The sequence below is a fragment of the Cryptomeria japonica genome, chromosome 2, assembly GCF_030272615.1.
Source record: "Cryptomeria japonica chromosome 2, Sugi_1.0, whole genome shotgun sequence".
In the NCBI taxonomy this organism is placed as follows: Eukaryota; Viridiplantae; Streptophyta; class Pinopsida; order Cupressales; family Cupressaceae; genus Cryptomeria; species Cryptomeria japonica.
In genome coordinates, this window is record NC_081406.1 from 385,239,635 (window position 1) to 385,311,723 (window position 72,089).

Genomic DNA, 72,089 nt, shown 5'->3' on the forward strand with positions numbered 1-72,089 from the left:
AGTTCCAGGGTTCATTATTGATGATTTTGGGATTTCGAGGTTTCGGGGTTTATTATTGAGGATTTTAGGATTTCAAAGTTTCGGGGTTCATTATTGATGATTTTAGGATTTCAGGGTTTCAGGGTCCATTATTGATGATTTTGGGATTTTGGGGTTCATTATTGAGGATTTAAGGATTTTAGGAATCAGAGAAACAAGGCCAACAACCTACGAATCAATAAAAGTCAATTTTATTGAAAGAAAGAAATCTAACTCTAAACCCTAAACTATGAAAACACGAAATGCGAAAACATGAGAAAACAAGGATAAGGAAATGAAAGACCAACCTGGAAAAGAAAGGATGAAAGAAACATGAACAAACAATGACAAGATGACAACAATGACCAAGGAGAAGACACACAATGAAGACTTCGGGGTTCTGGGTTTCCACTTAATTGTTACAAAATTAGCACTCATTTCTCACGTATGTGATAGTCCCCCAGAGGAAGGTATTTTGTAACATACAAAAATGACACCCAAGGTTCTGAAGTGCAAATGAAAAGGAGAAGAAAACAAAGTGAAGCAAAAAAGGGGGTCCCCAGCTTGAGAAGCGAAAAGTTGGGATGTGTTATGCAAGGCATAACAAGTCATTCAAGTATTTTAGTTTATACATTTGGGGAGGAATGGGCATGCTAATCTTCATAACCTACTCACATATAAATGGCCTTTGTAGGAGAGATCAAGGAGAAGAGGATAAAGTCAATTTTTAAGACCCATTATGGGATAATACTGAATCTAATAAAGGGAACATTGGGAGAAGCCTTCATCGACACAAACCATAGATACAGGGTTAACACAAACATCTTTCCCATGATTTTGGCTTCTCTCATAAATTTGGGGGAGTTAATGAATTTTACAAGGGAGTTGCGTAAAGTTTAACTTGAAAGCGATTTTTAGGTGACTTGAGGGATGTGTTGGAAATGATGTCTAATGATAGAGGAATTGTATGGATCAAATTCCAATACTATCTCATAAAATCAAATTAACATCACATAAATCATATTAACATGGAAATAATTACAAATACATCATTACATGAGAAAATATTGCATACATGCTATGCCATCACATGACATAATGCCCATATGTAAATCATAAGGTACATGATTACACATGATACATAAGATGAATTAGACAATCAATCACCAACAAATCACACAATACATCAAGAGTATAAGAAATGTGCACCAATACTGAAGCCTTCAATTCATCAATCCAATAGTCATTTGCAAACATGAGATGAGAATATGGTCCAAATGCTTTTCTACCCAACCACAAAGCTTATGTTTCCTTATAGTTCTTCCTGACATGAAGAACCACCAACTTGTATGATATGCCTAACAAAACGAAACCAATGACATGATGGAATATGATGCATACCTGATATATCTACATACATGTCTATCATACTAGTGCATACCTAATATATCTATATACATTTTTATCATATCTGAACATGTTATGATTGATATCAAGATATTGGTAGAGAGAGTAAAATGAATTTTAAAAACTGAATATTTCAATGGTCCATGTATACAAGGGAAAAATCAACATGTTAATTAGAATAAATAAGTCAATCACTAAACATTAAATCTAATAACAAATTCCAATCATAACATGATAGAGGAATACATATGAGAAATTGTAACACAATGGAGATTGATCCTAAATTTATAATTTTTTTGGAATTCAATTCGATGGTTGAGATTGATTTGAGAATAGAAATAATCAATGGCTAGAATTTCATGAGACAAAGTGGTTGGAGACAATTGCTCAATATAACTGGATTTGATTGAGGAAATAACTCATTTGACTGATTAGTTAAGAGATTTGATTGAGGTGGAATTGAATTTATTGATTAATCATAAAAAGGGTGATTTTGAAAAGAGGGGAAGTGACTAGCTAGTTAGAAAAGTAATTTCTAACTCACTAGTTAGAATTGAGTGTCAGTGGCAATTAGGAATCTCCACATGTGATGTAGGAAATGGAAGAGAAATGACATCTGGAAGAAATTTGGGTTTTTGAAAACATGAAATTGATTTTGGAATGAGAGGGAAATGTAATTTATTCAAAACAAAGGTTAAATGAAATTAAAAAAATTTAGGTATTTATTTAATTTGAGAAGACATCATTAGATAAAATAATTTAAATAAACCTATTAATTATGGGAATATAGAAATTTAATTTAATTAAACAATAAAGATCACTTAATTAAAGTAAATAATCAAGATTAATTAAATAATAAATTTTTTTAATTAATATTAGGAGGGAGATGATTAATTTATTAACTAATTATGAAATAAATTCAAAATATTAGTTTATAAAAAACAAAGTTAATTAATTATTTAATTAAGAAAAAATAATAATTAGTCAAATTTGGCGTATACAAAAGCGAGACAATTTTAGGTGTCTACATTTTGCCCCTCTTTGAGACAATGAATTTTTAGGTGTTGTTTCAACGAAAAATCAAGAAAAATATGCCCCACTGGAAATAGGGTATTGTGGTGCCCCCTAAGGAAATTAGTTGAAAAAAATTACATTGAAGGCCAATATGACGACAATTTGATCAAGATCCTAAATATGCAGTTTGTGGGAGAAATGGGGTTATTATGACAAAACTACAAGGTGTTGAACATGATAAATACCACAACCATTAAGGTAGGAAACCCTTATTAAGGCTCGATTTGACTATAAATAAGGGAAATTAGGGTTCATTTGGTCATTTTCTCTTTTGGAGATTAGGAGATTTAGAGCGATTTCAAAGCATATTTTGAGCATTTGTAGAGCTATGGTGAGAGTTGGATGTAGGAAACACCTATTAGAGTAGGTTAAGACATACAACAAACTAGAGGGCATAGGCAGTAGGGTAAGTACCTAGACTTGTCTTGTCATTTATGAGCATTTATTGAACTTTACATTTTAGGCTGCAAAATTTTATTTTGTAAAGGTCATGCAATTTCTAGGGAAATTTTATGCAATTGATGTTGTTTTCATGTATTTGATGATTAAGTTGTACATTTGCATTATGCAGTTTTCTTAAGTATTCACATTTATGATTGATACTTTATGCAATTATGTTAAGGGTGATGCATTTGATGTTTAGCTTATGCATGTGCATTTTGTATTATGCAATTGACTATTAAGGCTTACACAATTACTAAATTAGGTTGTTCTTCTGCATTTTGGGTCTACGGTCTGCATTGGGATACACCAGATAGGTTTAATGATAAAAATGTATTAACGTTAGATATGATTTGTAGGTTATCCTTCTAGTCTTTGGTGCCCAAGAGAATAGACTTAATTCTCTTGGATGGTGCCATCAGTTAGATGAGATTGAGAATAATTACTTGTGATAGATTGGTCTATACCATGTGTGTTATGTGCTTGAGGTTACAACCAATAGAGGTCTGATCAAGTGTACACTTATAGAGCGATGCAATTTAGAGACTAGCTATTTTCAGCTACTGATTAGGGAGGGTTTTGTTATGCTACAGGATGTTTGGCCCATCTTACTATTGTCATAGAGATTTGCACCTGATGCAAAGATGAAAAATATGCAACCCTATGCAACATGGGACTACTCTCAAACTGTGGGTATCCTATGGCAAGATTAGACCTCTAGATTATGGGTTGGCTCCCCTTTTTATATCCTAAAACTAACAATTGAAAGAGAAAAGGGTAAGAAGGATGATGCTAAAGCTGAAAAATTACTGCTTAACAGGGGTGATACACCAATTGAAAATTATTTGATCTGCAACTTAGACTTACAAAAAACTTCAATAAACAAAGCAATATTTGCTCACAACTTAACAATACATGCCTTGCATAAGTATTTCATATGAAAGGTTTGCTTTTCAGATGTTTATAGAAAGGAAACTAGTACTATTTCCACAATTTGATTCACCCAAAAATTATAACACTTTCATTGACCTACAATATTCATGCCCTTCTTGCAATAATTATTGCCAAAATAAAGCAAAATAAAGAGTTTTCTGATGAAACTACAATATTTTCACTTAACCATTCATGAACAATCACAAAATAAGAAGTTTTTTTGAGAAGGAAACTCAACTTTATTGATTTTTATAAATAATTTGCATTACAAATCAGAAAGATAATCTATATTGATTGAAAATTTCATGCGAAATGAGTTACAACAATCAAAACATGTTGCTACTTGTGACTACACTTTGTGGTGAGTATGTACTTGACATAAGGGATTGTCATCTTGGTTGCACCATTTACTGTTTTGATCCTTGTGATCATGCCATGTTGATGTTTGTGTGTACTTTTTAAATCTAATGAATTACAACACTATACATGATGATATCACTGCCCTTCAAACAATGACTATGATTGATGGCTGCTAGTATAATTTCTCTTTGGCCTGGTTTAGGTGCCATTATCTTTTTTGTCTTTGACATTGGGACTACTCTAAATATTTGTAGCAGACCTATCATGACTGTCAAAACAATTCTCATTGCATTTGGCTTATGTTAATGTTGAAATTTGTTCTCTATGGCTTCATGATTGTATAGCTCTCTGATACCTTGTGCATTGACTAAAACTAATCTTCTAATCCTTTTGGACTATATTTGGCCATGAAGACTACACTTTGATGGCTCTGAGTTTGACAGTATCCATGTTGTCTTGAAACTCTATCACTGTTCTGATCTCTAGGTGTGTAAAATGACTACTTTTAACAATGAAATGATATTGAACTTGTGTCATAGAGCTCATCTCATCGACTGATTTGTTCCCTAACCAATGAATATGTTGCTCCACACTAATTAATGTTGTGCTATTGAGGGTTATACATATTGAATGGGAATGAATCTCCTCATTTAGATCTTGATTCTTGCCAGATATCATCCAGATCTCATTCCCATAGAAAATAATACAAAAATAATATGTATGACTCCTACAACTTCTTTGAATGCACCAATAATGGAGAGTTTTCAAAAAAAGACCAAATAAAAGGATATAGATAATCATTCAAAACATGAGCATGTCTAATTTTTGAAATAAAATAGATGTATTCAAAAAAAAACATAGAGACCTTGAGGGCTTCATGCATGCGAATAAGGATGCATGCTCTCAACTCTCCCTTTATCATCATCAAGCTTCACCATACATTATTTATATGGCCAAAACAGTTAATGCAGTTGCTTCCATGTATAACCTAGAAAATGTTTTCCTTTATTTTATTGCTAAAAGAATAATGAGCAGATAACACCTTGTATGATAAAAACAATTAGATCCATGTTGGGAGGACTGCACATATGAACCATGAAACACATGTTGAAAGATGCAAATATGGTGAAACTTAGGATTTTGTTTAGTTGTGCAGTCACTGACTAGGAGGGACCTCAAAGAGATCGGTCTAGACCAGCCAACAAGAGTAAACAGAACATAAACACATGGAAATGATGGAGGGAATGCAGAACAAATTGAATTATATCATGGAAACTGATTACAACCAACTGGTAACAATTGGGTTACAAAAACCGGCTCACAAGCTTGCTAAAACATGCTCAAAATATATAACAGGTCACAACCGGGACCTCAAATATTAATATCTATCTTCTATGCTTAGTCTCACTTCTTGATTGCATTATAATGCTCTATCACAATGATTTATATGATCCAGCGGGATCCGGTCGGTCCAAAAAGGGATCAAAACCCGAAGAATAAGACGTAACGTGTAAAACCAACAAGGTCGGCCTCCACCAAAGAAATTCCTTCGGAAAATCCAAAGGGTAAAGTGTAGATCATAGGGAAAGGTTGGCCACATGCTCAGGAACATCAGAATCAATGCTCAAGGCTCCACAACCTATGGAAGGGATCCGGTAGATCACCAATAAAAATAGGTCCAGGCAATTGGTTACAGATTAATGTCTCAGAAACCGGTAGCGATAACTTTTCAGAAAAAGATCCAAATGCTCCACGATTTGGGAATAAGGAAGATGATCAAGTCTTCAAGAAAAATCCAACTCCATAGGTTCCGGTGAGCCAAATCTAGGACACATAGAAAGAAATGCTAAAACTGTCAATAGAAAGCAAAACAGAAAGGAAATATTTTTGGTTGATTCAAGATTTTTATGAACTGGGGATGCTCCTACATCAGAAATCCAAGGTTGTTACAGTGAGTCTCTCACTTTGCTGGGATCAGAGGGAAACCAAGGCAGTCTACTTCTGCCTGAGAAATCCAAGATGAATCTTCAACTAGTTCATCCTTCCACTTGACAAGATACTCCATATACTGACTGCTCTGAGTATTTCGCCCAATCCTATTGTCCAAAATATCTTCAATCTGATTTGGTTCCTTCTGGGGCAACTATTTCTCCAAGTCTATAATATTGTCCTCATTGAATTCTGGTTCATGAAATTGATGAAGATTTGCAATGTTAAACACAGGTGAAATACTCAAACTATCTGGTAACTCCACTTCATATGCATTTCTAGAACTGAACTTTCTCAAAATCTTGCAAGGTCCAAAGTTTCTCATCTGCAACTTGTTATAAGTTCCAACTGGGAATATTTCTTTTCTTAGATACACTATCACTTGATCGCCAACTTCAAATTCCTTATGTCTCCTCTTCTCATCTTCTTTCTTCTTATACTTGTTGTTCATGTCCTCCAGATGTTGCTTAACTTGAATATGTAAGTCTTTCATGTGATCTGCAAATTCTTCTGCTTCTAAATTTCTCCGGTCTTCACTACTAATATCTCTTAATTTTGATATACCTCTAGGGTGTGCTCTGGTAACATCTCAAAAGGTGTTCTTCCAATACTCCTGTTTATTGAATTATTATAGGCAAACTCTACTTGTTCAAGAATCAAATCCCAACTTCCAGTTTTGTCTCCAACTAAACATCTTAACAATTTTCCCAAGCTTCGATTAACTACTTCTGTCTATCCATCAGTCTATGGGTGGAAACTAGAACTGAACTTCAAATCTATCTTCATCTTATTCCAAATTGTTCTAATAAAATAGCCAACAAACTTAGTATCTCTACCTGAAACTATGATCTTAAGTAATCTATGCAATCTCACTACTTCCTTGAAAAATAGGTCTGCTACATGTAATGCATTTGATGTGTTCTTACAAGGTATGAAATGAGCCATCTTCAAGAATCTATCTACTTGCACAAATATAGAGTCATTCCCTCTCTGCGTTTTAGGAAATCCTATTGGCCATTTGGAGGAATTGATTATGTGTTGCATTGACGTTTTATCATTGATGTCAACACTAGCTGTTTTGGTTGTTTTATCGATATCCTTCTAGTCCCGGTAGGTTGTTTGGTTTTTGGTTGGAATGGATCATGATGATTCAGTATGCTCTGGTATGTTTGGGTTATGGAATTGGATTATTCATGCTACTCAAATTCTTGTTCAGTCAGTTGGTTTTGATATGGTAATCGGATACTATCTTATATGCTGCCAAGCTTGGTTTGTTGTTCTGGTGCGGGTTTCACCGATAGAGCTTTATTGAAGATCTTTGATGTGATGCATAAGTGGTGTTGGTGTGGCTTTTAGTAGATATTCAAGATTTTGATGGTGATCATGTTCGAGACTTGGTTGATTGGGATCATTGCTTTAGCATGTGTGGGATATTATCTAGGTTATGGGTTGACTTAATGTAGCGTGTGGATTGGACTTCTCAATGTGTTTACGGGATGTATTATGGGTTAGATATTATTTGTTTGGTCTTAGGATGACATGTTTTGTAATTATGTAATTGTTTTATTATTTGGTGGCTGACCTTATTGTTTGTGGTTGAGGGTTTGTATATATATGATGTAAGATCTCATTGTAGATCATGGTATGGATATGTGTACGGGATATGAATATGTAAGGAGCGAATAATGTAATAATCATTTATGCAGAGGATTTGGTCAAACATTGGTGATCAAGTTGGGTTTATGTAAGAGGATTTAGTCCTCCGATATTGAGATTAACCAGAACTGTATTCAAGCATAGGAGATGATATCATTGCAGTTCATTGCTTCTTCCAAATTGTAGTTTGGATTTTTATGTAGTCAATGAGACTCCTTTTGTGATGAGCAGTATGCTCTAGGTTGTTAGCCTTCCTGCAAGTGTAGGCCCCTCATTTATAATCACATACTTACTACATAAGTATTATCTAACTGTGGGTAGGCTTCCCACTGTGGTTTTTCCCTTTATTGGGTTTTCCACGTACAAATCTTGGTGTCATGTGGATGGTATTTATTCTCTAATTGTTGCTTATGCTTTATTGGTTTATCTGCTATTTTGATAATTGATTTATGCATTCAGGTATTGATCTTTTGGGTTCCAGTATTAAATTTTTAATTTCTTAAGGTTCTGGTAATCTAGTGACAACTGATTCACCCCCCCCCCCCTCTCAGTTGTCTTTCGGTTATTTGAATTGTCTAACAATTGGTGTCAGAGATCTAGTCCTCTTTGCAGAATCTTAACCACTTGAAGAAGATCCTATGGCAACTAACAGTTCAAGTTCATCTACTGCTATCTTTCGGAGAGATATTCCTAGGATTGATGGAACAAATTATAGAGTATGGAAGATTCAGATGGAGACTCATCTGAGATGTCTCGATAAGGAAATTTGGGAAATCATAGAGAATGGTGTTACACCTTTTAATCTAGCATATGACAATCCTCCTTTGGAAAACTTGGATAAGAAGCTTGAGAATGATTGTAGAGCAAGAGAAGCCCTCTTGTGTGCACTTTTCTGATCAACAAATAATGGGATTAATTGACAAATCATAAGGAAAGGCTATATGGGACAAGCTAGAGACTCTTAATGAAGGTGACCCTACTATTAAGATTTCTAAACATGATGGTTACCGAGTGAGATATGAAAACTTGAAGATGGAAGAAGATGAAAGGATTATTGCATTCATGGAAAGGGTAAATGAAATTGTTATGGGAATTCAATGTTGAGGTGGAACTCTGAGTGAAGATGAAATAGTTTCTAAAGTTCTAAGATATTTTCCACTGGCTTACAAGATGAAGGCTACTGCAATTAATTAATTGAGAATAATGGATAATACTTTTGTCAATAGAGATACCTTGGTTGGTAAATTATCTTCTTTTGAGCTTGAAGAGTTTGGACCTTCTGGAGATGTAAAATCTAAACATGTTTTTCATGCATTTACATCATCAACCGGCAAGCAAGATTAGGAAGCTTTGTATGCAAAGGAATTGGATGATATGAAAAGATAAGATAGATAATTTGAGCAACTTGAAGCCCTATTTTTAAGAAGAGTTTCTGAAGGACCAGTAGAAAGTAAGTATGAAGGAAAATCACTTTTTAAATGTTTTGCATGTAATAAGATAGGTCATTTTGCATCTGGATGTCTTGAAAGGAATTCAAGATTTGAAGATAGAGATAGAATATCTTTTAAGCCTAACCCTGGATATCTGAACAAGTATATGTACAAGAAAAAAATAGATAAATCATGCTAGATAGCAGAGGAGGAAGGTGTGACAAATTTTGATGATGAACCGACACAAGACTCTGCTAGTTGTTCGGACAATGGAAAGGAATGGGTGTTCCTTGCTATCAAGGAAGATGTTCCAGCACTGGAAAAGAATGTACCTAAAGAGAAGGCCTTGGCTACTAAAATTGAAGATAAGAATGAATGGGTGATTGATAGTGGATGTTCACATCATATGACTAGAGATAAAAGGAAGTTTCTAGCTTTGCAAGAATTTGATGGCGGTCTAGTTAGATTTGGAGATGACAAAGCATGCATGATCAAAGGAAAAGGAACTATATCATTAGATGGTAAGCACAATACTGATAATGTTTATTATGTTGAAGGTTTAAGGTATAATCTTTTGAGTGTAGGACAATTGGTGGATAAGGGATTTCAATTACAATTCAAGGATGAAAAATGCAAAATCATTAATAGATTTGGATTGGAGATGCAAATGATGCTCAGACAAAAGGTGACATATTTCATTTGAATTCCGGTGAGAAGACATATTTTATTGCATAAATTGATGAGAGTTAGCTATGACATAAAAGGCTATGTCATGTGAATTTTGATTGAATAGAAAAAATCAGTTCAACTAAGGTAGTAGAGATATACCTAAGATTGTAGAGCCCGATAATCTGGCATGTAAAGAATGTCAAATGGGAAAATAGGTCAAAACCTCTTTTAAGAGTATACAAGACAAATGTAATAATGTTCTTGATCTTATTCATACTGATTTGTATGGCTCTGCTAGAATTAAAATTTTTCAAGGTGATAGATATTTTATGCTAATTATTGATGATTATTCTAGAGTGATGTGGGTTACTTTTCTAAGGGAGAAATCTAAGGCTTTTGAAAAGTTAAAAATATTTAAAGCTAAAGTTGAAACTAAGATAGGATTGAAGATTAAGTGTTTAAGGTCAGATCATGGCAGAGAATTCACATTCGGTGAGTTTAACAACTTTTGTGAGAAGCATGGCATAAGGAGACAATTTTCTGCTCCTTGGACACCTCAGCAAAATGGAGTTGTGGAAAGAAAGAACAAAACTATCTTGGATGCTGCTAGAACCATGATGATGGAAGCTAATCTACCTCATATCTACTAGAGAGAAGAAGTGAGCACAACAATTTATACATTCAACAGAGTTCATATCAAAGGAGAGACTAGTAAGACACCTTATGAATTATGGTTTGGCAATACACCTACAATTAAGTATTTTAGAATCTTTGGTAGCAAATGTTATATTAGGAGAGATGATATCATTGGAAAGTTTGATCCTAGATGTGATGAAGGAATATTTCTTGATTATTCTAATGAAAGAAAAGCATATATATGTTATAAAAAGAGATTGCAGAGAATTGTGGAGAGCGCTAATGTCAAGGTGAATGAGCTAAATAAAAGTCAAATCAAAGTTTATGAGCAAGAACTGGCAGTGGAAATGATCATAACTGAACTGGTAATACCTTTATTGGAACAAAATGTTAAGCCATTTACTCCAACAATATCAGAAAATTCAACAATAACTAAAGAACAGGGAAGAGGAATGGAGAATCAGAAGACTCCTAGGTATGTAAAGATGAATCATTTAGAAGATCAGATCATTGGGGATAAAAACAATGGAGTGATGACAAGAAGGAGATTGGAAACTAATGAGGTATGTTTAATTTCTCAAGTTGAACTAGTATCAGTAATTGAAGCATGTAAAAATGAATGTTGGATGAAATCTATGGAAGAAGAATTAGATTAGATAGAGAAGAATAACACATGGACTTTAGTTCCTAACCTAAAAATAAGAATGTTATTGGAACTAAATGGGTTTTTATGAATAATTTAAATGAAGATGGACAAGTTGTAAGGAATAAAGCTAGAGTGGTTTGTAAAGGATATTATTAGAAGGAAGGAATTGATTATGGTGAAACTTTTGTACATGTAGCTAGGATTGAAGCTGTAAGATTATTTCTTGCATATGTTGCACATAAAAACTACAAGGTTTATTAGATAGATGTTAAGTGTGCATTTTTCAATGGGGATCTTGATGAGGAAGTTTATATTGAGAAACCTAATGGTTTTTCACTTTTAGATGATAAAAATATGCTTTGTAGGTTAAGGAAAGCTTTATGTGAATTGAAACAGGCACCTAGAGCTTGGTATGCAAGGTTAGATAAATATCTTTTGAAGCTTAGTTTCACTAAAGGTAGTGCTGGCAATAATCTATATTATAAAGTCACTGATGATGATATATGAATTATTGAAGTTTTTTTTATGACATTATTTTTGGAGGTGAAGATAAGTTGTGCATGGAATTTTCTAAAAATACGGAGAAAGAATTTGAAATGTCTATGATTGAGAAATTAAAATTTTCTTAGGTTTGCAGATTACTCAGACTGATAAAGGTATTTTCATCTATCAAACAAAGTATGCTAGGGAATTGTTGAAGAAATTTGATATGGTAGACTCTAAACCAATAAGTACTCCTATGGTTACAAGTGATAAATTGACAAGGAAAGATGAATTTGCACTGGTAAATCCTACAAGATACAAGTCTATGATTGGAGGTCTTCTATATTTGACTTAGACTAGGCCTGATATAATGAATGCTGTTATCATTACATCACGATATCAAAGTGATCCTAGAGAAAATCATGAGAGTGCAGTGAAAAGAATTTTTTGATACTTGCAAGGTACATCTGAATATGGTTTGTGGTACCCCAAGGATGATGACTTTACTTTGTGTGCATATACAAATGTAGATTGGGAAGGTGATGTTGATGATTGGAATATTACTTCCATTGGAGATTTCTTTCTTGGGAAGAAGTTGCTTTCATGGATCAACAAGAAAAAATCATATACTTCTTTATCTACTGTTGAAGCTGAGTATGTTGTTGTTGCTACTAATTGTACACAAGTTCTATGGATGAAGCAAATGTTGAAGGACATAAAAGTCCATTGCATATGACCAGTAGTTATTCACTATGATAACTCTACTGCTATACACATATAAAATAATCCGGTATTTCACTCTAAGATAAAGCACATATCTATCAAGTATAAATTTTTCAAGGAGAAGGTGGAAGAAAATGAGTTCAGACCAGTTTATGTGAACACTAAAGAGAAAATTGTAAATATTTTCACTAAACCTTTACCTAAAGAATCATTTGAGTACATCATAGATAGATTAGGGGTTTCTACCCCTCTGACAGGAAACTGATTGATGCTATTTGGCATTAGTTTGATATGCATTATCAAAGATATTATTCATTCTGGATTGATGTTGGGATGCTACTGCTCAAGGAGAGTAGTTAGTCATGTGATTTAGTGGTTTTTTTTTTTTTTTTTTTGATATTTATGTCATATTTCTAGTATTGGTGTCAAAGGGGGAGAGATATTCATGTGAAAAACTTAGGGGATATATACATTAGGGGGAGAAATTTCAGAACTTCATTGTTATATCTTTGTGTGGAAGATTTTTTTGGAATTTTTTGGCACTTGGATGTTTTTCACATCTAGTGTTGCCATCAATGCCAAAGGGCAATATCATTGGCGATTTGGAGGAATTGATTATGTGTTGCATTGATGTTTTCTCATTGATGTCAACACTAGTTGTTTTGGCTACTTTACCAGTATCCTTTTGGTCCCGGTAGGTTGTTTGGTTTCTAGTTGGATTAGATCATGATGATTCAGTATGATCCAGTATGTTTGGGTTATAGAATTGGATTACTCATGCTACTCAGATTCATGTTCAGTCAGTTGGTTTTGATCTAGTAATCAGATGATATCCTATATGCTAGAAAACTTGGTTTGTTATTTCAGTGAGGGTAACACCGACAAAGGTTTGTTGAAGATCTTTGATATTATGCATAACTAGTGTTGGTGCGGCTTCTAGTAGAGATTTAGGATGCTAATAGTGATCGTATTTGAGACTTGGTTGATTGGGATCATTTCTTTAGCATGTGTGGACCTAAATTGGGTCCTGGTATTATCTAGGTTATGGACTGACTTAATGTAGCATGTTGATTGGACTTCTCGATGTGTTTCCGAGATGTATTATGGGTTAGATATTATTTGTTTGGTCTCAGGATGACATGTTTTGTAATTATGTAATTTTTTTATTATCTGGTGTCCGACCTTATTGTTTTTGGTTGAGGGTTTGTATATATGATGTAAGATCTCATTGTAGATCATGGTATGGAATATGTGTAAGGGATATGGATATGTAAGGAGTGAGTAATGTAATAATCATTCATGTAGAGGATTTGGTCAATCATTGGTGATCAAGTTGGGTTTATATAAGAGGATTTAGTCCTTCGGTATTGAGCTTAATTGGAACTGTATTCAGGCATAGGAGATGCTATCATTCCAGTTCATTCCTTCTTCTAGATTGTAGTATAGATTTTTATGTAGTCAGTGAGACTCCTTTTGTGATGAGCAGTGTGCTCTAGGCTTTTGGCCTTCTTGCAAGTGTAGGTCTCTCATTTATAATCACATACTTACTATAGAAGTATTATCTAATTGTGGGTAGGCTTCCCACCATGGTTTTTCCCTTTACCGGGTTTTCCACGTACAAATCTTGGTGTCATTTGGATGGTATTTATTCTCTGATTGTTGCTTATACTTAATTGGTTTATCTGCTATTTTGGTAATTGGTTTATGCATTCTGGTATTGATCTTTTGGGTTTTGGTATTAAATATTTAATTTCTTAAGGTTCCAGTAATCTGGTGACAACTGATTCACCTCCCCTCTCAGTTGTCTTCTGATTATTTGAACTGTCTAATAAATCTAAGTATAAAATCCATGCTTATATCCTCCCAAGGTCTTACCAAAACTGTCAATGGTTTATACAATCCCACATTCTGACTACTACCCTTAGGCAAATTAACAAACTCTACAACTTTGCACATATCTCCTAATATTCTTATGAATATGGGGCCAAAAGTAATGCTCACTCACCAATACTACTATTTTGTCAATACCAAAATGTCCAGCTAATCCTCCACTATGTTTCTTCTTTATCAGATTCTCCCTCATAGAACTCTTAGGTATGCACAACTGTATTCCTTTGAATAACATTTCATCCCAAATGAAGTAATCCAACCACTTGCTTCTATCTACCATAACTGGTTCTCTACATGCTCTCCAAGGTTCTACAAAATCCGGGTCATCATCATACAAGGTCTTCAATTCCTCAAATCCTAATATTGTCACTCTCATCTTTGTCAATAAATTCCTTCTCCTACTCAGTGCATTAGCAAATTTGTTAGATTTCCCACTTCTATGCTTCAACACAAAGGTGTAACTCTGCAGTAATTCTACCCATCTCATATGTCTCTAATTCAATTTACTTTGACTGTTCAAATACTGCAAAGCTTGATGATCCATATACAACACAAACTACTTAGGCAACAGGTAATGTCTCCACTTCTTCAAGGCTTGAACTATGGCATAAAATTCTTGATCATACATTGAATATATTCTCTGGGCATCATTCAATTTCTCACTGAAATAAGTTATTGCTCTCCCTGTTGGAATTTAGGAGGAATTGATTATATGTTCCATTGATGTTTTTCATTGATGTCAAGACTAGCTTATTTGGTTGTCTACCGGATTCTGGTAGAGTGGTTGGACTTTGATGATGATCATGAGATCTTTCTCTAGTGTATTCCAATTGGTGGAATTGGTTTGGTTCAGTCATTCAGTTGGTTCAAGATATGGTGATCTGGAAGCTATCATATGTTCTAGTAAGCCTTTTGGTTACTGGTAAGGGTTCTATCGGAAGAGCTTTGTTGAATATATTTTGATAAATTCGATAAGTGGTGTTGGTGCAGATTCTATAAAGTTACCAGGATGCTGATGGTTATCATGTTTGCGTTCCAATTGATTGGTGGTATTTCATTTGGCTTATGATGACCTAGTTTGGGTGAGGTCTTATTTTGCTAGGTTATGGAATGGTTTATGTAACATGTTGGTGGATGCTCTCAATGTGTTACCAATTGGATTTATTTTTTGGTTAATGTTGTTTCAGTCTTAGGCTAACTTGGTTTATCATTCGTTTGCAAGTTTATATAACGGATTTATTGTATCATCTTTTAGGTGGCTGACCTAATTGTTTAGGTCCCAGGTTGGTATAAATATGATGTAATATCTCTTTGTAGATCATGGCATGTGGTATGGGATAAAGGATTATCTGTGTGAGAATAAAGTTGTTATCATATGTAGAAGGTTTGGTTGATCATAGGTGATTGAATTGGGTTTGTATAAGAGGTTTAAGACCTCTGGTATAGAGCTTAACCAAAACTATACTCAGGCATAGGAGATGTTATTTTTGTAGTTCATTCTAATTTTCGTATTGTAGTCTGGATTTATTTTGTAGTCAGCGAGGCTCCTTTGTGATGAGAAGTGTGCTCTAGTTTGTTGGCCTTCATGAATGTGCAAGCCCCTTATTATAATCACATACTTACTGCGGAAGTATTATCTGACTGTGGGTAGGCTTCCTACTGTGGTTTTTCCCTTTACTGGGTTTTCCAGGTACAAATCTTGGTGTTATGTGTTGTGGATGCATGATAATTGGTTTATGATTTATGTTTGTGCTTAATAGATATATCTTCTATTCCAATATTTGGTTTATGCATTCTGATAAAAGGTTTTGTGTGCTTAAAGTTTCATAATCTATTAACAATTGATTCACCCCCCCTCTCAGTTTTTCACTAGTTATCCTAACAATTGGTATCAGCGCTTGGTCCTCTCTGCAAAAGCTTAACTGCTTGAGGAAGATCCTATGGTGAGTAATCATTCAACCTCAATTGCTTAGCGGGAGGACAACCCTAGGTTTGAAGGAACAAATTATAGAGTATGGAAGCTTTGGATGGAGACTCATATGAGATGTCTTAGCAAGGAGATTTGGGAGATCACTAAGAAAGGCTATACACCTTATGATATGGCATCTGGAAATCCTCCTCTGATAGACTTGGATAAAAACATTGAAAATGAATGTAGAGCTAGATAAGTCCTCTTGAGCACCCTTTCAGATTAGTAGGTAATGGAATTAATAGACAAATCATCTACAAAGACTACATGGGATAAGTTGGAGACTCTGAATGAAGGTGACCCTATTGTTAAAATTGATAAACTTGATGGTTACCAGGTAAGGTATGAGAACCTGAGAATGGAAGAAGATGAGAGAATTACTACTTTTATGGAGAGAGAATGAAATTGTCTTGGGAACTCAATGTTGTGGTAAATTTTTTAGCGAAGATGAGATTGTTTCTAAAGTATTGAGAGCTTTGCCTTTGGCTTACATGATTAAGGCTACTACAATTAATGATCTGAGAACTATGTCTATCACTTCTGGTAATAGGGATACTTGGTTGGAAAGCTATCTTCTTTTGAGCTTGAAGAATTTGGTCCTCAAGGAGCTGCAAAGACAAATTCTGCATTCAAGGCATATACATCATCAAACGACAAGAGTGATTGGAAAGCATTATATGTGAAGGAATTGGAGGATATGAAGAAAGAGGATGAAGAGTTTGAAGAACTTGAAGCCCTATTTTCTAGAAGAGTTTCAAATGTTTTGCATGTAATAAGATAGGTCATTTTGCATCTAGATATCCTGAGAGGAATTCAAGATTTGAAGAGAAAGCTAGAAGATCTTTTAGGCCTAACCATAATTATCAGAACAAGCATAAGTATGGAGGAACAAAGATAAATCATGCTACTATGCTGATGAGGAAGGGGTAACTGAAGATTCTGATGATGAACTGGCAAAAGATTTAGCTAGTGGATCTAACAATGGAAAGGAATGGGTATTCTTGGCTATCAGGTAAGATACTCCGGAACCTGCCATTCATAATTAAGAGAAGACCCTTGCTGCTAAGGTTGAAGACAAGGATGAATGGGTGATAGACAGTGGATGTTCACATCATATGACTGAAGATAAAATGAAGTTTCTATCTTTGCAAGAATTTGATGGTGGTCTTGTCAGATTTGGAGATGACAAAGCATGCATGATCAGAGGAAGAGGAACTATATCATTGGATGGTAAGAATAACACTGATAATGTTTATTATGTTAAAGGTTTAAGGCATAATCTTTTGAGTGGAGGTCAGTTGGTGGATAAGGGATTTCAATTATAGTTCAAGGATGAAAAATGAAAAATCATTAACAAATCTAGTTTGGAGATAGCAACTGGTACTCAGACTAGAGGTAAAATCTTTCATTTGAACTCTAGTGAGAAGACATGTTTGATTGCACACATTGATGAGAGTTGGCTATGGCATATGAGGTTGTGTCATGTGAATTTTTGACTGCATTGTAAAGATCAGTTCAACTAAAGTAGTTAGAGATATACCTAGGATTGTGAAGCCTCCTAATTCGATATGTAAGGAATGTAAAATGGGAAAGAAAGTCTGAAATTACTTTAAGTGTATTTAAGAAAAATCTAATGATGTTCTTGATCTTATTCATATTGATTTGTGTGGTCCTTCTAGAGTAAGAAGTTTTGAGGGTGATAGATATTTCATGCTAATCATTGATGACTATTCTAGAATGACGTGGGTTACTTTTCTAAGGGAGAAATATGAAGCTATGGTTGAGATAGAGATGGGATTAAAAATTAAATGATTAAGATCCAATCAGGGTGGTGAATTCACATCCAGTGAATTTAATAGTTATTGTGAGAAACATGGGATAAGGAGACAATTGTTTGCACCCCGAACACCTCAGCAGAATGGTGTTGTGGAAAGAAAGAACAAAACTATCCTAGATGCGGCTAGATATACAATGATGCAAGCTAATTTGCCACATATCTATTGGAGAGAAGTTGTGAGAATGGTGGTGTACACATTCAACAAATTTCATACCAAAGGAGACATCAGTAAGACACCTTATGAGTTATGGTTTGGTCATACACCTATAGTTAAGTATTTCAGAATCTTTGGTATTAAATGCTCTATCAAAAGAGATAATTCCATTGGAAATTTTGATCCTAGATGTGATGAAGGAATATTTCTTCGTTATTCTAATCAAAGAAAAGCATGTAAATTTTTTAACAAGAGATTGCAGAGAATTGTGGAGAGTGCTAATATCAAGGTGGATGAGCATAATAGATGTCAAATCAGAACTTATGAGAGAGAACCACAAGTGGAGATGGTTATAACTAAACCGGTAGCACTTGTACCAGAACAAAATGTTGAACCAGTTACTCTGACAAAATCAAAAAATTCAACAGTAACTAAAGATCAGAGCAGGGAATCAAAAAGTCAGAAGACTCCTCGGTATGTAAGGTTGAATCATTTAGAAGATCAAATCATTGGAGACAAGAGTAAAGGAGTAATGACAAGAAGAAGGTTGGCAGCTAAAGAGGTATGTTTAATTTCTTAAATTGAATTGGCATCAGTAGATGAAGCATGTAAAGATGAATGTTGGATAAAAGCTATGGAAGAGTAATTGGATTAGATAGAAAAGAACAACACATGGACTTTAGTTCCTCGACCTAAAAATAAGAATGTTATTGGAACTAAATGAGTTTATAGGAATAAATTGAATGAAGATGGACAAGTTATGAGGAATAAGGCTAGATTAGTTTGTAAAGGATGTTCTCAGAAGGAAGGAATTGATTATGATGAAAAAATTTCTCCAGTAGCTAGGATTGAAACTGTGAGATTATTTCTTGCTTATGATGCACATAAGAATTACAAGGTTTATCAGATGGATGTTAAGTGTGCATTTTTTAATAGAGATCTTGAAGAGGAAGTTTATATTGAGCAAACCTGATGGTTTTTCACTTTCAGATGACAAAAACATGGTTTGTAGGTTAAGGAAAGCTTTATATGGTTTGAAACAAGCCCCTAGAGCTTGGTATGCTAGATTGGACAAATATCTTTTGAAGCTTGGTTTCACTAAAGGTAATGCTGACAGTAACTTATATTATAAGATCACTAATGATGACATACTGATTGTTGAGGTCTTTGTTGATGATATCATTTTTGGAGGTGAGGATAAGTTATGTATGAAATTCTCCAATAATATGAAGAATGAATTTGAGATGTCTATGATTGGAGAAATGAGATTTTTCTTAGGTTTGTAAATTAATTAGACTGATAAAGGTATTTTCATTTATCAAACTAAGTATGCTAGAGAGTTGTTGAAGAAATTTGGTATGGAAAATTCCAAATTGGTTGGTACCCCTATGGTTACTAGTGAGAAATTGACAAAGAAAGATGAATCAACTCTGACAAATCCTACAAGGTATAAATCTATGATTGGAGGTCTATCATATTTAACACAAACTAGACTGGATTTATTATGAATGTTGTTTGTATTGTATCAAGATATCAGAGTGATCCTAGAGAGAATCATGAGAGTACAGTGAAAAGTATTTTTCAGATATTTCTAGGGAACAATTGAATATGGGTTATAGTATCCTCAAAATGATGACTTTACACTATGTGCATATATAGATGTAGATTGGGTTGGAGATGTTGATGACTAGAAGACCACTTCCAGTGGAGCTATCTTTCTTGGAAAGAAACTTGTTTCATGGATCAGCAAAAAGAAGTCATGTACTTATTTATCTACTGTTGAAGCTGAGTATATTGTTGCTGGTACTAACTGTACACAAGTTTTATGGATGAGGAAAATGTTGAAGGATATAAGGGTAGATTGCAATGAACCGATAGTTATTCACTATGATAAATCTGCTGCTATTGACATATCAAAGAATCTAGTATTTCATTCTAAGATAAAGCATATATCAATCAAGTATAACTTTTTGAAGGAGAAGGTGGAAGCAAATGAAGTCGGATTGGTTTATGTGAACACTAAAGAGCAGATGGCAGATATCTTCACTAAACCTTTGCCTAAGGAATCATTTGAGTATTTTAGAGAGAGATTGGGGGTCTCTACCCCTCTGGTAAAGACTTGAGTGATGCGGATTGACATCAGTCTAGTATACATTTATCATTATTATTATTCATTCTAGATTGATGAGTTGGTGCTACTACTCAGGGGGAGTAGTCAGCTATATGGTTCAAAAAATTTATGATTTTTATTTGATGTTTATATCATAATTTTGGCATTAATTTTAAAGGGGGAGTGATATACATGTGAAAAATAGATCTTAACAAGATATCAGTCACAAGGGGAGTTTGATATTTGGTTCAGAACTTCATTGCTATATCATCCTGGGGAGATCGTTCTGTTGGGGGAGACTTGTTTGGTACTTCTTGGCACTTGAATGTTTTTCACATCTAGTGTTGCCATCAATGCCAAAGGGGGAGATTGTTGGAAATTCGGAGGAATTCATTATTTTTTGCATTGATTTTTGTCATTGATGTCAAAACTAGCTTAGTTGATTGGTGGAATTGGTTTGGTTCAGTCATTAATATGGTTCAGATGCTTGTCACATTTAGTTGGTTTGGGATATGGTGATTCAGAACCTATCATATGTTCTAGTAGGCCTTTTGGTTACCGGTAAGGGTTCTACTAACATAGATTTGTTGAAAATATTTTGATGAATTCGATAAGTGGTGTTGGTCCAGCTTCTAGAAAGTTACCAGGATGTTGATGGTTATCGTGCTTGTGTTCCAATTTATTGGTGGTATTTCATTTGGCTTATGGTGACCTATTTTGGGTCTGGCCTTAGTCTACTAGGTTATGGACTGGTTTATGTAACATGTTGGTGGATGCTCCAAATGCGTTATTGGTTGGATTTTTTTTTTGGTTAATGTTTTTTCGGTTTTAGGCCGACTTGGTTTATCATTGGTTTGCAGTTTTATGTAATGGATTTATTGTATCATCTTTTAGGTGGCCAACCTAATTGATCAGGTCTCAAGCTGGTATAAATATGATGAAAGATCTCTTTGTAGATCGTGGCATGTGGTATGGGATAAAGGATTATCTATGTGTGAATAAATTTGTAATCATATGCAGAAAGGTTTGTTGATCATAGGTGATCGAATTGGGTTTGTATAAGAGGTTTAAGACCTCCGGTATAGAGCTTAACAACTGTACTCAGGCATAGGAGATGGTATTCTCGAAGTTCATTCTTATTTCTGGATTGTAGTCTGGATTTCTTTTGTAGTCAATGAGGTTCCTTTGTGATGAGCAGTGCACTCTAGGTTGTTGGCCTTCCTACATGTGCAAGCCCCTTATTGTAATCATATACTTACTGAAGAAGTATTATCTCACTGTGGGTAGGCTTCCAACTGTGTTTTTTCCCTTTATCAAGTTTCCCACATACAAATCTTGGTGTTATGTGTTATGGATGCATGATAATTGGTTTATGATTTATGTTTGTTCTTAATTGATACATCTTCTATTCTGGTATTTGGTTTATGCATTCTGGTAAAAGGTTTTGTGTGCTTAAAGTTTCATAATCTATTAACAACTGATTCACCCCCCCTCTCAGTTGTTCACCAGTTATCCTAACACTCCCTTCCTAACTCAAGACTGCTCCTATTGCTATTCCACTTGCATCACAATCCACTTGAAATACTTTATTGAAATCTGGTAAAGCTAACATAGGCTACTCAGTCATTTTCGCTTCAATAGTTCAAAACTTTTGTTTTCTCTAGTGGTCCACTTGAATTCCTTCTAATCTCCCCTCATGGTCTCAGTCATAGGGTTACAAACTGAATTGAAATTTTTGATGAACTTCCGGTAGAAACTAGCTAATCCATGAAATGATCTTACCTCTCCAATGCTTTCCAGTGTAGGCCACTCAATAATTGCTTTTACTTTCTCAGGGTCCATGTTCAAACCATCCTTAGATATCACAAATCCCAAATAGACTAATTATTCCTTCGTGAAAGTACACTTGGTAAGATTTATCAGCAACTTTTCTTCCCTCAACCTCTGCAAAACTTATCTCAAATCTAACAAATGCTCCTCTTTTGTCTTACTGAAAATCAGAATGTCATCCAAATATACAATAAAAAAATTACCCAAGAATTTCTTCAATACCTCATTCATCAGCCTCATGAAAGTACATTGTGCATTAGTTAACCTAAAAGGAATCACCAACCATTCATATAGTCCTTCATTTATCTTGAATGATGTCTTCCACCCATCTCTTTCTCTGATCCTGATCTGATGATATCCACTCTTCAATTCTATGTTTGCTAAGTATTTGGCTCTGCTTAAACAGTCAATTATGTCATCCATTCTAGACAAACGAAACTGGTATTTCATTGTGATCTTGTTTATTGCTCTGGAATTAGTGCACATCCTCCACTCTCCATTCTTCTTAGGTTCTAATACTGCTAGTACTGCACAAGGGCTCAGGCTTTCTCTGATCAAACCTTTCTTCAACAACTCCTGCACTTGTCTATTCAGCTCTTCATTCTCTATTGGTTTCATCCAGTGTGTGGATTTGTTAGGCAAACTAGCTTCGAGAACCATGTCCATGCAATGATTGATACTTCTCACAGGTGGAAATCTGTTAGAATCTATGACAGTCCCAAAGACACTAAGAGGGGGGGGGGGTAAATCAGTGTCTAGCCGGTTAACAAAATATTTAAACTTATTAAGAACTTTGTATCCCAAAACAGTGTATTGGTAAATAAGAATTAATGCATCAAATAAGAATAATAGAGACAACATAGAGAACACACCATAAAACAAGATATTTAATGAGGAAACCCAATGTGGGAAAAACCTTGGTGGGATTTGTGACCCACAATATTCACTCACTATCCAATGAATAAATATTACTTACAATGAGGGGCCTGCACATGTAGGAAGGATAGCAGCCTAGAGCTCACTGCTCAAATACAAAATAGAAGTCTCACTGACTTACAAAATGGATTATCAAAATCCAATACAATGTACTGCTTCAGATCAGCATCAGCTATGCTAGGTTTAGTACCGGTTTAAGCTCAGTCTATAACAAAAACCTTCGCTATCAACTATATCACCTTATACAAAATTGCCTTATACTTATCATCTATATTCCTCTCTCTCTCTCTCATATCAAAATGACCTATAAGATCTCATACATATATGTCTTTTACAATATGCCATGTCGGCTTTTACAAGAGATAATTACATTATAAAACAATAAACAAAAGTTTATTCCATGTCAGCTTGAGTGTCGATATGCATTGTTACCGCTGTCGATGAAGTGTCTGCCGGTGTATGTAGAAGTGTATTGCCAGTGCCGGTAACTGTTGGTGGGTTGCCAGATGATTGCCAGTTGGTTGCCAGTTGGTTGCCATCAATGACAACATCAACTATTCTCATAAGAGTGTAGAATGCCAACAAAATCTATCAAGCTCATTATCTGAAATGATGTCTTCATATTTTGTCAGCAAAGCATTTTTCTCTTCCAGTTGTTCTTCTTCATGCTTCAGATTCTCAGTCTTCTTAGGAACTAAATAAAAAATGCATTCTCATGTCTCAATCCATCCAATAATTTCCTTCCATCCACCAAATAGATTCTATAATTTATACAAACTTCACTCTTCAAAGGTTCCTTGAATGGCAACAAGGTTTGCTTCATCCCATTGGCCACAATAGTGTATGTATTTTTCCTCCCATCATGTATTGCATGTCTATCAAACTGCCAAGGTCTACCCAACAAAAGGTGACAAATATCCATAGCATAATATCACACAAGACTTCATCATGATAATTCCCATTTTTTAATTTCACCAAACATTGCTCACTTACTAACGACTTATGTTCATCCTAAATCCATGCTATCTGATAAGGCCTAGGGTATTTCAATCTTTCCAAATTTAACTTATTCACCATCTCTTATGAAACAAGATTATCTAAACTACCACTATCAATAACAACTTTACAACACTTACTTGATACCTTACATCTGGTCTTGAACAAATTCTTCCTCTGCAAGGCATCTTCATCTTTCTTGGTATGACACAAAGCTTTCCTCATCATCATCAGTTCTTCATCTTTTGGTTTATTATCTAATCTAGTGGAGTTTTCTTCCACTATTATTGTTCTTCTAGTATTCTTTGTCTTCTTACAATCGAAAGAATGTTGTCCTTCTCCTCCACACTTATAGCAAGTTCCTCTAAACACTCTCACGTCTTGTCTTTTGTCATCTCTTCCAAAACTCATTCTGGTAGCCATCTGGTTCTCTCCTTTGATATACATTTCTATCATCTTTCTGGTATGAATTGCCTTCTCTGCTCACTTCTTTGTCCTTATTCTGATCCGTATAGGTTCCTCTACCTCTGGTATATCCTCTTCCTCCTTGAAATATTTTTTTTGGAAAACCTTCCACCTCTGCCTCTTTGCCTTTTCTCATGTCTTTTGTTTAGCTTCTCTTCTACCTTCAGAGCATACTAATAAGACTCTTCAACACTCTATAATTTAATCAAACTAAGTTCATCTTTTATAGACACCCGCAATCCATTCAAATATCTTGCAACTTATTCAAATTCATCATCAACATGTCTAGATCTAATATTCAACTTGTAAAATGCTTCGGTGTATTCCATCACACTAGATTCCTTCTGTTTCAAATTCTACAACTTCTGGAATAGATTCACTCGATAATCAGCTAGCATAAATTTTGATTTCAACTTATCAACCATCCCATCCCATGTCTTGATTTTCTCTTTACCTCTTCTCTATCTATCAACCTACAAATTCTCCCACCAAAGAGATGCATGATCTTTCAACCGGGTACAAACATATTTCACCTTCCTTTCTTCTACATTTTTTTCAAAATCAAAATATTTCTCCATCTCCAAGATCCAATCCATCAATTCAACCGAAACCAACTTTCCATCATATTCAAATGGAGTAAAAAGAGGTTTAGTATTCGCCCTACTCAAAACCCTTAAAAACCTTTCCTCATCCGGATCAACTGCTGGTGGGTTTACTTGTTTTGCTAGGGCTTCTTCTCCTTCATCTTCACTTACATGTTCAATGTGTCAACCTCTTCTCTGGGTTGTCTCCATGGCTTCCAACTAGACTGCTGTTCCTCACAACATTTCCATCACATTAGGGTCTACATTCCTACGCACTCCACCATTTCTAGTTCCTCTATGTGCCATCTTTACGCCAATCCTCTGCAATTGCAAGTCGGATCCATAGTCTACCACTCTATAACAAAATTCTTAGGACAACACAATCTCAAAAATTATGCGGAGATGAAGGGTAACTAGTAAAGTGTGGGATACTGGCAAGGTTTGTAAACCGATAGAAAAGAAGGACTGGTTGAGTGTTTGGTCAATGATCTTGTCTGAGCTAACACAAATATCTTTGCTAAGGTGGATACCGACAAAGGATATGATGTGGAGTTGAAGTGGCAAGCTTGTAGAGATCAGTGAAGTGTCGTGTCGATGAGGTAGATGGTAGTTGGTCGATATTAAATGTTGGCTACGAGGCTCGAGGAAGAAAATCAGAGGATTGCTTCTCGAGATGAAGAAAATAGTAGAAATCTAGAAAGGACTGATCTTGTAGATTGAAGGAGCAGTGAGTGGATCAAGGAAGGACGATCTCATCTTTGTGCTCACTTGTCGAAGGAAACAACTAAGATATTTATGGTGTTTGACAGATGTAGGTCAACATACAAGGTTGTGTTTTCTAAGTTTAGCAAACATGTATTGAAAGGAATGTTAATGGCGGTGATGTGTAGATAGTTGTCTTGGAGTTCAGATCGAATGAGATCTGATTGGATTTGATGTGCCTTGTGATCAACAAAAGAAACCCTAACCGCCCGAAGTTTGAATTGTCTTTTAGCAGGAAAACAAGTTAATAAATAGGAAAGCCAAAGTTGATGGATGGTGTTGTTGAAAGATAGAGTTCTACTATTGCAAACAAGAGAAAATCAGTCAAGTGCTCATTGAGAGTTAGAAGAGAGACTAAGTATGAGAGAATCGAGTTGAAGATTTCAACTATTAAGAGCGAGGAAACTAGTAGTCCACCATTGAGTCTGACAGGGGAGGAAATTGGTCGTGACAAAATTGACAGAGAAGAGCCATAGTAGATTGTAGAGAAGGGAAGCTAAGGACCAATGAGAATCAGATGTGTTGTTCACAAAAAGTGATAACCCAAGAACACCTACAAATCTATCTATGAGATAGCCAATCTCAATTAATGAAACACCTCAGGGCTTGGACAACATAACATAGGATCCTAATGATCCTCCTGCACTTCAGGTTCTACTAGACCTAGGAGGGGACACCCTTTTGAAGCATTAAATACATCAATCAAAAACATAAGATTGCATCAACAATAAGTAGACAAACCATTCCACAAGCTCACCAAATTAGGTAACACATACAAATGGGTTGGATCTTATACAAATAATAGGTGTAATAGAGCTTTGGAAGGATAGAACATTAACCCCTAAACATAAAGGGAAATAGATTTATCTTTTAAATTGTTTGATCTGAAAACATCCCCAAACTTGCAAGACCAGTGCCTTATCCAAGGGCAACAGAGTCATGTATCAAATTGTAAATGAAAGCATGTACTACAAATCCACCTTCATCATTAAATATCCCTACATTAATGACTTACAAAATTGCATTACTCAGCTCACTCACAAAATCATCAGATCTGAAAATATATATCCCATTATCTATGATCTATTATAGAATTTAAATTCTTCCTTGAAGAATGCCTACAAACAATAACAACAATTTCCTTGAAATTGAAAAACTTTAGCCTCCTTGAGGCTTCAATTTATAACAAAGAGATATACATTCAGAGACAAATTCTATGTGAATTTGTGCATGCCTTACATACACAAGAATCTATAGCAAAACATCTACAACAAGAATCAAACTCTATTCTCTAGAAAAGGCAATTGCCCTGTACAATTTTGAAAAGAACTCAGAATTGGAAGCCATGAAAATATGGAGCCCTTCTCCAAATTTCTAGAACCCTTACAACTGAGAAGAATTGAGAATAAATAAAGAGGGAAGAAAATCAAATCTGCAACTGAAATTGCCAAGTATCTCCTCTATAACTGAATTTCACTCCTATGGAAGCTACTCTCGAAATATCCCACATTTGTCAAAATTAACTACTTGACTAGATTGCTCATTCTGAGAGCTTTCCGGCGATATATAGCACTTCATATTTTGAGCAAAAATGAGACCCTGAGCGAATTAATCATTTATGTGTACACATCATTTAAATTTTTGAATTTTTGACATAGTCTGCACTATATAATAAACATGATTTTAATTTTAATTTTTTCTTTGATTGTGCTCTGACACTTTACCATGTGGCGGGACCTGATTGGTCGATGGGGTCCACTGGGTGCCACCAGGGATGACACCTCATCACTCCGCCACGTGTCCTCTTGCTTGTCAGCCACCTCAATGCCACCTCTGCACCACATCATCGCCACCACACCAAGGCCCACTTGCTAGACCATTGATTGGACCTGCTAGCTCATCGGGACCCGAACTACAATCTCCCTTTCACCATTTTGTGGCCTTTATCTGGCGTGCATCTCCACTCCATGAAATCGTGTGAGCCCTCGATCTTCATCAAACCTGCATGTTCTTTAACCTTGCTCATTTTCGCCATTTCGCGTTTTGCCATTTCGCAGCCTTTAACTCACATGCATCTCACACTCGTGAAGTCACGTACACCGTCAGATCAGCTAGAACCTGCATGATCTTTACCTCTTTTTGCTATTTTGCAGGGTCTAACTGGCGAGCATCGTCGGCTTGCGAATCAACGTGCTTTGTCGGATCATCTCAAACCTGCTCACTGGTTAAACCGACCTTTCTCTGCAAAATTTGCATGTTTTCCTCAAGAAGCGTGCCCATGTGGGGTCCACCTAGTTGTTGTTCAATCACCTCTTCTGTCACCTCGAGATTCGTGCCTACGCGTGGGCCCACCTTGGGTACCTATAGGCACCGTCCGTCAAAAGCCCAGAGGCTTTGACATATTACATTAGAGGAGATTTGCATTTAAATATCAAAAAACCTCATCGCCCAGCCAATGTGGGATAATAGTATTTAGCCTGGGACTACACTTTTTTGAAGCAATTTCTGAGACTTCATGGCGATTTTCCTAGGTGTTTGTTGGAGTTTATTTCTCTTGAACCCCTCTGAACATACCATGATGGGGGCTATTTTCTTTCGAGCCTGTCTAGAGGTTCATAGACCATGTGAGAGGAAGGGATACATGACAATCTGTCAAGAGCATTCGCTAAAAACCTACTAAACACCCTTTTCAACTCAAAGGAGAAATGCCACACTCCACATTCTATGATTTGTACAAAATTGTTTGGCCTGCTCCTCAGCAAGCTGGACAAAAAGATCAATCTGTTCCTCAACATTATAATCATATAGAAAAGGATCATATTGAATGGTTGTTTCTGTTCTCTTAATATTGTAATGAAACTTAGGAGGAGGATCACAGTGATATGAAAGAATTCCAGTGAAAACCTGTGCAGTAAATCCAGGTGACTTAGAAGCACGACATATCATCCCCATAGTGTGGTCTTCTCTTCATTTGGTAATGTCTTCATAGTCAGCTCTTGCAAAGAACAATGCATCGAAACCAACCACAACACTGAGAAGATAAGCTTGAACAACAGAATGCCCAAAGGGAACAATCTTGTTAGGGTTTCAAGCAGATCCGAAGCAAATATGAACTAACAATTATATGCAGATTTAAATACAAAAGATAAAGAAATAAAACAGGACACAGATAACATAGAGATTTAACGTGGTTCACCCAGAATGGGTTACGTCCACCATACACAGCTGTCCAATCTTTCTTATTATCCAGCAAAAACAGTACATCAACCTTACAATGCCTTAAGCATCCCAGCCGCTTATAACATGCATTTTTAGGGCAACAAACAAAGTCGGCCTTTTTTAGGGTTTTATTACAATGTCGGTTTTCATCAACAAAAAATGACAAAAAAAATTTTCTCAGGGGCTGCCGCCCCCGAACCCCCGCTTTTTCGGGGGCTGCCACCCCCGAACCCCTGCCCAGGGCCCGGCCCAGCCCCGGACCCTGGCGAGGATACGTGCTAAGTGTACAGTACTTTGTTGATCAGTCGCCACATTTCAACAATCTCCCACTTGGAGACTGATTAGGCTCCACACCGAACAATCTCCCACTTGGAGACTGATACTACACGACACCACTGTACATGCAACATCCGCTGGATAAAACACTAGGACTTGACTGGTATAAATTCCACAATTATTAATCAAGAAGACCAACAGAAACTGATGAAGAAATCAGCTTCTCCTGTGGAACTGCCTTTGTGAACATATCGGCAGGATTCTCACTTGTGTGAATCTTCTCAAGCCGTAACTGACCCTCCTCCAAAATAGTCCGGATGAAGTGGTACCTGAGCTGAATGTGCTTTGTCCTTGAATGAAAAGCAGAGTTCTTCGCAAGATGAATGACACTCTGGCTATCAGTATACAATGGGCTATCCTCTTGTGTCTGACCCAATTCCTTCAGAAAACATTGCAACCAAATCATCTCTTTGTTGGCTTCTGTAGCAGCAACATACTCAACTTCAGTGGTTGAAAGTGCAACAACCTTTTGTAGCCTAGAAATCCAACTAACTACAGTTCTCCCTATAGTAAAAACATACCCTGTAGTACTCCTTCGTGAATCAATATCACCTGCCAGATCAGAGTCAACAAATCCACTTAGAGCAGCATTAGATCCTTTGAAACATAATGCCTTCGTAGTAGTTCCTTTCAAATACCGAAGAATCCATAACTGATAGCCATACTCATCTATCCCATATCCAATGAAGGTACATTTCTGAGATTTAGCATCAAGCTTGGTTCTGTTTTCTTTATCAACATGGACAAAAGCTTCGCAACCAAAAGTTTTTAGAAAAGAATAATTTACCTTTTTACCAGTCCATGCCTCCTCTGGAATACCACCATCCAAAGGGGTTGAAGGTCCTCTATTTATCAAATAGACAGTAGTATGTACAGCATCTGCCCAAAAATGTAAGGGCAATCAAGCATGCAATCTCATGCTCCTCGCGTGTTCCATGATGGTCCTATTCATTCTCTCTGACACACCATTTTCCTGTGGAGTTCCTCGAACTGTCTTCTGCTTTCGAATCCCATTTAAGGAACAGTAATCTTCAAATGCTTTGCTGCAATACTCACCTCCATTATCCGATCTGAGACACTTCAACCTTTTTCATGTCTCATTCTCAACCAAAGCTTTCCATTTCTTAAAAGTTTCAAAAACATCTGATTTTTGTTTTAGGAAATATACCCATGTTTTTCAGGTTAAGTCATCAATAAAAATAACATAATAACAAGAGCCACCAAGAGATGATACCTGAGCCGGTCCCCATACATCTGAATGTACAAGCTCTAACTTCTCACTCTTCTTCTCTTTCCCAACCTTGAGAAATCTGACTCTTTTCTGTTTACCATAAACACAGTTCTCACAGAACTCTAAATCAATCTTCTTTAGTCCTGGCAATAGATTTTTGGAGTGAAGGATTTTCATCCCTTTCTCACTCATGTGCCCAAGCCTATGGTGCCACATTATCGAATCTGTTCTTGCAACATTTATTGTTGTTGTCCCTGCAGTAACTTTATCTATAGCAGCTAAGGTAGAGTAAGTGTTACCAGTACACAGATATAATGTGCCTACCTTCGCACCTTTAGCTACTACTAATGATCCTTTAGTGACCTTCCACATACTGTCTGAGAAGGTAACTATGCAACCTTCACTACCTAGTTGCCCTGCAGAAATTAAATTTCTTCTTAAATTAGGAACATGTCTTACCTCCTGCAGAAACCAGTCATTACCATTCTGCAACTTGATCTTTATCTTTCCTTTTCCAACAATTTGACAAGGCTCATCATCACCCAAATATACCTGTCCAAAATCACCTTGAACATAATCTAGAAAATATTTTCTATGGGGTGTAGCATGAAATGAAGCCCCAGAATCTATTACCTAGGAATCATTAACATTATCCAAACATAAGATTAAAGCATCTTGTAAAGTATTACTTGCAATATTAGCTTCCTTACTGTCATTTTCATTTTTGTCTCCTTCTTTGTTTTTCCGAGACCAACAATCTTTCTTGAGATGACCAGGCTTTCCGTAGTACCAGCAATCTTTCTTTCCTCTAGATTGAGAGCGTCCTTTCTTTGACTTCCCTCGTGACTTCTCATTCCCAGGGCCTTTTCCTCTTTCCTTTGATCTTCCTCTGTTCTCCACATTCAAAACACTACCCGATGATGTTGGAGTCTCACCTGTGCTTTTCCTTCGCATTTCCTCGCTTAGGATAACACCAACAATATCATCAAATACCAAAGTATTTTTACCAGAGACAGAGTTACTTACAGCCATAACCAAGCTATTCCAGCTTTCTGGCAAAGAACATAAAATCAAGAGAGCCCTAACCTCTTCTGCAAAGGTAATTTTTATTGAAGACAATTGACTGGTAATTGTATTAAATTCATTTAAGTGCTCTGCTATAGATCCTCCCTCACTCATTTTCAAATTAAACAAACACTTCATAAGAAATACCTTATTCGAAGCCGAGGGTTTCTCATACAACTTAGCCAATGTTGCCATCAAATCTACAGTCGTTTTTGCTTCTGTTATATTGAATGCTACAGATGCCGCAAGGCACAATCGAATGGATCCCAGTGCCTTTCTATCTAAAATGTCCCACTCTTCATCTGATATTGTGGTCGGTTTCTTTGCCTTTCCTTCCAATGGCCGCCACAAATCCTTTTGATATAGGTAATCCTCCATCTGCATTTTCCATAACTGATAATTCTGGCCGTTAAACTTTTCGACCTTGAATTTGGAATCCTCCATTGCTCCCACTCAAATCTGAAAGTCCTGCCAATTTACAGAAAACCTCGCTCTGATACCAATTGTTAGGGTTTCAAGCAGATCCAAAGCAAATATGAACTAACAATTATATGCATATTTAAATACAAAAGATAAAGAAATAAAATAGGACATAGATAACATAGAGATTTAACGTGGTTCACCCAGAATGGGTTATGTCCACCATACACAGCCGTCCAATCTTTCTTATTATCCAGCAAAAATAGTACATCAACCTTACAATGCCTTAAGCATCCCAGCCGCTTATAACATGAGTTTTTAGGGCAACAAACAAAGTCGACCTTTTTTAGGGTTTTATTACAATGTCGGTTTTCATCAACAAAAATGGCAAAAAAAAATTTCTCGGGGGCTGCCGCCCCCGAACCCCTGCCCGGGGCCCGGCCCAGTCCCGAACCCCAGCGAGGATACGTGCTGAGTGTACAGTACTTTGCTGATCAGTCGCCACATTTCAACAAATCTACCATCCTATGTGAGGAACCTTTCCAAACTCTTTCCTGATAAATCAATGCCCAAGTGTTGTTTGAAATTTGAAATAGTTTAAAATCTCTCTACCCTCCACTAGCTTCCATGCAGTTAGGAAGTTGTTGTTGCTGCTAGAGGGACAACACATGAGGAGAAGAAGACAATGTTTTTCTTTGTTGAAGGAAAATCCTCCCAACAACACATGAAGGCTGGAGGGATAAAGGGGGGGCACGTGATTGATGGAGGAGTTATTGCTGGAGCACTTCAAACAACACATGCACTTGCCATAGTACTACAACTCCAAAACATCACGTGCACTTTTGGAACTGCAAGCTGCCATTAAAATTGTAGAAATTTTAACATGGTAACCATGCCACACACCATTTTCTGCATTTGCTAAAGGAGGAAGCTAGCTTTGGAATGTCCCGAAGGTTCTCATGGCCAACGATTGGATTTGATAGATGTTTTATATGCCATTTCTATCATCCCCATTGCATTCTCTGAAGTTTTCATTCACCAAACACCAGCTGTCCCATTGAAACCAAAAAAATCAATAAAAGTCCCATTCACTTGTTGTTCTACCTCGAAAAGGAAAGATAGATTGAAGTACTGGAGCCTGGTTAAATAATTTTCATCCTTGTTTACAAATGCCTAGTGGGCTTGGACTAAGCCAAGTTCTGGATTGTCTTTGAAATATGGAATGGTTCTCTTAAGGAAATCAAGATTTGGCTGAAAGTTGGCATCAAAAATGTGCAACAAACTCATAATCTTTAACAAAATCGCAATTCATTGCAGAATTTAAATTCCAAGCTTTATATCCAGTTTGAAACACTCGGTATCTATACACTATGCCTATTCCTTTTGACCAATAGGATGGTATCTTACTTGCTTGGAAACAACAAATATTTGACTGAAAGAAAGATCTTTATTTTAATCAGTCATCACTTTATGCTAGTCCCATGATATCCACCTTTTAATAGTCATAAGACTTCTTTAGAGCTTCAGCGTTCTTACTTAATAATATATTGGTCAATTTGACATTCCATTTGAACTATTTAAGGTTTGAAACTAGAATGCGGGACACACACTCATCAATCCATAAACTACAAGTAAATTGAAGTCACCTCTCACCATCCCACTAGCGAATTGCAGTCGAGCCAGGTCGGGCCCCAAAGCCGGTCTGACTAAAAAAAATTTCATTTTCATACAACTGACCTCTGAAATGCTTCACGGACCTCAAACATACCTCTAGAAATGATCGACATCATTTTTGGATCATCAGACTGCATTTTACAACTTTCATGCACTTACGTCACATTTTTGCATTTAATCGCGAAGACGTATTTTTCAAACCTATCAAAACACCTTTCTAGAGCTCGCCATCTGACAGGTGTGTACTTTGATATACAAGCATGAGATCTACCAAATGGTTTCTCAATTCAAGTCCCGAGTGAAGAGATATTAATCGACGAAAATGGCCAACTGGCTTTGTCGACACTATGGACCTGATGAAGTCGATTTTCTGGCAACACATGATGCCTTTCTCAAAAATATCAAACGACCTCCATAGCCCCTCAAATTTGAAAAATAGGTACCTTAAAGTACATATTAAAACTTCAAAATATCAATCCTACCAAAAGTCTAACAGGATGCAAACGGTGCGCTTATGAAAATGGCTACATTAACTGATATAGCACTGGAAGTACGGAAGACTGAAAATGATGGCTAAATGAACCCTTTTGAAAACTGATCAAACGGATTGATAGAGGCTTGAAATTTGAAACGTAGCTCATCATTTATACTAGTAATAACCTAGAGAAAATATCTTGGCATGACGCTTACTAAGGCAACTTTAACACTTATGCGAAACAAGGCTCCGACTAGCTGTCAAAACAGGGACTAGTCAAACCACACGAACTACAAATGGATTTGGCTATGAAAACTGAGCAAGTAGATTTGTTAGGACTTGAAATTTTACAAGCTGACTCAAATTTATGCATAGAATTGAATCCATTTTGAAATTCTACATGATGATCAATAGGGCAGATGTAATCACACAAAGTAGGCTACTCAATAAAATCTGCATTTGTGCCTAAAATGCACTTTCAACTCACCCCTCAAGCTGGGTACCTCATAAACTTATCCAAACTGAATTTTGAAAGTTTCACATCACTAAATAGGCCAAATGAAAGGTGTAGGACATGAATCGTGAGCCTAACCCCTTGAAAATCAACTGGCTCCACTTTACCCCCTCTCCAATTAGGCCATTCAAACTGACTCATTTAGGTACTTTTTCTGACATGCAAAGCAAAACTTTGAATTGGGCCTCTAAACTTGACTCAAATTTAATGAGTCCCAATAGTGGCTTTGACAGGGATGGTTGATTGCAAGATCAACACAAGAACATAGAATCAATGGTTGAGCAGACCACCCAAAAATGGATCATTCTTCTCTTCTCATCTCATTTCAAAAAATAGGGCTTCCTTATTCTACCCAAATAGCAAGGCACTTTATTGAAAACCACACAACTGAAGCAAAGCAACTATACAAGATATATAAACATGCTTAAAACTGAATATAAGATGCTCAAACAATCTTAACATTTACCTCTGTGAAAAATCTGATTCTCATCACCTGATGTTATGATCCAAACAAAGGCACCTTTCAATAACAACTGAGCATAACTTTTATAATCCACCTCTTTTGTCTCATTACTAAAATAGCTAGTGTGCATACCTTTGGTCTGATTTTGAACTTTGTGATCACACACTACTTCAACAAAATTAAATCCATGAGACAACTCACCATAAAGGCTTTCCCACAAGCTGCCATACACTTCACTATCCCACTTAACTCTATCATTTGGAAGGACATCATCATGCTGAACTTGAAAAATAAAACACTCATTTTCAACATTGCAGTTCCTATCAGCACATGCCTTATTACCATTTAAATTCATAGAATGAGGGGCATTACTAATAAACTGATGCAAACAAGGAACATACATGTTACAATCTGGATGTTTCACTATGCTGATCACACCCCATACTATCCTTGTTTATCAAACTAAAAACCTCCGCATTCTCAACATCCTATTCATGGAAAAGAATGCATACCTCTGGCTGAAGCAAATCCTCAGCTAACTCTTTCTCTTTTAGGCTTACATCCACCTGAAAAACTTTCATTTGTGGTTTTAAATGATCATCACATAACCCATGCTTCTTACCTTCATCATGAAACAATTTTTTACAACCCATGCTATTGCTGTTCAGAATTTCATCAGTATTATGGACTGGTTCATCATTTACAACATTTGGCTGATCAATTATTTCTTCATACAAAGGGTTAGAAACAAAATGAAGGATCCCCTTATAAACATTATGACACTGAAGTGGCTGGTCTGTATCTATATCAGCATTGAATAAAGCATTAGTAAAATTACTAAAGACACCATCCATTCGATCATCATAATCATCTTCATCAGACAAAGAAGAAATTGAAACTTGGTTGGAACAATCCTCAATGTTCCATGTTTCAAATTCATAATATTTCATCATTTGACCATCATTATGAAAATCAAGATAATCATACTTATCTTTCCACAATTGATCTTCTTCACCAATAGAACACTCATCATCAGCCAAAGAATGAAAATGAACATCACTCGCATTTACTTCATCAGATGAGTTTTCAGCATGTCCACTAAAATTTTCTGTCATAAAACCATCTGTTAGATTAGCATGTTGTTCATCAAGTATACAAACATTCAATTCACAGTCCTTTTCTGAAGAATCCTCTTCACTATATTGTAGAAGGCCTTCATCAATAGCTTGAAGGCTCTCCAATATCTGAACCTTCTTATCCACAACCTCAAGAGCTTTCTTAAGTTCTAAAATCTTCTGGACATGCATTGCACTTTGCTGTTCCATGTGAGATTCCGTAAAAATTTGTCCATCCATGTGTGCTATACTTTCATTGCAATCATGCATACCATCACAATTTTCTGAATTTACTTTGTGCATAACTTTAAAAATAGAAATATTATCAACATGATTACAAGAAGTGAAATCTGAAGTGAAATCTGAAAATAGATTTACTTCATCCTCAACACAAGTGACATTATCAATGTTTAAGTGAGGGTCCACTGTTGTTTGCACCAAACAATTATGATTTTCATCATATGACACATTTTCACTTACACAAACAACAACACTTAGTAATCCCTCTATATTTGGTATTTCAACATCAAATACATCAGGGACATGTAAAGATTGATGGTCATCACCATCATTATTTTCATTAATATTATCCTGGAGAAATGCATGATTCACTTGGTAATTGGTAGCCACATAATCAGCATAACCGGCATACAAATCAAATGGTACATACCCCTTGTATATATCTATCTTTGTATCAACATTTTCACAACACTTCCCGCTAATCATTCCATCATTACTGTGAGAGACAACCAACATTAACAGCAGAGGTTCTTGACTCTCATTCAAATCTAAAACACATGCATCAACAAAACCATTCAGAACTGCAAAGCTTGATGCACCTAGACAAGGAATGATTTGCTCATCTTCACATGGTATTTCACCATTGAAGGTACTTTGGCATGAAACAATAGTAGACACGAATCTCTTCGAGATTCCAAACTTCAAGTTATTTTCCATATCCCTAGCTATGTTAAAGGCTTCATACAAGGTTTTGGGTTCTTTGTTTCTCAATAGGAAACCCATCTTCTTACCAAAAGCACTCATATAAATATCCAGACATACTTTATCATCATGTTTATACTTTATGGAAATTTTAGACAAAGCTTGTGAAAATCTGATATTAAATGTTGGTACCAATTCATCTGCCCTGATTTGTATATAAGTGAATTCTTTCAACAAGTCATAATCACTCATCTTTTCAGCAAATTGATCCATGAAATCTGAAATCAATTCTTCCCATAAGGAAATAGAATTCACTGGCAACAAAGAAAACCAATCCCTTGCATCCTCTTTCAGTGACTGAACAAACAATTTCATGCATACATCCTCTTGACAAATTTTGAATTCTCCTATCAAATCTGAAAATCCTTTCAAATGTTGACATGCTGATTATGATTTCTTCCCATTGAAAATTGGCAAATACTTTCTAATTTTTGTGGGTATGGGATTTGGGTAACCCAGAATACCTTCAAAGTTTAGAGAAGCATAGTATTTCATACTGAAACTTTTCCTATTATACGATTGTTCTGGTTTACTAGGCATGGTCATATGTGGAAATACGCAAGACTGAAAAACTTCACTATTCATTTTTTCCTACTTCCACAAATGATTATACAATCTTGGATAGAAAACTTCAAGCACATATCCTTATTCAAATCTATTCCTTAACATTGCTTGACATAAAGTTCTTCCACATTTTCATACTACGGAGGACAACATACACTGAATATTTTAGCAGCATAGGTATGCAAATCAATATTGAGATCCTCTCTTTCCCTCTAGACTAGTGTTGTTCACTAAATGGGAAAACGACATTACACATTCTAATTTTCAGAACAAAAATCTTTGCATTTGAAACCTCTGAAAATACCTGGAGATTTGCAGTTGTAAGACTTGTAGATCTGGAGATTTACTTCACTTTTAGCATGATCTTTTTCATCAGAGTCACCACCTCTTGCACAGAGGATATTTTGAACAAAAGAACACCATTCAACACTTATTTAATTCTTTGTTTCTCTTTCAATCTTGCTGCAATCAACACTCTTCCAAGCTATTTAATACTAGTATGAACCATAGAGTTGCCACCCAAATAAGGATTTGGGGAAAAATTTGCATACAGCTGAAAGAACTTCTTACAACTTTCAACAATGCATTCACTGTTACTCCTTCATAAAATATGATATGATACACATATCATTCTGCAAATCCAAAATAAGGAGCATTTTCTAACTCATAAATTCACTTTCACACTCTGTGCATACACAATGGATAGACTCACTGGATATGAAATTGATAGAACGAAGGATATATTCAACTTCTGACCTCATCAATCAAACATTCAAATCCATTAATCCCCAGCAGAGTCGCCACTTTTGTTGTGGTGACTCAGATGGGATAATCTCAACCTTATATGAATTAAATCTTTCTTAACCAGAGGCTCTTGACAGTTCACTTTTTCCCCAGCAGAGTCGCCACTTTTGTTGTTCACCAAAAGTGATAACCCAAGAACACCTGCAAATCTATCTATGAGATAGCCAATCTCAATCAATGAAACACCTCAGGGCTTGGACAACATAACATAGGATCCTAATGATCCTCCTGCACTTTAGGTTCTGCTAGACCTAGGAGGGGACACCCTTTTGATACATTAAATACAACAATCACAAACATAAGGCTGCATCAACAATAAGCAGACAAACCATTCCACAAGCTCACCAAATTAGGTAACACGTACAGATGGGCTGGATCTTATACAAATAATAGGTGAAATAGAGCTTTGGAAGGATAGAACATTAACCCCTAAACATAAAGGGAAATAGATTTATCTTTTAAATTGTTTGATCTGAAAACATCCCCAAACTTGCAAGACCAGTGCCTTATCCAAGGGCAACAGAGTCATGTGTCAAACTGTAAATGAAAGCATGTACTGCAAATCCACCTTCATCATTAAATATCCCTACATTAATGCCTTACAAAATTGCATTATTCAACTCACTCACAAAATCATCAGATCTGAAAATATATATCCCATTATCTATGATCTATTACAGAATTTAAATTCTTCCTTGAAGAATGCCTGCAAACAACCACAACAATTTCCTTTAAATTGACAAACTTCAGCCTCCTTGAGGCTTCAATTTATAACAAACAGATATACATTCAGAGAAAAATTCTGTGTGAATTTGTGCATGCCTTACATACACAAGAACCTGTAGTAAAACATCTACAGCAAGAATCAAACTCTATTCTCTGGAAAAGGACATTGCCCTGTACAATTTTGAAAAGAACTCAGAATTGGAAGCCATGAAAATATGGAGCCCTTCTCCAAATTTCTGGAACCCTTACAACTGAGAAGAATTGAGAACAAAAAGAAGAGGGAAGAAAATCAAATCTGCAACTGAAATTTGCAAGTATCTCCTCCCTAACTGAATTTCACTCTCGTGGAAACTACTCTCGAAATATCCCACATTTATCAAAATTAACTGCCTAAATGGATTCCTTATTCCAAAAGCTTTCCGACGATATATAATACTTCATATTTTGAGCAAAAATGAGACCCTGAGCGAATTAATCATTTATGTGTGCACATCATTTAAATTTTTGAATTTTCGACATAGTCTGCACTATATAATAAACATGATTTTAATTTTAATTTTTGCTCTGATTGTGCTTTGACACTTTGCCATGTGGCGGGACCTGATTGGTCGATGGGGTCCACTGGGCACCACCTGGGATGACACCTTGTTACTCTGCCACGTGTCTGCTTGCTTGTCAACCACCTCAATGCCACCTTTGCACCACCTCATCACCACCTCACCGAGGCCCACCTACCGGACCACGGACTGGACTTGCCACCTCATCGGGACCCAAACTACAATCTTCCTTTTGCCATTTTGTGGCCTTTATCTAGTGTGCATCTCCACTCCACAAAATTGCACGAGCCCTCGATCTTCATCAAACCTGCATGTTCTTTAACCTTGCTCATTTTTGCCATTTCACGTTTCACCATTTCACAGCCTTTAACTCGCGTGCATCTCGCCCTCGCGAAGTCGTGCGCACCGTCGGATCGGGTGGAGCCTGCATGATCTTTACCTCTTTTTGTTGTTTCACAGGGTCTAACTGGCGAGCATCTTCCGCTTGCGAATCAACGCACTTCGTCGGATCATCTTGGACCTCCTCACTGGTTAAGCCGACCTTTCTCTACAAAATTTGTCAGCTTGCCTCGAGAAGCATGCCTGCGTGGGGTCCACCTGGTCACCGCTCAGTCACCTCCTCCATCGTCTCGACATCTGCACCCGCGTGTGGGTCCACCTTGGGCACCCATAGGCACCATCCGTCAAAAGCCCAGAGGCTTTGACATACTACATTAGTGGAGATTTACATTTAAATATCAAAATACCTCATCGCCCAGCCAATGTGGGATAATAGTATTTAGCCTAGGACTGCACTTTTTTGAAGCAATTTCCGAGACTTCATGGCGATTTTTCTTTGTGTTTGTTGGAGTTTACTTCTCTCAAACCCCTCTTAACATACCACGATGGGGGCTATTTCCTTTCGAGCCTGTCTGGAGATTCATAAACCATGTGAGAGGAAGGGATGCATGACAATCTATCAAGAGCATTTGCTGAAAACCTGCTAAACACCCTTTTCAACTCAAAGGAGAAACACCACACTCCACATTCTATGATTTGTACAAAATTGTTGGCCTGCTCCTCAGCAAGCTGGACAAAAAGATCAACCCATTCCTCAACATTATAATCATATAGAAAAGGATCATACTGAATAGTTGTTTCTGTTGTCTTAATATTGTAACAAAACTCAGGAGGAGGATCACAGTGATATGAAAGAATTCCAGTGAAAACTTGTGCAGTAAATCCAGGTGACTTAGAAGTAGGACATATCATCTCCATAGTGCGGTCTTCTCTTCATTTGGTAATGTCTTCATAGTTAGCTCTTGCAAAGAACAATGCATCAAAACCAACCTCAGCACTGAGAAGATAAGCTTGAACAACAAAATGCCCAAAGGGAACAATCTACCATCCTATGTGAGGAACCTTTCCAAACTCTTTCTTGATAAATCGATGCCCAAGTGCTGTTTGAAATTCCAAATGGTTTAAAATCTCTCTACCCTCCACTGGCTTCCACGTATAGAGGAAGTTGTTGTTGCTGCTAGAGGGAGAGCACGTGAGGAGAAGAAGATAATGTTTTTCTTTGTTGAAGGAAAACCCTCCCAACAGCACGTGAAGGCTGGAGGGATAAACGGGGGGCACGTGATTGATGGAGGAGTTATTGTTGGAGCACTTCAAACACCACATGCACTTGCCATAGTACTGCAACTCCAAAACACCACGTGCACTTTTGGAACTGTAGGCTGCCATTAAAATTGCAGAAATTTTAACATGGTAACCACGCCACACACCATTTTCTGCATTTGCTAAAGGAGGAAGCTGGCTTTGGAATGGCTTGAAGGTTCTCATGGCCAATGATTGGATTTGATAGATGTTTTAAATGCCATTTCTATCATCCCCATTGCATTCTCTGAAGTTTTCATTCGCCAAACACCAGCTGTCCCATTGAAACCAAAAAAATCAATAAAAGTCTCATTCACTTGTTGTTCTACCTCGAAAAGAAAAGATAGATTGAAGTACTGGAGCCTGGTTAACAAATTTTCATCCTTGTTTACAAATGGCCAGCGGGCTTGGACTAAGCCAATTCCTGGATTGTCTTTGAAATGTGGAATGGTTCTCTTAAGGAAATCAAGATTTGGCTGAAAGTCGGCATCAAAAATTTGCAACAAACTCATAATCTTTAGCAAAATCACAATTCATTGTAGAATTTAAATTCCTAGCTTTATATCCAGTTCGAAACACTCGGTATCTATACACTATGCCTATTCCGTTTTACCAATAGAATGGTATCTTAATTGCTTGGCAACAACAAATATTTGACTAAAAGAAAGATCTTTATTTTAATCAATCATCGCTCTATGCTAGGCCCATGATATCCACCTTTTGATAGTCATAAGACTTCTTTAGAGCTTCAGCGTTCTTACTTAATAATATATTGGTCAATTCGACATTCCATTTGAACTATTTAAGGTTTGAAACTAGAATGCAAGACACACACTCATCAATATATAAACAACAAGTAAACTGAAGTCACCTCTCACCATCCCACTGGCGAATTGCAGTCGAGCCAAGTCGGGCCCCAAAGTGGGCCCGACTAATTTTTTTTTTGTTTTCATACAACTGACCTCTGAAATGCTTCACGGACCTCAAACATACCTCTGGAAATGATCGGCATCACTTTTGGATCATCAGATTGCATTTTACAACTTTCATGCACTTACGTCACATTTTCACATTTAATCGCGAAGACGTATTTTTCAAACCTGTCAAAACACCTTTCTGGAGCTCGCCATCTGATAGACATGTACTCTGATATACAAGCATGAAATCTACCAAATAGTTTCTCAAGATGAGTCATGAGTGAAGAGATATTAATCGGCGAAAATGGTCAACTGGCTTTGTCGACACTGCGGACCTGATAAAGTCAATGTTTTGGCAGCACATGATGCCTTTCTCAAAAATATCAAACGACCTCCATAGCCCCTCAAATTTGAAATATAGGTACCTTAAAGTACATATTAAAACTTTGAAATCTCAGTCTGGCCAAAATTCTGACAAGATGCAAATGGTGCACTTATGAAAATGGCTACATTAATTGATATAGCACTGGAAGTACGAAAGACTGAAAATGATGGTTAAATGAACCCTTTTGAAAACCGATCAAACGGATTGACAGAGGCTTGAAATTTGAAACATATCTCATCATTTATACCAGTAATAACCTGGAGCAAACATTATGGCATGACGCTTACTGAGGCAACTTTTACACTTATGTGAAACAGGGCTCCGACTAGCTGTCAAAACAAGGACTAGTCAAACCACACAAACTGCAAATGGATTTGGCTATGAAAAATGAGCAAATGGATTCATTAGGACTTGAAATTTTACAAGTTGACTCACATTTATGCATAGAATTGAATCCATTTTGAAATTCTCCATGATGATCAAAAGGGTAAAAGATGTAATCACACAAAGTAGGCTACTCAATAAAATTTGCATTTGTGCCTAAAATGCACTTTCAGCTCACCCCTCAAACTGGGTACCTCATAAACTTATCCAAATTGAATTCTGAAAGTTTCACATCACCGAATAGGCCAAATAAAAGGTGTAGGACATGAATCCCGAGCCTAACCCCTTGAAAATCAACTGGCTCCACTTTACCTCCTCTCCAACTAGGCCATTCAAACTAACTCATTTAGGTACTTTTTCTGACATGCAGAGCAAAACTTTGAATTGGGCCTCTAAACTTGACTCAAATTTAATTAAAATATTGTATTAATTCTTTAAAATATTGTATTAATTCTTTATTTAGGAAATTAATTAATGTGCATGAGAAAAGTAAAGAAAGAATAATATTTTTTTAATTATTGCATGTGATAAATTTAGAAAATAATAAATACAATTAATCTAATTTATTTTTAAAATAAAAACATATTTTTAATACCATGCAACTTAATTTAATAATTTCTTTAATTAACTAAATTTATAATCTCAATGCATAAACAATACAATAATGAGATAATTTTATAAACTTAATTAATTAATTAATTAAATCCACTAAAACACTCAAATTAAACAAATCTCAAGCAATTACCCATAAAAGATAAATGACAAAATACAAAGACCGAACTAACTGACAAAACGACTAACTGACGGCACTCATACGAGTGTAATTGAGTAAAATAAGGTCAACTACTATCTCCTCCACTTCCATCAGAAAATATAAGGCACGCTCAGACCTGTGAAGCTAGGTGGAGACTATACCCCGTACCTACCCGGTACTTGTACCTGCAATATCCTGCATCACCGAACCACACATGCATATATATATATATATATATAGAAAACATGGTATACACACCGATGAAGGAGAATCATGACGTTCCCTGTCTCACCGAAATGAGTGAAGGAAAATCATCCCCTTGCATCCAATACACTCGCAAACACACAACATATAATTCCACATTGCATAAATAAAGTAAAATGTCAATACATAGCAATAATACATAAAATGCCATAAATCACTAGTACTAAAATACTGCAAATAAATTATACATCTCATCTCCAAATAAAGCATAATGTCATAAAAATCTGAATAATATGTCATGGTAATGTATCCACTGAAAAACAACCAATAATAAAATATGAGTCTAATGAGTTCAAACTAGTAGAGGTACTACACAATCCATAAATCATCCCGGTAACATGTAGAAAACACATTAACATGATACAGGTCCATAACCTAGATATGTACTAGACCTAAACTGGGTCCACCATGCCAAAGCAATGTCTCCAATCAGTCGAGGCACGAACAAGGATCACCTTTTGCATCCTGAATTCCATCTAGAAGCCACACCAACACCACTTGTGCATCCTATCAAAGATTCCTAGTAAAATCTTTGCTGGTAAAACCTTAAACCCTTACCAGTAACACAAGATCTTCTACCGGCAACCAAAACCTATCTGCTGGTAACCAACCATAACTGCTAGTGTTGACATCAATGACAAAACATCATTGCAACACATAATCAATTCCTTCATATTGCCAACAATCTCCCCCTTTGGCATTGATGGCAACACTAGATGTGAAAAAAGAAACATCTAAGTGCTAAGAAGTGCCAAACATTTCTCATAGAAGATATAACAATGAAAAAATGAAAAATCCCACCAACCTTGAGGAGTGCAGTCCACTCTAAAACTGATCTAAATTTTTCACATATAACTCTCCCCCTTTGACATCAATGCCAAAAATATGACACAGATATCAAAATTATGTGAATCTCAAAGCTGACTACTCCCCTTGAGTAGTAGCACCACTACATCAACCGGAAGAAAATGATAAAGATGATGATGCATACCGGACTGATGCCAACCTGCATCACTTAAGTCTCTACTGGAGGGGTAGATACCCCTAACCTGTCTCTCAAATACTCAAATGATTCCTTAGACAACGATTTAGTGAATATATCTACAATTTGTTCTTTAGTGTTCACATAACCCAATTTGACTTCCTTTTCTTCCACCTTGTCCTTCAGAAAGTTATATTTTATTAAAATGTGTTTAGTCTTAGAGTGAAATACCAGATCCTTTTACATGTCAATAGCTGTAGAGTTATCACAATAGATAACTACTGGTTCACTACAATTTACCTTGATATCCTTCAACATTTGCTTCATCCACAAGACTTGAGTGCAATTAGTTATTGCTGCAACATATTCGACTTCTACAGTAGATAAATAAATGCATGACTATTTTTCGCTGATTCATGAAACCAATTTCTTTCTAAGAAAGAAAGCTCCACCAGAAGTGCTTCTTTTGTCATCAATATCTCCTGCCCAATCTAAATTTGTATATGCACATAAAGTGAAGTTATCATCTTTAGAATACCATAAGCCATATTCTGTTGTTCCTTGCAAATACCAGAATATCCTCTTTACTACACATTCATGATTTTCTATAGGATTACTTTGATATCTTGAAACAATACTTACTGCATTCATAATATCTGGTCTAGTGTGAGTTAGATACAACAAGCCACCAATCATAGACTTATACCTTGTCAAATTTACCGGTGCAAACGTGTCTTTCATAGATAATTTCTCACTTATCACCATAGGAGTACTTACCGGTTTGGAATTATCCATACCAAACTTCTTCAACAATTCCCTTAGATACTTAGTTTGATAGATAAAGATGCCTTTGTTAGTTTGAGTAATCTGTAAACCTAAGAAAAATATCCTCTCACCAATCATGGACATTTCAAATTCATTCTTCATATTATTAGAGAATTCCATGCATAATTTATCTTCACCTCCATAAATGATATCATCAACAAATACTTCGATAATCATAATATCATCATAAGTGATCTTGTAATATAAATTACTGTTAGTACTATCTTTAGTAAAACCAAGCTTCAAAAGATATTTATCCAACCTTGCATACCAAGCTCTAGGAGCTTGTTTCAATCCATATAATGCTTTCCTTAACCTACAAACCATATCTTTGTCATTTGTCAGTGAAAATCCATCAGGCTACTCAATGTATACATCTTCCTCAAGTTCACCATTCAAAAATGCACATTTAACATCCATTTGATAGACCATATAGTTCTTATAAGCTGTATAGGCAGGAAATAGTCTATCAACTTCAATTCTAGCTACAGGTGCAAATGTCTCACCATAATCAATTCCTTCCATTTGAGAATATCCTTTACAAACTAGTCTAGCCTTATCTCTTACAACTTGACCATCCTTGTCTAGTTTATTTCTAAAAACCCATTTAGTTCCAATATCATTCTTAATTTTAGGTCGAGGAACTAAAGTCCAAGTCTCATTCTTCTCTATCTGATCTAATTCATCTTACATAGCCTTTAACTAATGTTTATCTTTACAAGCTTCAATAACAGATGCTGGTTCAATTTGAGAAATAAGACATACCTCTTGATTTGTCAGTCTTCTTCTTGTCATAACTCCCTTGTTCCTATCTCCAATGATTTGATCTTCAGAATGATTTAACCTTATATACCTTGGTGTCTTTTGAACTTTAGGTTCACTATTCTGATCATCAGTCATAGTTGAATTTTCTAATTGTGTCGATGTAACTGTCTCAGTGTCTTGTACTGGTTGAGGCATTGTCGGTTCAATTATGAACATTTCCACTGTTGGTTCCCTGTCATATGATATAGATTGATTTCTATACTGCTCATCCACTTTCACATTTGTGCTCTCCACAATTTTCTACAATATTTTCTTATAACATCTATATGCTTTTCTTTGAATTGAATATCCAAGAAATATCCCTTCATCAAATCGAGGATCAATCTTCTCAATTGAATCACCCCTTTTGATATAACATTTACTTCCAAAAATTCTGAAATATTTAATAGTAGGTGTATGTCCAAACCATAATTCATAAGGAGTCTTACCAGTTTCACCTTTGATATGAACTCTATTGAATGTGTAGACTGTTGTACTCACTGCTTCTCTCTGGTAGATGTGAGGTAATTTGGCTTCCATCGTCATGGTTCTAGTTGCATCCAAAATGGTTATATTCTTCATTTCCACTACTCCATTGTGCTGAGTACAGAGTGCAGATAATTGTATCCTAATTCCTTTTGTCTCACAATAACTGTTAAATTCATGAGAAGTGAACTCACGGCCTTGATCTGATCTAATCCATTTGATTTTCAATCTAGTTTTTGTTTCCACCTTAGCTTTAAAGATATTGAATTTCTCAAAGGCTTCAGACTTCTCCCTAAGAAAAGTCACCAACATCATTCTATAATAGTCATCAATTATTAGCATGAAATACCTATCACCTTGAAAGCTTCTGGTCCTTGTTGGACCACATAAGTTAGTATGAATCAAATCAAGCACATCATTAGATTTATCATGTATTCTTTTAAAAGAAGTTCTAACTTTTTTTCGCAATTGACATTTCGTACATACCAGATTATGAGGCTTTATAATCTTAGGTATTGTTGTTCTCCAAAAAATGAGTAACCCAAGTTAACTCGCAATTTATCTATAAAATAGCCAGTTTCAAATAATGAAGAACTTCAGGACTTGGACAACATGACAAGGATTTAAATCCTTCTACTCTTTAGGCTCTGCAAAACCTAGGTGAGTATACCATTGATGTATAGAATCAGACCAATTACACACATATGATAGCATCAAACAAGCAGATAGATCTCATTAAAGTTGCAGAACAAGGAGGGCATTGTAGATGAGCTAAAGCTACACATACAACTCAACTATGTTTGAGCATGAGATAGGTGGAACATTACCACATAACAAGAAAAGAAAGATATTCTAATTTGATTTTAAAATGTTGCAAGTAACCTATAGCTATAATGGACCAGTACCTTAACCTGGGCAAAGAGTCAAATACATAACATTATAAGAGAACCTAGTTGCAAATCTGGCTTACCAAAATATCCCTGCATTAATGCCTAACATTAATACATTCTACATTCATTCATAGAACCATACATATCCAAACAATGATTCAATTTCACAATTTTTGCTCCAAGAATTTAAATCCTTTCTGTAAAAGATTCTTAAGAACAGGAATTTCACTCCCACTTGGAGAGGATAAACTCAAAATCCCTTGAAAATTGAATTATATTGAAACTGACAACAAATGCTTGAAGACAATTCTATGGCACTTTACACCTGCCTTGCACATGTATGACATGCAACTAAACCAATTACAATCTTATGCTGAATACCCACATACAGAACTAAAACTCTGAAAACATTATTGAACTGAAAATTCATTGCAAATTTGGAACCATTTGGAATTCTCCCTTGGAAAAATTGGAACCCCCACAACTAAGAAGAATTTAGAATTAAAAGAGGGAGAGATAACTTCAAACTTCATCTAGTAGGGACAATTGGCCCACTCCTTCTACCATTTACTGCTCACACACTTGGCCTGCTGAAAATGAGCTCTTTCCAACTAAAAAATATTCTTTGCATTCATTCCCATTAAAACTTATCTCAAAATAAATGACATGTGTTGAAACTGATTGCATAAGTGAACTCCCCATTTTGAGAGCTATCCAACAACATATAACACTTGTATATTATGATAAAAATAACTCAGTCAATGAATTAATGTCGGATGCAGATCAGTCATTTAATTTTTTTTTGCATTTTTAGCATAGTTTGACTATAGTATTTAAATCAGATTTTTATCATCTGTTGTGCATCTTGTTAGTTAGATGAGAGGGGGGGGTGAATCAAATAAACTCACAATCCCAAATATTCATCAGATTCAACCTCAGTAGAACTTACTTGACATGCAACTATGACTGTAAAACATTCAAACTCATAAATTGATAAACTTGAAACATCAAAACACATTTAACACCAGATTTAATGCAGAAACCCAAATAGGGAAAAACCATTGTGGGATTTCAGACCGACTAAGAAAATATACTCTTCTAGAGTATGCTCGATTAAAAGCCAATCCTGTTAAATATTACATAAACACATTGCTAGATGTGACCCAGTCAAGGGATTTCCCTTAGATCTATCAAAATCTTGCACTTTGTTAGAAGTGACCTTGTCAAAGGATTTCAAACACTCATTCAGAATGTTACCTTGCGAGAGGATTTACAAATAAGATTGTTAGGTCCACTCGGTTAAGAGATTTCCTGTCACTTACAAAAATAAATAACAGTAATAAAATATATCTGCAACTTCACATCTAAAATGTTAAAGAAAACTCTATGTGCTCAAAATAATCTTGTCATAAGACTTATCTTCCTCCTTACTGGGCTTCTCAATCTGTTCTTCAATTAGATCTTCAATCTTTTGTACTTGGTAATCACCTCTGCAGTATCATTACTCTTCTATTTGTCGGCATACATTGTTCATCAACTATTCTTTATTTATAAGAAATTACTAACCACTTAATCTCCTTAATCACATTTCCCATGATTAATCTTAGCTATCAGATCTTCAAACTTGACTAGGTTCACTGAATCCTTCGAACTGAAAAATGTTTTATCTTTCCTTGAAACTTGTATTCCTTCCTTGGTACTTGTGCTTGGTTATAACTGTTCAATCTATGTTGTAGATCCAACTCTTGAATTTTCATTGCCATTGATCCTTAACAAACTTCTTGCACGACATTCCAATCTCCTATAAATCTCCAGCTCATTGGCATCCTTCATTTAATAATGTATTTATTCGTCCAATGCATTCTATTACTACTTGGTTGATGCTTGGTAAATACTAAACTTTACTTGGTAACTTCTTTCTTCTTTAACCGACACTTATAACCTTGGTGTTTACCAACTAGCTCCTTACTCGGTAAAATAGAACAGTATCAAACCTTTACTCATTCCATTACATGAAATCTTTTCTCCTTCTTATTCAGTCTTAGAATACACATATATAGGATATCAAAACAATCAAAATAACATAATCTCATCACTGTCTAACTCGGTAATAGTTGCCCATTGAATAACTTATTACTCCCCTTCATTTTCACATTCTTTTTGTGTCACTTACTGACATCTTTATACTCATCAAAACATACTCTTTAAGATATGGCAACATTATACTGAATCATAAAATCAATTACTTGACATCAATGACAAAATAATATTATTAAGACAATAATCACCCTTTATCAATTATATCATCAATCTCCAACAACCTTCTCAATATCATCATACCAACAAACTTATTGTAATGCCAACAATCTCCCCCTTTGGCATTGATGGCAATACCAACTTGATTTATTCCAATTGATTTAGACTGATGTTATTCTTCTCCTGTAATCCTTGAGCTGTAAACTTCTCCTGTAATCTTCTCCCCCTGTCATTAGTCTTCTCCTCCTTTGACAACAATGCGAAAAGTAAAACTAATCCATGATTACTTCCCCTATGAAGTAATTTCGTTGCTTGTTTAAACATATACAAATGTATCATCTCAGTCTCGGTCAGGGCATCTTATCTTCATTCACTATTTCCTGCAAAACTTTAGACAACCTTCTAAAGTGTGTAAATCAACATCAACTCACAAATAGTATTATGTAGAGTCATAAAATTGATGCTTTCACTGAACTCTACTAGTGAGTACTAGATAGGGGTAGGACCCCTAACTTACTTCTGAGATACTCAAAAGTGTCCCTTGGCAGTGGCTTTGTGAAGATGTCTGCTATTTGTTCCTTTGTGCTAACATACTCTAGCACAACTTTCTTTTCTTGAACTTCTTCTCTTAGATAATGATACTTTATAGAAATATGCTTTGTCTTAGAGGGCATTACTGGATTCTTTGAAATGTTAATAGCACTTCTATTATCAAAAAATATAGTTACTGGCTCAGTAACTGTCTCATTCATGCCTTCCAACAATTATTTGATCTATGCTATATTGGTACAATTCAATGCTGCAGCGACATATTCAGCTTTAGCTGTTGACTATGAAATGCATCATTGTTTCTTGCTAAGCCAACTCACTAGTCTTTCTCCCAAAAAGAAAGCTCCATCGCCTGTGCTTTTCCTTTCATCAACATTTCCTTCCTAATCAACATCAGTATAGACTTTTAAGTCAAAATCATTTTCCTTTTTATATAGTAAACCATAATCTTTAGTGCCTCTCAAGTATCTGAAAATTCTCTTGATTGCTGTCATATGGGTTTCTTTGGGATCTGGAGAAAATCTTGCAACTATACCTACTGCATGTGCTATATCAAGCCTGCTGTGAACTACATATTGCAACTTTCCAATCATAAATCAGTAAAGTGTCTCATCAATAGATGTAGATTCATCATTCTTTGATAGTTTACAATTAGTAGTCATAGGAGTACTTATAGGTTTAGAATCCTCCATTCCAAATTTCTTCAAGATTTCCTTTATATACTTGGATTGAGTAATGAAAATCCCATTTTTCATTTGCAGTATTTGTAAACCTATAAAATACTTTATTTCACCGATTAATGACATCTCAAATTCTTTGCATATTTCATTTCCAAAGTTCTTACATAAAGAATCATTTCCACAAAAAATAATATCATCAACAAATATGGCTGAAATCGGTACTCCATTATCCTCATCATTCTTCATATACATGTTGTTGTTTTCACTAGTCCTCATAAATCCAATCTTGATTAAGTAAGAGTGCAACCTTTCATACCATGTTCTAGGTGCTTGCTTTAGGCCATATAAAGCTTTGTTCAACTTACATACCTGATCTTTATTCTTCTCTTCAATAAATCCTTCAAGCTGTTCAATGTAAACTTCTTCTTCTAGTATACCATTCAAAAATGCAGATTTAACATCCATTTGATATACCTTGAAATTTTTGTAAGCAGCATATGCCAACAATCTTCTCACTCCCTCAAGTCTTGCCATAGGTGCAAAAGTCTCACCATAGTCTATTCCTTCTTCTTGAGCATAACCTTTGCAAACTAGCCTTGCTTTATTCTGAATGACCTCACCTTTTTCATTTAGCTTGTTTATGAAAATCCTCTTTGTACTGATTACATTTTTCTCTTTTGGTCTTGGGACTTGTGTCCATGTTTCATTTTTCTTGATTTGTTCAATCTCTTCTGTCATAGAATTCACCCAATCTTCATTGCTTAATGCCTCTTTTACTATCCTCGGTTCAAACTCGGATATCAGACATGTGGTTTGTCTTAGTTTGTTCCTTGTCATCATTGGATCATCCTTATCTCCTATAATCTGACTTGATGCGTGATTTCTTCTGACATATTTTGCTAATATAGGATCGGTAGGCTCTATATGATCTTCTTCATCACTCGGTAACTGAGTATTTTCTTCATCGGCTTTCTTGGTTAGACTTCTCAGTTGTACATATACAAACTCTTCATAATCTTCTGGTTCTTTGGAGTTTCCTTCATCATTCCTTTCTACAAATTCATCAATTTTCACATTTGCACTTTCCACTATTTTGTTAGATGATTTGATCAGACATTTAAATGCTTTACTCCTAGAGGAATAACCAAGAAATGTTCCTTGCTTTTCTGATCAAATTTTCCATTTCTGTCATCTTTGTGAACATAACATCTACTTCCAAATATTTTAAAATAGCTTACATTTGGTTTCTTGTCATACCAGATTTCATACGGTGTCTTCATAGTTCCTTTCTTCAGTTGTACTCAGTTCAGGGTGTAAACTGCAATGCTTATTGCTTCTCTCCAAAATATTTGAGGTACTCTCTTCTCTATAATCAAAGTTCTGGCACATTCTACAATTGATCTGTTTCTTCTTTCAGCTATCCCATTTTGCTATGGTGTTCTCGGTGCATATACTTGTCTCTTTATACCATGATCATTGCAGAATAAGTTAAATTCATCTAAAATGAACTCTCCTCCTCTATCAGATCTTAGACATTTCAACTGTCTTCCTATTTCATTTTCAACTCTTTCCTTATACCATTTGAACATTTGAAAGGCTTCTGATTTCTCTTTTAAAAACATAACTGACATCATCCTTGAGTAATCATCCACAAATAATATGAAGTATTTATCACCATAATAACTTTGAACTTTCATAGGACCACAAAGATCAGTGTGTACAAGATCTAAAATTCCTTTAGAAGTGTAAGACTTACTTTTAAAGCTTGATTTTGTCATCTTACCCATTTGGAATCCTCAACATATTGCATTCTCAGGTTTTTCCAAGCTCGATAGACCTCTTACTCGGTGCTTCTTACTTATTTTGATCAGGTTATCAAAATCTACATGACAAAACCTTTTATGCCATAACCAGGTATCTTCTATTTTTGCATACATACAATTGTTCTGAGTTGAGTCAAGATGAAATGTATTACCTCTTGTTTGAGTCCCGATAGTAGCCAACTTTCCATGTTTGTCATGAACATTGACAATTCCTTTCTAAAATTCTATTTGGTATCCTATATTGTTTAGCTGTGCTACACTCAACAAATTGTATTTCAGACCTTCAACCCATTATACATCATCACATTTAGCATTGTCAAGAAGTGTGATAGATCCTTTACCTTTCACAGGACATGGTGCATCATTACCAAATCTTACATAACCTCCATCATAATCTTCTAATTTAACAAACTTGTGTTTATCACCTGTCATGTGATGTGAGCATCCACTATTTATGATCCAAGAATCATTATTATTTATGTGTGATATTAAGGCTTTTTCTTCATACCTTTCTTCATTTGATCCATCTTTGATAGCCACATATACAGCTTCCTCTGTCTCAGTCCCATCAGATTTTTCATCATTGGATTCCTCATCAGCTACTAGGCATGTCTTTCTATCTCTCCTTCTAAAGTCTCGGTGCCCTTTGTATTGGTTGTCTTTCTGTCTATCATCTCGGTATTCTCTCTTTTCACTAGATTCTTTGTCAGGATAGTTTGAAGCCATATGTCCAATTTTATCATAGTTAAAACATTTCAAAGGTAACTTTCCTTTATACTTACCTTTGCCTCTTGGTAACCTTCTGGCCAATAATGCTTCAAACTCTTCTTGCTTTCTGATTTCCTCATATAGTTTGTGTACTTCTTCCATGCTTTTGTGAAATCTCTCACTTGCTCCACTATGATTTCCTTCAGCATACTTATACATTCTATCATTGTAATCATTAGATTCATCAAGATGAAAAGAACTGAATGCAGATTCCACTTTGTTAACCAAAGACCCATTGTTATCAAAATTACTTAACTCAAAAGCATGTAGCTTACCGATAGTAGCATCCAAAGAGACTGACATTTTTGGTATAGACCTTAATTCATTAATTGCAGAAACTCGAATGGCATAAGTAGGTAGAAGTGTTCTCAGCAACTTACTTGTTACATCCTTTTCTTCAATAGTTCCTCCTGCTCCTTTGATTTGATTGACAGTTTCCTTTAACCTTGTACTATATTGGATTATGTTCTCACCTTCATTCATTCTCATGGATTCAAGTTGTCCTCTTAGACTGTCTACTTTTGCTCTTTGAACATGTTCAACACCACCATATAGAGATATACACTTATTCCACATAGCTTTGGTATCATTACAACCTTCTACATCATTAAACTCTGAGTCAGTCAATGTTGATGTTATTTCAATCATTGCTTGAATATGTTCTTTCTTTTCTTTTATCTCTTCCATTATCATCGGGTAGGTGCTAGGTGTAGTGTAATCATTCTCCAGATAATATGTTGCATATTCTCTAATTCCTGATAAGTGCAACTTCATCCTTTTCTGCCAAGTGAAGAAACTTGACTTATTCAACTTTGGTGCATCCCTTTTATACATCTTCGGATCTTGCCTCAAGTTCCTTTAAACTTTTCTTTTAGAGTTCTAGCTCTGATACCAATTGCTAGTTAGATGAGAGGTGGGGGGGGTGAATCAGATAAACTCACAATCCCAAATATTCATCAGATTCAACCTCAATAGAACTTACTTGACTTGCAACTATGACTGTAAAACATTCAAACTCACAAACTGATAAACTTGAAACATCAAAACACATTTAAAACCAGATTTAACATGGAAACCCAAATAGGGAAAAACCACTATGGGATTTTGGACCCACTAAGAAAATATACTCTTCTAGAGTATGCTCGGTTAAAAGCCAATCCTGTTAAAGATTACATAAACACATTGCTAGATGTGACCCAGTCAAGGGATTTCCCTCAAATCTATTAAAATCTTACACCCAAGTGACCTTGTCAAAGGATTTCAAACACTCATTCTGAATGTTACCTTCCTAGAGGATTTACAAATAAGACTGTTAGGTCCACTTGGTTAAGAGATTTCCTGTCACTTACAAAAATAAATAATAGTAATAAAATATATTCACAACTTCACATCTAAAATGTTAAAGCAGACTCTATGTGCTCAAAATAATCTTGTCATATGACTTATCTTCCTCCTTACTGGGCTTCTCAATCTATTCTTCAATCAAATCTTCAATCTTCTATACTCGGTAATCACCTCTGCAGTATCACTGCTCTTCTATTTGCCCGCATACATTGTTCATCAACTATTCTTTATTTATAAGCAATTCCTAACTGCTTAATCTCCTTAATGACATTTCCCATGATTAATCTTAGCCATCAGATCTTCAAACTTGACTAGGTTCATTGAATCCTTCGAACTGAAAAATGTTTTATCTTGCCTTGAAACTTGTATTCCTTCCTTGGTACTTGTGCTCAGTTATAACTATTCAATCTGTGTTGTAGATCCAACTCTTGAATTTTCATTGTCGTTGATCCTTAAGAAACTTCTTGGACACCATTCCAATCTCCTATAAATCTCCAACTCATTGGCATCCTTCATTTAATAATGTATTTATTCATCCAATGCATTTTGTTATTGCTCGGTTGATACTTGGTAAATACTGAACTTTACTCGATAACTTCTTTCTTCTTTAATCGACACTGATAACCTTGGTGTTTACTGACTAGCTCCTTGCTCGGTAAAATAGAACAGTATCAAACCTTTACTCATTCTGTTACATGAAATCTTTTCTCCTTATTCAGTCTTCAAATACACATATATAGGATATCAAAACAATCAAAATAACATAATCTCATCACTGTCTAACTCGGTAATAGTTGCCCATTGAATAACTTATTACTCCCATTCATTTTCACATTCTTTCTGTGTCACTTACCGACATCTTTATACTCATCAAAACATACTCTTTAAGATATGGCAACATCATACTAAATCAGAAAATTGATTGCTTGATATCAATGACAAAATAATATTATTAAGACAGTAATCATCCTTAATCAATTATATCATCAATCTCCAACAACCTTCTCAATATCATCATACCAACAAACTTATTGTAATGCCAACACATCCATCCGTGCCTAATGTCAGCCTCTAGTTCGCTCGTGGGTCCACCTGGGCGCCACCTAACTTGCCAACTCACCTTAGGCCGAACCCACCATTGGACTTTGCCCGCCTTATCACCAAGTCGTGATGGGTAACTGACGAGTAGTTTCCCATCACAGATCAGTGACCATCATTGGATCTTCCGCAACATTCTTGCACTTTAACATACTTCTTTGTCGCAAAATATGGGCCCCTCGGAATGCATGCACACCTGGGCCCCACTGGCCTGCAAGCTTCCTTCACCCACCAAAAGCACTTGGCTTTTGACACTACAAAAGTGAGTGGACTTGCATTTAAATATTTAAAATAAACCTTCCACGGTCAATGTGGGATAAGTATCATTTCCTTCTATTCACGTGCTATATGCTTGAAAATTTTGAAATGGGACTCATAAATTTTTTGGTGTTAATACTTAAGTTCCACATTTTCTCTTCCTGAATACATTTCACATATGTGAAGCATCTTTTATAATTTTTTCACTTTGATATAAGGAATATCAAATCATTCTTGCAACATTTTTATTCTCATGAGTGTGCTTCATCCTTTATAAAAATTGAAACTACTCTCACTTTGAGTTAAAATGACTCATTACTTTGGTAAAACCTTTTCCCTTTTCCTTGTTTCTCATATGAATTCACTTTTCACTTGGTAAAATAATTGCTCTGCTGGAAATATTTATTCTGAGTAAATACACCGGTTGTTGGATTTTTTTTATCTTGTGCAATAGTTTGTTAAAAGATCATTTTCACCTCCGAGTGAAAATGCTTTACCACACAATCCATATACTAACCTTTTACTCATTATTGAAACATTTTCAATTTCAATTGTGCAATCCCCTTTGATAGAAAACTTTACCCATACCGGTAAAATCATTAACCCTTCTATCTCTTCCACTTGAAAATTTATGCAGATACTTCACAAGCCTTTTATCTCTTATCCTTTTTTTTATATGTGAAAGTTTTGCTCTGTTGTGGGTAAAACATCTTTACCTTGTTACTCTCATTATCACCACCAGTAAAACTCTTCACCAATAATTTCTTATAAAACATATATCCGCTAATGAAATAAAATTTAGAATTGAAATATTTTCATCCTCCATATGAACTATGAAAACAAATATTATTGTTCCAAAGCACACAGTTGTATTTTTCGCTTTCTATATTTTCGTGAAACGACATCTCTCTGATGCATCTGGTTGCACCTGCTGAAATTTCTAAAGTCGTATTAATAAATATACATTGTTTTTCTACAACCATGGCGGCTGTGAGACTATGGAAAAACCTACATTTTATCTTGCCAAAAATTTTAGGGCAAATAAAATCCTCTTCATCGCAATACCGCAATGAGTAATCTCCCTCCTTTTTCCAATCGTGCCATCACGAGATTTCAAAGATGTACATAAAGTTGCAAGGGAGATAAAATTTGATTTTAATTTTTTAACTTTCCCGGGCCCACCAAATGATATACACATTTTCATTTAAAATAATTATAAAATGACTTAAATGATATTTCGAATACCAAATAATATGTTTAATAATGTTCTCAAAACATTATTCAATAATTTCCTGAACCATTTTTCCAATTTACTCCATATGTAATTATTATTTAAATCATAATAATGATTAAAATAATAATATATTACCACTGATCTGGGACCATTAGTATATCTATTTGGATCAATCATCTGCAAAAAATTAATCATTAAAACTTGATTTTTATTGTTTTGCAAAATGATCAAAACCACCTCTGTACCTCTGGAAACCGCCTTCAAAAACTACTCAAAAGGCCACTTGAGACCATGTCATCCGACATGAATATAGACTGATATATTGTTAATCACCCTATAAAATTTATTTCCTTTAAGCTTACTAAGTTGCAAGATTTTAATCCCCAAAGTTCACTACTTAGCTGTTTCTGCACTGAAAACTGCCAGAAACCTCTTCAAACCCAGTTTCAAAACAATTTTGAAAACATATAAGATAAATCATTAAGAGTTGGAAACTGTCACACATACTCATTTCACTACATTGAATCTCATGGACCAATTGGTTTGGTAAAATAATCATCAGAGTGAAAGATATTAATACTCAAAGTAGCCCATTCACATGTTGTTTCTGAAACACTGAAAAAGTCCATGCGGAATGAGCCTTGAAAACTGACCAAACGAAGAGCTGGGGGGCTATAAATTGGGTAGATGGTAGACAAAACTATATATATTCATGGTGTCCTACCAATTTTAATTACAGATCAACCGGGTGTGAGATACAAAATTCCAAAAAGGGTACTAAACTGTTGTTTTACACTATCTGATTTGCAGAAAACAACAAATTACAAAGATTTGGCTTTGGCAAACAGGTCAAATGAAATCATAGGAGTCTAAAAATGAGCAGGGTAGTACATAATTTTGCAACGAACACAGGGGAACAAGAATTTCTTCATGACAATCAACTGGGAATTTATCACACATATGCAAAGTGGTGCTCTGATTAGCTATTAAAATATGGACTTATGCAAACAGTACAAACTGCAAATGGATTGGGCCTGCACAACTGAAAAAATGGACTCATAGGGACTTGAAATTTTGCATGTGGATACACCTATATGTCTGCAATTCAGGGGTACACTTTATTTAACATGATGATCAATTGGTCATGAAATGAAAGGCCTCAAAGTGAGTCATTTGATAAAAGTTCTACATGTGCATAAAACAACTTTCAGTCCACCCCTTGAAATGGGTACTTGACAAACTGATCTAAACTAAATTCTGAAAGTCGTAACCCATAGCATAGGCTCAACGAAAGATGTAGCACACATTTCCCAAGTGTTTTCTCATGACAATCACCTGGCTACATTTTGCATGCCCTCAAAGTAGGCCTCTCAAGTTGATTTATTAGGTGGTCATTTGAAAGTGTAGATGCAAAATTTTAAAATGGGCCTCTCAAATTCATCAAAATTTTATGAGTCCCAACAGTGGCTCTAACTGGGGATGGTTGATTACAAGATCAACACAAGAATTTGGAAACATTGGTAGAGTCGACCACCCAAAAACATATCACTTCTCTTCTTCTCAAAAATCGGGGTACTTTATTCTACCCAAACATCAAGGTACTTTATTCCAAACAAACCACACAACTCAAGCAAAGCAACTGTACAACATATATACATTATTCACAAATGGCCTCGGGCCATAAAAAATGGAGTCAATTCTTACCTCTATCAAACACATGATTCTCATTTCCATAAATCAAGGGTAAGTTGGAAATTTCATTTACATCTGCCTGATCACAAATGTTGCAACTTCTCATCAGCTCATCACATAAAAGATAATCAACATGTTCATAATCATTCAATCTTTGAAAAACAAAACCCACTTCAAAATGTTGATCATCAAATGACACATATTTGTCATATTGTTTACAATCATTTCCCAGCTGAAAACAAAAGCAATCCAACTTATTCTAAAAGCTAGGAACATCAGGCACATCTTGATCGCTAGTTTCCACAACAAGAAAACATTCATCTGCAACCTGGGCTTGCAAACTACAAAGAAACATTTCCAAATAGAATGACTGCACTTCATCTTGCTGATAACAATTTCTATCAGCACTTTGAAAACATGGAAATATATCATCAAGTAATGGCTCATTAACCACTTGCAAATCTGGGAAAACAACTTTAGATTTGTCTTTCTCTTTAATACCAAGATCAGCATAAGATTTATATTTTGAATTCATATCAGCATATGAATACACATCATTACATCTATCAATCTTATATGAATTTTCATCTTGTCTACTATTCAACTCAAATGTAGGGAAAGAATCAATATCATATGTATCATACTTCACCCCCTCAAAGATATCATCAATATCAAAACATATATTTGTTGGGTATGAGAAATTGGGGACATTTTTTGATGCATACGTCTAAAGATCAACAACTAAGAGTTCTGAGATTTGTTCACTACTTAGTGAACCTTCTCCTTCATTTTTATTTTTCTTGGCTTTACCTTTTGTGTTGTAAACATTGTCCCAATTTGATGCATGCATTAAATCTTCCATGCTTGTCTTTATGCACATTTATTTTATCATTACAACAACTTACATCTTCATCATAACCTTTATCATGCTGATCATAAGAATCGTTTTCAGAACCACAAGAGATATCCCCACTCACAGATTCATCTTCATTACTTTGGTATTCACCACTTTCACTATTAGCATCATTATACTCAATACTATGTGCATTTTCAGATTTAGTTAGCTCAATCTCATCTATCCATTCTTTAATATGTGCAACACTTTGTTCTCTCAAAGTTGTAGACCAATTAGTTGAGTCAGGCTCATCAAGCTCTAAGAATAACTCAATCCAAACAGACTCATGGGGTCTAACATCAACTCAAACCTTTTATTGTAGCAATAAATCTTTCATAAAAAACATATGATGATTCTTCTTTTCTCTTCCCTACTTTCTTATAAGAAAGATGAATTTTTGTTGGATTCTTTAAAGATATATTTCAATCTCCCTATCAATTTCTTTCAGATTTGATAAAGGATTTTTAGATCTAGGAACCACATCTAGATCCATCAAATTTAAAACATCTATTGAGCCATTACTTGGACAATGCATCTTACCGTTTGATAAATAATTTGCATAACACATGCAGTCATTAACTTCATAACTTGACATACTTCTCACAATATTTTAGGCTGATTTTTTTTCAATGAAGTATGTAACCTTAAAACCAACATTCATTTTCCTAGTGACTTGATTCACCCTATAAGGAACAAAGTTATCTCATAATTTTTTTGAGGAGTACCTAGATATATTTGTTGTTGTTGTTGTTCACTTTACTTCTGACTAAATATATGAAGGGGCTCTCCACATCTTAGGTTCATTCTTACAAAGTCGCTACCTCCCTGAGGAGGAATACAATTTCAAGCACTAATATTCACTCTTGAAATAGTTTTAGATTTCTAGATCATTCCACACAGCAGAGTCACATAATATTTTCAAATTTCACTGCAACAAAAACTTTTCAGGATACACTTTCAAATTTGGAAAATGACTTTCAGATTTCTAAACTTCTAAGACTCTTCCCCAAAAGAATTTTGGCCAGACTCATGGGTTTGACTGCAATCAACAAGGTGAATACAACTTCTCTCAACCTTACTGAAAAATGAAATTACAAGACACTGTTAGTCCCCTAGCAGAGTCGCCATTTTTGTTGTTCTCAAAAAAATGAGTAACCCAAGTTCACCCACAATTTATCTATGAAATATCCAATTTCAAAGAATGAAGAACTTCAAGAATTGGACAACATGACAAGGATTTAAATCCTTCTACTCTTCAGGCTTTGCAAAACCTAGGTGGGTATACCTTTGATGCATAGAATCAGACCCATTACACACATATGACAACATCAAACAAGAAAATAGATCTCATTAAAGTCTCAGAACAAGGAGGGTACTGTAGATGAGCTAAATCTACCCATACAACTCAGCTATGTTTGAGCATGAGATAGGTGGAACATTACCACATAACAAGAAAATAAATTTATTTTGATTTGATTTTAAAATGTTGCAAGTAACCTCTAGTTGTAATGGGCCAGTGCCTTAACCTAGGCAAGGAGTCAAATACATAACATTATAAGAGAACCTAGTTGCAAATCTACCTTACCAAAGTGTCCCTGCATTAATGCCTAACAATAATACATTCTACATTCATTCATAGAACCATACATATCCAAACAATGATTCAGTTTCACAATTTCTGCTCCAAGAATTTAAATCCTTTCTATAAAAGACTCTTAAGAACAAGAATTTCACTCCCCCTTGGAGAGGATAAACTCAAAATCTCTTGAAAATTGAATTATATTGAAACTGGCAACAAATGCCTGAAGACAATTCTATGGCACTTTACACCTGCCTTGCACATGTATGACATGAAACTAAACCAATTACAATCTTATGCAAAATACCCACATACATAACTAAAACTCTGAAAACATTATTGAACTAGAAATTCTTTGCGAATTTGGAACCATTTGGAATTCTCCCTTGGAGCCATTTTCCAAAAATTGGAACCCCTACAAATGAGAAGAATTCAGAATTAAAAGAGGGAGAGAAAACTTCAGACTACATTTGGTAGGGACAATTGTCCCACCCCTACCATTTATTGCTCACACACTTGGCCTACTGAAAAAGAGCTCTTTCCACCTAAAAAATATTCTCTGCATTCATTCCCATTGAAACTTATCTCAAAATAAATGACATGTGTTGAAACTGATTGCATATATGAACTCCTCGTTTTGAGAGATTTCCAAGGACATATAACACTTGTATGTTATGATAAAAATAACTATAGGATTTGATTTTTTTTTCACATTTTTAACATAGTTTGACTATAGGATTTAAATCAGACTTTTATCACCTGTTGTGCATCCATCCGTGCCACATGTCAGCATCTAGTTTGCTTGTGGGTACACCTGGGTGCCACCAAACTTGCAACTCACCTTAGGTTGGACCCACCACTGGACTTTGTCCGCCTTGTCGCCAAGTCGTGATGGGTAACTGATGAAAAATTTCCCATCGTGGATCAGCAACCATCGTTTGATCTTCAGCAACTTGCTCGCACTTTAACTTACTTCTTTGTCGCAAAATATGGGCCCCTTGGAATGCACGTGCACCTAGGCCCCACTGGGTTGCAAGCTTCCTTCACCCGCCAAAAGAACTTGGCTTTTGACACTAAGAAAGTGAGTGGATTTGCATTTAAATATTTAGAATAACCCTCCCACGGTCAATGTGCGATAAGTATCCTTTCCCTCTATTCACGCGGTGCATGCTTGAAAATTTTGAAATGGGACTCATAAATTTTTTGGCGTTAATATTTAAGTTCCACATTTTCTCTTCATGAATACATTTCACTTATATGAAGCATCTTTTACATTTTTTTCACTTTGATATAAGGAATATCAAATCATTCTTACAACATTTGTATTCTCATGAGTGTGCTTCATCCTTTATAAAAATTGAAATTGCTCTCACTTTGAGTTAAAATGACTCATTACTTTGGTAAAACCTTTTCCCGTTTCCTTGTTTCTCATATGAATTCACTTTTCACTTGGTAAAATAATTGCCCTACTGGAAATCTTTATTCTGAGTAAATACATCGGTTGTTGGATTTTTTTTATCTTGTGCAATAGTTTGTTAAAAGATCATTTTCTCCTCTGAGTGAAAATGGTTTACAACACAATCCATATACTAACCTTTTACTCATTATTGAAATATTTTCACTTTCAATTGTACAATCCCCTTTGATTGAAAATTTTACCTATATCGGTAAAATCATTAACCCTTTTATTTCTTCCACTTTAAAATTTATGCAGATACTTCACAAGCCTTTTATCTCTTATCCATTTTTTTCATATGTGAAAGTTTTGCTTTGCTATGGGTAAAACATCTTTACCTTGTTACTCTCATTATCACCACCGGTAAAACTCTTCACCAATAATTTCTTATAAAACACATATCCGCTGGTGAAATAAAATTTAGAATTGAAATATTTTCATCCTGCATATGAACTATGAAAAAAAATATTATTGTTCCAAAGCACACAGTTGTATTTTTTACTTTGTATATTTTCCTCAAATGACATCTCTCTGATGCATCTGTTTAAAAAATTCACAAGCCCAACCTATGATTCTATAACAAATATCACTACCCCCATCAAAACTTACAAACTATTGTAGGCATGGAAGAAAAATGGCAAAGGGCATGGGGTCTGGCTTTACTTCTGTTGGTTGCACCTGCTGAAATTTCTAAAGCCATATTAATAAATATACATTATTTTCCTGCAACCATGGTGGTCGTGAGACTATGGAAAAACCTACATTTTATCTTGCCAAAAATTTTAGGGCAAAGAAAATCCCCTTCATCGCAATGCCGAAATGAGTAATGTCCCTCCTTTTTTCAATCGCGCCATCACGGGATTTCAGAGATGTAAATAAAATTGCAAGGGAGATAACATTTGATTTTAATTTTTTAACTTTCCTCGACCCACCAAATGCTATACACACTTTAATTTAAAATCATTATAAAATAACTTAAATGATATTTCGAATACCAAATAATATGCTTAATAATGTTATCAACATTTGATTTTAATTTTTCAACTTTCTCGGGCCCATCAAATGCTATACACACTTTCATTTAAAATCATTATAAAATAACTTAAATGATATTTTGAATACAAAATAATATGCTTAATAATATTATCTCAAAACATTATTAAATAATTTCTTGAACCATTTTTTCCAATTTATTCCATATGTAATTATTATTTAAATCATAATAATGATTAAAATAATAATATATTACCATTGACCTTGAACCATTAGAATTTCTATTTAGATCAATCATCTGCAAAAATTTAATCATTGAAACTTGAATTTTACTGTTTTGCAAAATGATCAAAACCACCTCTATACCCCTAGAAACTGCCTTCAAAAACCACTCAAATGGCCACTTGAGACCATGCCATCTGACAAGCATATAGACTGATATGTTGTTAATCACCCTGCAAAATATATTTCCTTGAAGCTTACTAATTTTCAATATTTTAATCCCCAAAGTTCACTACTTAGCTGTTTCTACACTGAAAACTGCTAGAAACCTCTTCAAACCCAGTTTCAAAACAATTTTGAAAACATATAAGATAAAATCATGAAGAGCTGGAAACTGGCACACATACTCATTTCACTACAAGGAATCTCATGGACCAATTGTTTTGAGGAAATAATCATTCGAGTGAAAGATATTAATGCTCAAAGTGGCCCATTTGCATGATGTTTTTGAAACACTAAAAATTTCCATATGGAATGAGCCTTGAAAACTGAGCAAACACAGAGATGGGGGGCTATAAATTGGGTAGATGGTAGAAAAACCAATAGATATTCATGGTGTACTACTACTTTTAATTGTAGGTTAACTGAGTGTGAGATAGAAAATTCCAAAAAGGGTATAGAACTGATGTTTTACACTTTGATTTGCAGAGAACAACAAATTACAAATGATTTGGCTTTGGCAAACAGGTCAAATGAAATCATAGGAGTCTGAAAATGAGTAGGATAGTACATAATTTTGCAGGGAATGGAGGGGAACAATAATTTCTTCATGACAATCAACTAGGCATTTATTACACATATGCAAAGTGGTTATCTGACTAGCTGTTAAAACATGGACTTATGCAAACAGTACAAACTACAAATGGATTGGGCCTACCAAACTGAGCAAATGGATTCATAAGGACTTCAAATTTGGCATGTGGATACACCTATATGTCTACAATTCAAGGGTACAATTTATTTAACATGATGATCAACTGGTCATGAAATGCAAGGCCTTAATGTGAGTCATTTGATAAAAGTTCTACATGTGCATAAAACAACTTTCAGTCCACCCCTTGAAATGGGTACTTGACAAACTGATCTAAACTGAATTCTAAAAGTTTTAACCCACTGCATAGGCTCAATGAAAGATGTAGGACATATTTCCCAAGTGTTTTCTCATGATAATCACCAGGCTGCATTTTACATGTCCTCAAAGTAGGCCTCTCAGGTTGATTCAATAGGTGGTCATTTGAAAGTGTAGATGCAAAATTTTGAAATGGGCTTCTCAAATTCCTCAAAATTTTATGAGTCCCAACAATGGCTTTGACTAGGGATGGTTGATTGCAAGATCAGCACAAGAATCTAGAAACTTTGGTAGAGCAGACCATGCAAAAACATATCACTTCTCTTCTTCTCAAAAATAGGGGTTCCTCATTCTACCCAAACAATAGGGTACTTTATTCCAAACAAACCACACAACTGAAGTAAAGCAGTTGTACAACATATATACATTATTCACAAATGGCCTCGAGCCATAAAAAATTGAGTCAATTCTTACCTCTATCAAACACATGATTCTCATTCATAAATCAAGGGTAAGCTGGAAGTTTCATTTACATCTGTCTTATCACAAACGTTGCAACTTCTCATCAGCTCATCACATAAAAGATAATCAGCATGTTCATAATCATTCAATCTTTGAAAAACAAAACCCACTTTAATATGTTGATCAACAAATGACACATATTTGTCATATTGTTTACAATCATTTCCAATCTAAAAAGACAGTAATCCAACTTTTTTCGAAAGCTAGGAACATCAGAAACATCTTGATTGCTAGTTTGCACAAGAGGAAAACATTCATCTGCAACCTAGTCTTGCAAACTAGAAAGAAACATTTCCAAATAGAATGGCTGCACTTCATCTTGCTGATCACAATTTCTATCAGCACTTTGCAAACATGGAAATATATCATCAAGTAATGGTTCATTAACCAATTGCAAATCTGGGAAAACAACTTTAGATTTGTCTTTCTCTTTAATACCAAGATCAGCATAAGATTTAAATTCTAAATTTGTATCAGCATATGAATCCACATCATTACATCTATAAATCTTATGTGCATTTTCATCTTGTCTACAATTCAATTCAAATGTAGGGAAATAATCAATATCATATGTATCATACTTCAAACACTCAAATATATCATCAATATCAAAACATATATTGGTTGGGTATGAGAAATTGGGGACATTTTTGGATGCATACCTCTAAAGATCAGCATCTAACAATTTTGAGATTTGATCACTACTTAGTGAACCTTCTCCTTCATTTTCATTTTCCTTGGCTTTACCTTCTGTGTTGTAAACATTGTCCCAATTTGATGCATGCATTAAATCTTTGGTGCTTATGTGTTTATGCACATTTATTTTCTCATTGCAACAACTTACATCTACATCATAACCTTTATCATGTTGATCATAAGAATCATTTTCAGAACCACAAGAGATATCCCCACTCACGGATTCATCTTCATTACTTTGGTATTCACCAGTTTCACTATCAACATCATTATACTCAATACTATGTGCATTTTCAGATTTAGTTAGCTCAATCTCATCTATCCATTCTTTAATATGTGCAACATTTTCTTCTCTCAAAGTTGTAGACCAATTAATTGAGTCAGACTCATCAAGCTCTAAGAATAACTCAATCCAAACGGACTCATGGGGTATAACATCAGCTCGAAGCTCATTTATTGCAGCAATAAATCTTTCATAAAAAACATATGATGATTCTTCTTTTCTTATCCCTACTTTCTTTCTTAAAAGCAAGATGGATTTATCTTGGATTCTTTGAAGATATATTTCAATATCCCTATCAATTTCTTTCGCATTTGACAAAGGATTTTTAGATCTAGGAACCACATCTAGATCCATCAAATTTGAAACATCTACTAAACCATTACTTGGACAATGCATCTTACCATTTCACAAATACTTTGAAAAACACATGCAGTCATTAACTTCATAACTTGACATACTTCTCACAATATTTTTGACTCGAATTTATTTCAGTGAAGTATGTAACCTTAAAACCAACATTCCTTTTCCTGGTGACTTGCTTCACCCTATAAGGAACAAAGTTATCTCATAAATGTTTTGAGGAATACCTAAATATATTTGTTGTTGCTGTTCACTTTACTTCTCACTGAAGATATGAAGGGGATCTCCACATCTCAGGTTCGTTCTTACAGAGTCGCCACCTCCCTGAGGGGGAATACAATTTCAACCACTGATCTTCACTCTTGAAACAGTTTCAGATTTCTGGGTCATTCCACACAACAGAGTCACATAATATTTTCAAATTTCACTGCAACAAAAACTTTCCAGGATACACTTTCAAATCTGTAATGCTCCTACCCTAGTCGGCCTTGTAAAACCGGTCTGACCTTGGTTGACTTCCTAGGTGGCATTCTTGAATGATTGATTAACCGTGATGTAATGTTGTTAAATAGATAATATAAATAATTGTGCATACCTATTATTGTGCTTTTGCATCGATGCTTATGTAAATGTAATTGTTCCCTAATTCTTGTTATAAATCTTGAGCTAACGCCTTCATTGAATATGTATATATATATGTATGCTTGCGTGACTCATGGTTGCAGGAGATTGCAGGTAGTATATCACCTAGGTGCAGGGTTCATCTCCTTCAAGATTCGCAGGGTTGAGTATACCTCCTTCATCCTTAGAATTCAGATTAGGTGGTCATAAAACTCTCGTCTTGCCTTAGCCATGATCAGGTGAGCATCATGTGTGGTCCGTAGGGTTCCTTTGTCGTTTGGGTTGTGTCGTGTGATTGGTGGACTTTCTTGGTTTGTGTGCCTTGCGTGTGGTAAATGGAGTATGTTATCCTAAGTATTTAATTCCAATTAATGTGTGGATGTACGCATTAGTAATTGAGAAATTTAAAATAGATAGTTTTCTTTTATATGATTAATCGTTAATTTAAGAGATCACTTTATTTATATTTGTAGCAAGCCTAAGTATGTAATCTAAATTAATGTGTTCAATTACGCATTAGTAGTTGAGAAATCAAAATAAATAGGTTCATTTTAGGTGATTAATCATTAATTAAAAGGATCGCTTTATTTATGTTGTAGCGAATTTAATTTAATGGTTAGTTTTAAATAATGAATTTAATTAGTTCATGTGTTTTAAAAAAAAGGAAATATTTAAAGTCATTTGAAATATAATTAATTTAACCACTTTTGCATTTTGGAAAAGAAAGGGTAAATTTTATTATTTAAAGAAAATCATTTTTAATTTGTAAAGTTTGATATAGTGTAAAAGATTGATTTTGGAAATTAATTTAATTTAAATACTTTACCCTTGTCAATAGTTCGAAATATAAATGTTGGCTTAACTAATATTGAGAAATAAAAATTAAGATTAAATAAGAGAGAAGTATATTAATTAGAAAATCAAGTTAAATTAATTTAATAGTTGAAAATAATTATTATTTCTTTTTATTTTAAAAGGGCTTAAATTTCGAAATTAGAAATTAGGTCAAAATTGGTTCCCATTTAACCTAGGTTGAAAAATATTTTTGGGGTTGTGGAATTTTTGGAAAAAGAAAAATATTGGGATGGAGATTGGGGATTTTGGAAGGATGGATTTCTATAGTTGCAGGTTGGGGCTCATCATCAAATCCTTCCAGGAATGCTTATTGAGGTAGGAATCTATTTATCAACTTGATTAAATTGTTTTTTAAAAAAAAGGGGCTTGAATGTTCTTCTTGCAAATATGGTTTTCAAATTCTCCATTGATTGTCCAAGAGTAAGTTTCATAGTAGAAATTGGTTAAAGATTGGCTTATTGTTGGATCTTTGTGTGAGATATGAGCTTCCTTATGCCCAAATATTTGCTTAAATTGGTTGTTTATTCAACAATTTCTTCTATTTCTTTTTGGAAACCTTTAACATTCTGGAAAAAAAAAAATAGAAGAAAAAAAAAATGTCTGTGACTATCACAAATGGGTAATGGGGGTTTTACGTTTTTTCTTGGTTATTACGTTTATGCGTATTTCAAAAAAAAAATTAGTTAAGCCAAATATGGAAATGCAAAAATATATAATAAATATAAAGAAAATAAATAAATAAATAAAAGAAAATAGGGGGTTTTCGGGGGGGGAGCCGAAGCTCAACTCGGACACCCCGCTCCACTGCATGTGGGTGCCGAAGGGGCTGCGGACCCCATGGAGGCCGCAACAACCCCCGGCTCCACAAAGTGGAGGCCGAAGGGGCTGCGACCCCCACGGCGGCCGCAACAACCCCCGACTCCACTATGTGTGGAGGCCGAGGGGCTGCGTCCACCGTGGCAGCTGCAGGCCCAGTGGCTAGGGCAAAGCCGCGCTAGGGTTTGGTTGCCCTCTCTTCACCTTTTTTTTAAATTTTTTTTTAATAAATTTAGTTTAGTGAAAATAAAACAAAATTAAAATAATAATATAAATATATTAAAAGTAATATATTTGTTATTATTAAAGTTTGGATTTAGATTTATATTACTAGCAAGCAATAATTATTAAAAAGGATTTATATATATATATATATATATATATATTAAAATATATGTTAATTTAGATAATATCTAATTAGCATATATTATTAATTATACATTAATCATTGGTCCCAATATAGAAATGATTTCCATTAAATTTACAATTGTTGAATGTTGTATTATTTCTTATTATTTATTTAAGTTGGTAAATACTGGGACTCATATATATATGCTAATGGAATAATCGAATGGTGAAATTATTTTAAAATGTATGCAAGGGAACTTAAATTCGTTGGGAGATGTTTTCACATTTCCTTATTTACTTTTAATGTATTTTGTTCCTTTTTGTAAAGGGTAATTTTTGTGTTACTAGAGAGGGGACTAGAGTATTGTATTTAAACTAGCATGTCAATGATGAATATCTAAGGATTAAATAACTTGTTTAGATGCTTAGATCAACATGAGGAAAGATTGTATTTTCCGGTTAATGCTTGTGCATGGTTTAAATTTGTTAAATCACTATGTTTAAAGTAGTAGCACGACCTTGATAGGTTTGTTTGGACCCTATCGTCTGTTTGCTTGTGTTTGGTCATAGTCAGTGAAGTCCCTAGTTAGGGTACTGATAGTCAAGAAACCCTTGCAATTGCTTTCTATGTGTTCGGTTGGATCCGCTTCAACAAGGGATCATTATGTAATTATTGTCCGAGGTGGTTGTGTTAAAGTGGTTGTGTTCGCCTAAAAGGCAGAGATGTAATTGACATGAAACTTATGTAATCTTAACTTAATTAATTGCCAGAGGGGTCTTGCGGTTGAGTAGACTCGGAGATGTAGCCCTCTAGGGGTGAACTCCGAGATCATATCTATGTTATGTGATGCTTTTGTCTCTCATGTTTTATACTTAGAGCTAGCATGTATGGTTGCATTTTGTAAGTGTCTAATGGGGATTTAATGGAGTCATTTCTTGAATGTATGAATATAGTCCTCTTGCTAAATGTAGTAATTAGGGTCATAAAAGCTTGTTAATATGATTATGGAAAGTATTTCGATAATGTTAATAAAAAGAAATAAGCATGGAAAGAAACTCTCTAGGTTACAACTATTGGATTAACTTGTCATAAAGCTTGTAATTGGAATGTAATGTATGG